The sequence below is a fragment of the Nicotiana tomentosiformis genome, chromosome 6 (genome assembly GCF_000390325.3).
Source record: "Nicotiana tomentosiformis chromosome 6, ASM39032v3, whole genome shotgun sequence".
Taxonomy (NCBI): Eukaryota; Viridiplantae; Streptophyta; class Magnoliopsida; order Solanales; family Solanaceae; genus Nicotiana; species Nicotiana tomentosiformis.
Window position 1 is genome coordinate 149,702,632 of NC_090817.1, and position 72,089 is coordinate 149,774,720.

Sequence of the window (72,089 nt, forward strand, 5' to 3'; positions counted from 1 at the left end):
TACACTATCCTTTCTGTGATTATCACAATGTGTGTCCCTTCATCATGTTTAAATACTGATTAATATGGCATTAGGTTAGACTTAACTTAATTTGGATCTTTAGGTTTCAACTAATTCAACTTCATGCATCTATACATGATAACCTATGTATGTCTGCAAACCTTTTTTCTTCTCCTAAGTCCTATGAGGTTGTCTATGTGGTACTTTGCTATGTAAACCTTGATGAACCTACTGGCCTGCTTGACCAGTTGTACTGTATGCTCAATTTGGTATATTACTTGATTTCTGTCCACTCTCCTTACTTGCTAATCTGATATTCTAAATTCCCATTCTTAGCTATCTAGGTTCCATTGTTGGCCTCCCTAGTGTGAGCACTACTCGGGGTCCAATTGAGGCCTTTGTGAACTCTGACACACTAGGGCTTGGTCCTAGTCATTCTCTCAACCTCCAAAACTATCCCTAATACTCTACTTCCCTGTCATGTACTGTCTATCTATCTATATTGGTTGTTCCAAGTGGTGCAACACTTGGTGCTATGGATAATTGAATTGGTATGGGCTCTTCTATAGACCCATGATCGTGTATTGAACGTGAATCTTTGTTGAAGGCCCAGTAAGGCTGGGTATTTAGTTATTTTATTTGGGCCTGCTGTGGGCCTATTATTACTGTTATGTAACACTGTTACTTTTACTCATTGTTGGGCCTGTAATAATCTTTGTATAAACAATTGGGGTTGTTAGTAAAAGGGAATGTGGTAGATTTTAATATTTACATGTGATGGGTAGATAACATGCCTATAGGACTTAATGATATGTTTTCTATATATGTCGTTCACTCTCTATGCACACTATAGAAATCATGCCATTAGGAGAAGCACACACTTGCACTACTTGTCTACTAGCAAAGCATGAACTCAAATGCTTCAATTATCCTTGTTGATACATGTTGTTAGAAAACCTGCCTATAGGAAATAAATACCGTTTAACTTTCCTTTAATTTGCATTGCTGCAGCATATCCACTAGAGATCATGCCGATAGGACTCTAATCATTTCATTTGTTATTGCATCACATTGTTCACCTAGAAAACCTTCCTATAAGGTTAAAGTATAACAATAAAAATCAGGTTCCCGAGTGCTAATCATTAGAATCCTGTCTATAGGATACCACTGTTCGCCTTAATAATTGTTAATGACGCCCCCTCTCAACATTGTTCATCGCTCGCTTAGGCCATTATCAAGGGCATGCATAATTCTCGGTTTCTCTCGATAGATTTCACTGTCTTTATTACATAATCACCTAGGCACATCATCTACAGGACTAATGACTGGGAATCTGCAATTTCAAAAATCAGTGTGCAACACCCTTTATAATCCTGTCTATGAACAACGCTGGTTCCTAAATTTGCTTGCATGCCTTGAGGCCTTATCACATAGAAATCATGTCTATAGGGATTTAAGTTCCTTAATCTGAACTGCCTAACATGAAAAACCTGTTTTGCGTGCATTTGTTGTTTAAGTGTGGAGGCTAACTTGAGCCCTTAACTGCCCATATGTGAGGTCCAATGTGCTTTTTGTATGTCGCTTAGTTTTAACATTTATGAGCAGCGTAAGTGATGTCTAGAACCACCAAAGATAGAGGTCCAATACCTCCTAGATCATAGGTATGGGACAGGTAGTGCACGCATAAGGTACGACTTATAATTGAATTAGTGCGCTTTAGGTAACAACTTTAACATAGTAATCGGGTAGCAGGAGATGATAGTTTGTGCCTGCTGAATAATATGAGTAACACCCCATCCTGAGGGAGTTACGAAGTATTATTTATGTTGCACGGGGTGATCCTTTAGGCTAAAAAACATAGGCCCCCCTCCTCTTTATATGTTGTTATTAGATCAAAATAGTTGTATCTCTATATTCGCACTAAGGTCTTATTAATCATGTTGTAATAAAGTTCTTTGACTTCTGAATTCCCTTTGTTTACTTGATTACCTAGCTTAATCGTAATCCACATAATCTTAAGTTCAGTCGGGACCCACAGTTGTGGACCTCGAAGAGTGCCTAACACCTTCTCTTTGAGGTAACTTGAGCCCTTACCCGATCTTTGGTAGCGTTGACTAGTCAAACAGAGTTATCTACATAATAGGTGCCGTAACGCACCTTAAAATCGTTAGGTGGCGGCTCTTCTCTTTTAATACCCATTTAAAAGAGTTATCACACGTCGAAGCCCACTTTCGCGAGAAAAATGGGGCCACGATAGCATGGCGACTCTGCTGGAGATTTACACTTAGGCTCTTACCATAATGAACTTAGCTTATGTGGATTAGTTTTCTATGTTATAAAATGCACATTCATTTTCCATCTTTATTTGTTAGATTTGCTATCACATGCACATCCTTTCCCGTTCACCTTTACTTGTTTAAAACCGTTATAACATGCACATCCCTTCCCTTCTTCACCTTTATTTGCTTAAATTTATTATAACATGCATATCCCTTCCCTATTCCCCCTTAGTTGCTCTAACTGCTATTTATTAGCTATATCATGTCTCTCCCACCCCTACTCCCTTGCTTACTTTATTATATTCCCTATATTCCACGAACTAACTTCTTCTTTTGTCTTTCTTTTTACGTCCTTTATGTTTTATCTTAATACTGCGTTTATTGCTTTCACATATTTATCATGCAAATACTTGAAAAAGTGTTATTATTGCTGTATAAAGCATGCTCCACATCATATTCCACTAGTTCCCAACTAATACCATAGTGGCACTTGATGAGTGTCCGCGCTCTTCCAAAATTACCCTTTAAATTGGAAAGGCTTATTTGCGGTAAACTAGTCGATCAGCAGTACAATCAATGGTTCCATGCCTTTTCCTCTCAAGTTTTCAACTTGAGAGTACCAGTCTAGACCCTTCTAGAAACATTGCTCCAATATCAACTTTGCATGCATCATGTCAAACCTAGTATGGGTTAGAACGTTGTCCGTGTGACAATCCACTAAGATAAGCCTTGTCCAAAGCCCGACGGGATTTCTATAATCCCAATGGACACCATCACGTTATGTGCATTACTTGGAGAAAACATGCTGGTATGTTGATCATTAATGTGTAAATAATCAGACCCAGAGGGGGAACGGGCTAACTCTATTTGTTTTTACAGAAAATAAGGCACGAGTTCCCCAGGTTCGGCATGGTTCAAAACATCCCACCTTTGCTGCTTGATTGGTGGAAGAACCTCTCACCTAGTGACAAAAATCATGTGAAAAGGGTCCTCAAAAATTTACTTTCCTTATTGGACATTTGGCCAAATAACGCATTGATTAAGGCCGCTACTATGTTTTGGGATGAGAAAAGAGTTGTCTTTCTCTTTGGTGATGTAGAAATGACCCCTCTCTTAGAGGAAATATGAGGCTTCACTAGGCTGCCATGGGATAGTCTGGGTTTATTAGTACTAAAATATTGCACTCCCCGTGGTTTTTTAAAAATGATGGGTTTCAAGAAAAATGATGAGTTACTCTGTCTGAAGGAGTCATACATACCACTTGAATTCCTTTACGAACGTTATGGCATAGCAAGTCATATCGCCTTTACTGTGATGAACTTGCCGTTACTTCTTTGGGTTGGACACACCGCCAAGTTTTTGTGTTCATTGTCTGTTTCTTGGGGTTGCTGATATTTCCAATGAAAGGGGGGAAGATCCACACTCGCTTAGCCATAATCGCTAGGAATCTAATGGAAGGAATTGAGGGACAAACTTACACTATCATCCCCATGATCTTGGATGAAATGTACCGAGCTCTAGATCGATGCAAGCAGGGGTATGGGCACTTCGAGGGCTGTAATCAGTTACTGCAGGTTTGGTTATTAGAACATTTCTAGAGAGATGAATATCATCAGGAGATTCTGCGATGACCATTGAATGACTACATAGCCTACCATCATCCAAAATGAATGACATTTATCCCAGATAGGTTCGCGCAACCTGGAAGTGCTGTGAGCTGGGTGTGTTTCTTCAGCAATTTGACTGACGAAAAGGTACATTGGATGTTCGAATGGTTCCCTAGCAGCGAGTTCATCATCAGGTCAAGAGAAACCACTCATTTAGTGCTGATCGGGTTAAGAGGAATCTATCCTTATGCTCCTATAAGGGTAATGAGGCAAGCGAGAAGAAAGCAGGTTATACCTCGGGTTTCCAACATGGTCCAGTACAAAGCAGACTTTAAAGGGAACATCATTCCATTCAAGTTCGAGGCACATCATATGTGGAATCAAAAGGTCATCATAGAGAAAGACACTATCGAGCCAGACAGGTACCATGCCGGCCACGTATACTTCTACCCATCATGGTTGGTAGATGATATAGCGGGAGATGTCAAGCCAAGAATTAATCTGAAAAATAGGGTTATAGATGACGCTGCTGAAGCACAAGTCAAGTATAGGATGCTGCACAAGAGGATTTTCGAGTCTGAAGCTAGGCATTTGAAACAACACAAAGTGGATATGGAAGCAATCAACGAATGGAAAGAAATCGCTACTAAATCAACAGAAATATTGGAATATTTGGAGCAAGAGTTAATGGAACTTGAGGGGAAGATGAGGAAGATGCTCTCGGATTGTCAAAATACGGAAGGCAATGAGGGAGGGCATCTAGCAAGGGCTTACCTACTATTGGACATGCGCGACCTAGGGAACTTGATTGATGGATCCAAGAAGGCCAAGCATGGAGAAGGTCCCTCTGGGGCCAAGTAGATTAGGAAATGATGTTCTTTACTACTTTTTAGCTTAGTTTTAGATTTCGATTGTAATAAGGCAAATGACATTAGTAATTTTTCTTATTATTGTCGTTTTAGTAAGGATCTGATTCATTTTCGCATTAATGAAATGACACAATTATTGGCATCAATTTTCTCCAAGTCTATGTGTTGCTTAGGCCTACCTCGGGCACAACGAGGTCCCCAAATTAGGACGCGAATCTATTACATGATTTTGCAAAGCATGTTCAACATTGCAAGCATTCTTTCAATATCCCTTACTGACTTGGTTACTTTTTTGTTTTTCCTTTGCTTTGTTTATTCTCATTCCCCAAAGTTTGGTTCGCGCATACTGGCATCATCCGCATAGCACACTAGATTCAGAGTTCCTCCATCTCCTCCTCCACTAAGTGATCCTAAAGGCAGAAGCAAAGGGAAAGGAAAGATGGACGATTTAAGTAGTATGAGAAAGGACAATGCAGAGAATGTTGAAACTTCAGACGGTCGAAATACTCCAGCACAGAATGAATTAGTCCTACGTCTGGAACAGAAAATATTGGAGCTACAAGGGGAACTTGAGAGCAGGTCCAGAACTTGGCAAATCTTTCCCTCACCCTAAACGTCCCCGACATTAACCAATAAAACACAAACGCCCAAAACACACCACCTCCCCAAAACACACATAATCAAAATCTGCAAAATCCTCCCGCACCACATCAATACGCCACACCTCCTCAGAACCACAACCCTCCACCGGTACCTACCCGTCAACAACACCATCACCACCCAACTCAATACCCACAAACAATCACATACCACACCCCTCAGAATGCACCACAGCCTACTCCTGACCCGCAAAACTCAACCAATGACCACCATTACGCCCAGATTACCGGAGTCCACCAAAGCAATCCCATATATGTGGAAACTTTACCCCATACCCCACAACAGACCCTATACATACCCAAATCTGCCGAGAAGGACCTGCTCATCAAGAACATGGTGAAAGAACTCAAGAAACTTACTGGCAGAGTTCAAAGTGTCGAAGGGGGCAAATGCATTGAGGGTTTGAATTATGAAGATTTGTGTATTCAACCAAATGTAGAACTGCCAGAAGGTTACAAACCTCCTAAGTTCAAAATGTTCGATGGGACTGGTGATTCGAAGGTGCACTTGAGAACGTATTGTGACAAGCTTGTGGGAGTTGGCAAGGATGAAAGAATCCGCATGAAGCTTTTTATGAGGAGCCTCACCGGAGACGCCCTGTCTTGGTACATCAGTCAGAACCCAAAGAAATAGGTTAATTGGGTGAGCATGACATTAGATTTCATAGATCGGTTCAGGTTTAACATAGAAAATGCACCAGACATTTTCTACATTCAGAATCTCAAGAAGAAGCCATCGTAAACTTTCCACGAGTATGCTACTCGGTGGAGGTCGGAAGCTGCAAAAGTAAGGCCAGCACTGGAAGAAGAACAGATGAATAAGTTCTTCGTCAGAGCTCAGGATCCACAATACTACGAAAGACTGATGGTTATTGAAAACCATTAATTTTCTGACATCATCAAATTGGGAGAAAGAATAGAAGAAAGGATCAAAAGCGGAATGGTGACAAATTTTGAAGCACTCCAAGCCATAAAAAGCCTTACAGTCAGGAGGTATCTCCAAGAAGAAAGAAGTAGGTGCGGTGATGGTAGCCCAAGGTCCAAAGTCTCCCCTTATATACCAAACACCCCTACCCTCATATCAGCCTTCACCTCCCAGATACCAACAACCTACCGCCACTTACCATACTTATAACACCCAACCAGCATACTACCACTAACCACCAGCCCGCCAAAACTACCAAAACCTAGACCGAAATTTGACCGTAGACCACCTAGACAATATACCCCAATTGCTGAACCCATAGACCAACTATACGAGAGACTGAAGGCTGCCGGTTATGTCACTCCCATTCCCACTGTTGCTATGGAAAACTCCTCCCAGTGGATTAATCCAAATAAGATATGTGCCTATCACTCAGGCATGAATGGTCATACTATTGATGAGTATCGTACTTTGAAGGATAAGATTCAGACATTAATTGACACCAAAGTCATACAGGCAAAGGAGGCTGCACCCAATGTCCGTTACAATCCTCTCCCGGATCACAGGGGTGAAGGGGTAAACGTGATAGAGACCGATGAAGAATGGGACTCATAGGGGACAATTGGACTCATTCGAGAAGGGGATAACCCTAAAACATCTCCAGTCACTCTCACACCTATCGTGGTACAGATTCAGGCACCGATTGAAGATGAGGTAGTCGCACCAACTCCATTTGATGTTGAGGTAACAACACCCTTCACCATGATGGTGGCACCCACACCATCTTTTAAGTCTAATGCTATACCTTAGGATTATGTTGCGAAAGCAAGAAGGAAAGGAAAGGCAAAAATGGAAGAAACAGGTGCAGCGCAAGGCATGACCAGAACTTGTAGGGTTTATACACCCGAGAATTTGGGAGGAACAAGCAAAGAGCCACCTCTAAACCGCCTGTCATTGAGACTGGTCCAGATGATCTTTGGAGAAAGGTGCAGGCGAGAGAGTATTCTGTGGTTGATTATCTGAACAAAACCCCTGCTCAAATATCCATTTTATCACTGCTGCAAAACTCCGAGGCACATAGGAATACCTTGATGAAGGTGTTGAATGAAGTTTATGTACCAAATAACATCACCATTAGAGATATGGCCAACATGGTAGGGCAAGTGTTAGAAAGCCACAAGATCAATTTTCATGAAGACGAGCTACCCCCTAAAGGACTAAGTCACAACAGGGCACTACATATCACCGTGCAGTTTGAGGACAAATTCATTTCTAGGGTCCTGATAGATGGGGGTTCGAGTCTTAACATTTGTCCACTAACTACTTTGAAAAGGTTGGGTAAAGGTCTGCACGAGATACGAGCAGGGAGTATGAATGTGAAAGCATTTGATGAGTCTCAAAGGGCCACAACTGGGGAGACCAACCTCAGCCTACAGATAGGCCCGATCTGGTTCGATGTTGAGTTTCAAGTATTGGATATATCTGCTACATACAATCTGTTGTTGGGGCGACCATGGATACATGCCACTGGGGTCATGGCTTCTACTCTACATCAGGCCGTGAAGTTTGAGTGGAACCATCAGGAAGTGATCATCCATGGGGACGAAACTAATCCCATTTACACCAATCAAACTGTTCCGGTCGTCGAGAATAGAAGGAAGTTGGGTGGAGAAATATACCATCACGTCGAGCGCGTCAACGCAATTGAAAAAGATAAATGGTGGAGCAGTAAGATAGAAGGCATATTGGCATGGACAGGGTATGAACCTGGCAAGGGTCTCGGTAAGAATATCCAGGGGATCACCAAATCGATACAGCCAAAGCGTCACGGCACAACGTTTGGGCTTGGGTATGAATACACCTGGCACGAGTATCAAAATTGGTCGCCACCATGGTGTGGTCCATATTACCCTCTAGAGCAGCCAGTCATTTCATCAAGCTGACATCATGTGGGGGTATGAAGAAGATGAAGCTCTAGCTAGTATAAGGAAGCTATTTCTGGATGACAAAGACATGGACTGCATTGTAGTTGAGGAGGAGAAGGAGGAAGACCTTATTATTCAGACAATGGAGAAGGGAGCTGTTCTCAAGAATTAGACTGCTGCGCCATCAAGGGTCCGTCGAGTTCCTGGGTAGCCTGGCAGTTAGCATCAATTATTTTTTAAAGCAATTTTATGAGCATCTGAGACATTTTCAATATTTTGTTCTGAACGTATTTTGTTTTGAAATAATTGCTCGAGTGATCGAGCCGTACTTGTTTGACGTTTTCAAGATTTATTTAATGCATTGCTATTTTTAGTATTTATTATTATTCTTTACATTTTTTCTCTATAACATTATTATTACCTATCCCGATGAACCTACGACTGTGACATGTAACGAGATAACGCAACATAAGGATAGTGATTTAGAGGATCTGGAAGAGGATATAATACCCGAGGAAATCTTTAGAGAAGTGGAAAATTTTGAAAACAAGCCTAAGTCCAATTTGGATGAGACTGGAATCGTTAATTTGGGAGACTCCGAAACAGTCAAGGAAACTCGTGTAAGCATTCACCTATCGACGTCAGAGAAAGAAGAATACATCCCATTCTTGAAGGAGTATGAGGATATTTTTGCATGGTCCTATGATGATATGACCGATTTGAGCATGTCCATAGTGGCTCATAAACTACCTACCAACCCTATGTGTCCGCCTGTAAAGCAGAAGCTCAGAAAGTTCAAACTAGATATGAGTCTGAAAATAAATGAGGAAGTCATCAAGCATATCAAAGCCAAGGTTCTCAGAGTGGTTGAATATCCGACCTGGTTGGATAACATTGTGCCGGATCCAAAGAAGGATGGGAAGGTCAGAGTGTGTGTCGACTATCGGGATTTAAACAGAGCAAGTCCCAAAGATGATTTCTTTGCCCAATATACACATAATGATTGACAATTGTGCCAAGTATGAACTTCAATCCTTTGTGGATTGCTTCGCGGGATATCATCAGATCTGGATGGATGAAAAAGATGTCGAAAAGACAGCCTTTATTATACCATGGGGAGTATATTGTTACAAAATGATGTTGTTTGGCCTAAAGAATGCTGGAGTCACCTATATGAGGGCCATGACAACCAATTTCCACGACATGATACACAAGGCGATAGAGGTGTACATGGATGACGTCATCATCAAATCCAAGAGAAGCACAGATCATATAGAAAATTTTAGGAAATTCTTTGATCGACTTCGAAGGTACAACCTGAAACTGAATCCCGCAAAATATGCCTTCAGAGTCCCTACTGGAAAACTGTTAGGGTTCATCGTCAGCCGCCGAGGAATTGAGCTAGACCCGTCAAAGGTCAAGGCTATCGAAGATTTGCCACCTCCAAAGAACAAGAAAGATGTGATGAGTTTCTTAGGGTGTCTCAATTACATCAGCTGTTTCATAGCACAATCAACTATGATCTGCGAACCGATTTTCAAAATGTTGAAGAAAGACGCTGCAACAAGTTGGATTGAAGAATGCGAGAAAGCCTCTGACAAGATCAAAGAATATTTATCCAAACCACCTATTCTGGTCCCACTAGAACCTAGGAGACCTCTGCTACTCAATTTATCTGTACTAGATGGGGCTTTTGGCTGTGTCTTGGGACAACATGACGAGACAGAAAGAAATAAATAGGCCATATACTATCTGAGCAAGAAGTTCACACCCTACGAAGCACGATATTCTTTGTTGGACTGCACCTGCTTCTCTTTGACGTGGATAGCTCAAAAGTTGAGGTACTACTTCTGTGCCTACATCACATATCCCATATCAATGATGGATCCATTAAAATACATCTTCCAGAAACCCATGCCCACGGGGAAGTTAGAAAAATGGTAGATATTATTAAGTGAGTTCGACATCATCTATGTAACTCAGAAGGCTATCAAAGGGCAAGCGTTGGCCGATCATTTGGTATAAAATCCTGTAGACGGAGAGTACGAACCACTGAAAACATATTTTCCCGACGAAGAGGTATCACTCGTAGGAGAAGATATCACCGAAACCTATGATGGTTGGAGAATGTTCTTCGATGGAGCCGCAAATTTTAAAGGAGTGGGTATTGGAGCAGTTGTAGTATTAGAGATAGGTCAACACTATCCAGTATCCGCAAAGCTCAGGTTTCCATGTACCAACAATATGGCAGAATATGAGGCTTGCATCTTGGGACTCAAGTTGTCCATTGACATGAATGGTTAGGAATTACTGGTAATTGGTGACTCAGACTTTTTGGTACATCAGATTCTAGGAGAATGGGCTACAAAGAATACCAAAATACTGCCGTATTTGTACTATGTACAAGAATTGAAGAAGAGATTCACAAAGATAGAATTCAAACATGTTCCGAGAGTCCAGAATGAGTTCGCAGATGCATTGTCCACTCTATATTCCATGATACAACACCCAGACAAGAATTTTATTGACCCTATCCCGATAGGGATTCATAACTAGCCAGCTTATTATGCTCACGTTGAAGAAGGAATTGATGGAAATCCATGGTTCCATGACATCAAAGAATATTTGGCAAAAGGAGAATACCCAGAGCACGCAAATCATACTCAGAAACGCACACTCCGAAGATTATCTAACCACTTATTCCAAAGCAAAGGGATTCTGTATAGAAGGACTCCAAATCTGGGGTTATTACGGTGTGTTGACGCCAAGGAAGTATCCAAATTGCTCGAAGAAATACAACTAGGGCAGTTGGTGCTAAAATGGATCTTCCCGCATCAGGATGAAGCCAAAGGGAAATTTTCACCCGATTGGCAAGGGCATAGTTCACAGAGTACTAACAGGAGGACCACTCATACTTGCAGAGATGGACAGAGAGATTTGGCCAAAACCTATCAACTAGATGTAGTCAAGAGATATTATGTTTAGGATTATTTATATTTCTTCACTTGATGTAACTGAACTACGCTTGACATGATTCTCGTTTAAGAGGGGATACGTAGGCAACCCTGTGGGTTCGGTCACATCTTAATAAGATCTTCATTTTGCCATGGTCAGAAACTGGGGCAGAATTTTGAGGAGGACCCTCAAAATTTTGAAGCAAGTCCAGCCAAATTCGTTATACACAGAACAGTCAAAGAATTGCTTTTAAACTGGGGCAGAATTTTGAGGAGGACCCTCAAAATTCTAAAGCAAAGAAGTTGCAATGTTTCCAAAATATGTCACAGTCATTAGTTCATCTAAATTTACTTGATATTACATATTACTATATTTAAATAATTACATTCATCAAATGCCCGCATATTTTTCTAAAACTTTTATAAACAGCCAGATGCTACCCAGGGTAACTCAAATAGGATCTCAAGACAGGAGCAAAAGCAAAGCGAGAAGGCGAAAGCACAGACCAACCTTCCCCCCAAACTCATGATTTTTCTTTGGATACAGGCACAATGAATATAACAGGAATATACACAAACACATACACACGTCAGAACCACTACCTTCATAATGACAAAGTTTCCAAATGCAAACACATCTTCAACTAAGAAATACTCTGTTATCACTCATTGTTTTCCCGCATAAGGCTAAGCACTGCCTTTCTTTGCATGAGACTAAGCATTGTCTCTTCTTCTTGCATGAGGCTAAGCATTGCCTCCCCAATTGCATAAGGCTAACCACTACCTTTCCCCGCATGAGACTAAGCATTGTCTCTTCTTCTTGCATGAGGCTAAGCATTGCCTCCCCAATTGCATAAGGCTAAGAACTTCCTTTCCCCGCATGAGACTAAGCATTGTCTCTTCTTCTTGCATGAGGCTAAGCATTGCCTACCTAATTGCATAAGGCTAAGAACTGTCTTTCCCTGCATGAGACTAAGCATTGTCTCCTATTCTTGCATAAGGCTAAGCATTGCTTCCCTAATTTCATGAGACTAAGCACTGTCTCCCCTTTTTTCATGAGACTAAGCACTGTCTCCCATCTTTGCATGAGGCTAAGCACTGTCTCCCTTCTTTGCATGAGACTAAGCATTGTCTCCTCTTCCTGCATGAGGCTAAGCACTGCCTCCCTAATTGCATAAGGCTAAGCGTTGCCTTTCCTTGCATGAGACTAAGCATTGTCTTCTTTTCTTGCATGAGGCTAAGCATTGCCTCCCAAATCGCATAAGGCTAAGCATTGCCTTTCTTTACATGAGACTAAGCACTGTCTCCTATTTGCATAAGGCTTAGCCCTGCTTCTCCAAATGCATAAGGCTAAGCACTGCCTTTCTTTGTATGAGGCTAAGCCATGTCTCCTCTCCTAACATAAGGCTAAGCATTACCTTCCCTTGCATTGAGACTAAGCACTGTCTCCTCTTCTTGCACGAGGCTGAGCACGACCTCCCTAATTACATAAGGCTAAGCACTGCCTTCCCTCGCATCGGGACTACGCATTATCTCCTCTTATTGCATGAGGCTAAGCACTGCCTCCTCAATTGCCTAACGCTAAGCATTGCCTTGTCCTTGCATAAGACCAAATGCTATCTCCACCACGCCATTTAAAACCTAATACTATCCTTTATTTGCCTAGGCCTAACACATCCCTAATCTTATAAAAGACTAAGCTCTGTCTTGTTTTACTTCGCATATGACCGATCATCATATATTTGCATCTCATGGGCTGAAACATCTCCATTTTGTTCAAAGGCGTCATAGTCCAAAGGCATCATCCTCATAGCCGGAAGACACCATTCCATGGCCTGAGGATCTCTCAATATTACACATTATTATTCAAAGGCATCGTGGTTCAGAGGCACCATTTTCATGGCCCGAGGACATCATTTCATGGCATGCGAATCCCTTATCACATGATTTATGGCCCAGGACATCATGGTCTAAGGACATCATCCTCACCGTCCAAAGACAACTTTCATGGTCCAAAGGGAATTTGCACCGTGTTTAAATTCTCGCAATAACCCATATATACTTACATGCATTGTGTTTTAAGTTTTGCAGGTAATCCAGGAAGTGACCGTTCTCCTAACGGAGCAATCTTCGCTCCAGTTTCTGTTCAACATTCGAATCCTGCATTTATTTCAAACGCAACCAACCACCATCAGTTACCCACTTTTACTCGATAATCGTTTAGATACTCATTTTGAGATACATCTATAACTTTTCAGATTCACATTTATGATTTCGCGTAAATTCATCTTATATTGTTCTACCCAAAAGAACCCTTTCCGAAATATACGACTATTCCTATAACAATTTCATCAGTTCAATTCATCGATGGATCCAGAACTACACACGGCCTGATTCCCGTAATACTAGGGATATGTAGGCAACTCAGGAACCAGGGTTCGGCCCCCATTTTTTCAAATCATATTATGCCCCGTTCAATTTGGTTAAAATCGGTCATCATTTTCTTTACCCGACAACTCTTTCATCATTCTCGGGTAAAGAGAGGCAGCTGTTGATACCCAATTGTTCCCTCATATTTTTCAAATACATATATACTTTCAAAATAGCATATTTTCATCATTATTTAGTTTATAAACCTATACAAGCATTTTCTATAATTTTTCCATAATATTTAGAGCTTTAAATTAATTTTTTTCTTATATTCTAATTATAGATAAAATCCTTTAAATTATTTTTGTGACGACTTAGTTGCCTAAAATAATTGTTTTAAACCTATAATATATGTTTCAAACATTTTATTTCATTCCATATAATTACATCAGCATTTTTAAGCTATTTATCTAATTTTGTAATAATGGCCTATATTCTACAAATAATTGCGTTTATTATATTATTTATGCCAAAGTATTATTTTATATTTTTATAAGGTTGAGTTATTATTTTTAAAATAGTTTTACAGCATAAATATTATTTTTACCATTTATTAGAAGTTTTAATAATTTATTTTTGATTAATTTTCAAGGGTTTCAAGAGCTGGCCCAAAACAGGCTAATTTTCGGACCAAAGTTTGGCCCAAACCATTAGCCCAACACCCCAATTACCCCAAGCCCAACACCAATGACACAATACCCTATACCCGTCCATTAACCCGACCTAGCTCTTTTAAAATCCTGGCCGTTGATCTCTAAGATCAACGGCCCACAATCAATCCCCCCTTTTATTATCCTAACCCCTAACCCTAATCCCCATTCCCTCTTGAACAACCGCCCTAAAATCCTCTCCCCTCTCTCCCACTGAAACCCTAGCCGCCCTTTCAATCTTCTCCGAATCCATCTCAATCATGGATTCCTTCCACGATTCTCTTGCCTTTTATGTGTTACCTCAGTATTATTTGCAAGACTATGGTGTTACATAGTACTTGCCCCAATTTTGGCAAGTACCAGTCCTCAAATTGGATTCCACTGCCTTCAACCTTTGAGATTTAGACGATATTTCATCTATATACACTCACTATCAGGCTATATGGTCCGATTCAGTGAGATTTTCGACCATATGTGCTTTCCTTTTGAACTAGGGTTCAAGATTTTCCTTTATTCTTTACCGATTTTTGATTGATACTCTTCCCTTTCTCGTGTTTGACCAATATTTTCCTTATTTCTGTTTAACCCGCTGTATTTCCCTATTTTTACTTTTATTTGCCCTAAGACTGACTTTAATTGATTTTCGTATGATATTTTCCTTATTCCCTGTTCAATCTATTGTATTCCCTTATTTTAAGTGTTATTTGCATGTTAGTTTTCCTAATTCTTCGTTTAATTTACTGAACTTCCTATTCTATGTATTATTTGCCCTAAATTGACTCTAATTGATTATGGCATGCCATATTTTCCTTATTCTGTGTTTAATTTACCGTGTTTCCTTATTTTATGTGTTAAATCTGCTACTATATAAACCTCTCCCCTAAAACCCCTTGAACAGACCTTTTGAATCTGCTAATCCCTGCTACTGTTCTCACTACTCTCATCTCTCACTCACTCACTCACTCACTCACTCACTGTTACACTCGAACACTCTCTAAAATCATTGAATTCGGGGCCGGCTGAAAGCTAAGGCCATTAAATAACCTCCTCCGGTGCAAGCACTGCTCGGAGCCCATTCTCGAGGCTCTTGTGAACTCTGAAGCATTGGGGACTTGGGGGTTTTGCTATTACGCTCTTTACTCTTTTGATCCTGCTACTGATTAGTGTTTTAAACCTTTGCAATGTTCAATTTCTTTCTTTCTTTCTGCATATGTATTTGAATTACATGAGCATGATAACGTTCAATACTCTGATGTCATTCTGTGATAAGTAAATGCATGGGATAGTTTACTGTTGTGTTATGCTAATACGATTTCTTCACTATAATTTACATTTTGTAATTTTTTATCTTCTGAAATGGGTTATATACCATTTAGCATCTTAGTATGTTTAGTTTTGAACTTCAATGAAAGTCTATATTTGATATGAGCCTCACTACTGTGATTGTATGTTGTTAGTTACAAAATTTCTTCATACTTTGTTTTGGGTGCTACCATAACTCTATGGGAACCATCCCCACTTGAATGAATCTTTTAGTGCTAAGTCCTGTGTATACTGGATTGCCCTTTGTGTATTGGTCCCAACTCTATGGAATGCTGCTTTAAGCATGTTTCATGCTGTCTTGATTTTTAAGAGATAAATACTCTATTTTTCTATTAACTATGACTTTGCTCCTATGCTAATATGTTTTCCACATGCCTTGGTTCATTTGCTACCCTATCCTTTCTGTGATTATCACAATATATGTCCCTCCATCATGTCTAAATACTGATTAATATGGAATTAGGTTAGATTTAACTTAATTTGGATCTTTAGGTTTCAACTAGTTCAATTTCATGCATCTATACATGATAACCTATGTATGTCTGCAAACCTGTTTTCTTCTCCTAAGTCCTATGAGGTTGTCTATGTGGTACTTTGCTATGTAAACCTTGCTGAACCTACTTGCCTGCTTGACCAATTGTACTGTATGCACAATTTGGTATATTACTTGATTTTTGTCCACTCTCCATACTTGCTACTCTGATATTCTAAATTCCAATTCTTAGCCGGCTGAAAGCCAAGCCTATCTAGGTTCCATTGTTGGCCTCCCTAGTGTGAGCACTGCTTGGGGTCCAATTGAGGCCTTTGTCAACTCTGACACACTAGGGCTTGGTCCTAGTCATTCTCTCAACCTCCAAAACTATCCCTAATACTCTACTTCCCTGTCATGTACTCTATATCTATATTGGTTGTTCCAAGTGGTGAAACACTTGGTGCTATGGATAATTGAATTGGTATGGGCTCTTCTATGGACCCATGATCGTGTATTGAACGTGGATCTTTGTTGAAGGCCCAGTAAGGCTGGGTATTTAGTTATTTTATTTGGGCCTGCTGTGGGCCTATTATTACTGTTATGTAACACTGTTACTTTTACTCATTATTGGTCCTGTAATAATCTTTGTATAAACAATTGAGATTGTTAGTAAAAGGAAATGGGGTAGATTTTAATATTTACATGCGATGGGTAGATAACATGCCTATAGGACTTAATGATATATTTGCTATATATGTCGTTCACTGTATATGCACACTATAGAAATCATGCCATTAGGAGAAGCACACACTTGCACTACTTGTCTACTAGCAAAGCATGAACTCAACTGCTTCAATTATCCTTGTTGCTACATGTTGTTAGAAAACCTGCCCATAGGAAATAAATACCGTTGAACTTCCCTTTAATTTGCATTGCTGCAACATATCTACTAGAGATCATGCCTATAGGACTCTAATCATTTCATTTGTTATTGCATCACATTGTTCACCTAGTAAACCTGCCTATAAGGTTAAAGTATAACAATAAAAATCAGGTTCCCAAGTGCTAATCGTTAGAATCCTGTCTATAGGATACCACTGTTCACCTTAATAACTGTTAATGATGCCCCCTCTCAACATTGTTCATCGCTCTCTTAGGCCATTATCAAGGGCATGAGTAATTCTGGGTTTCTCTCGATAGATTCTACTATATTTGTTACATAATCACCTAGGCACAACATCTACAGGACTAATAACTATGAACAACACTGGTTCCTAAAACTGCTTGCATGCCTTGATGCCTTATCACATAGAAATCATGTCTATAGGGATTTAAGTTCCTTAATTCTGAACTGCCTAACATGAAAAACTTGTTTTGTGTGCATTTATTGTTTAAGTGTGGAGGCTAACTTGAGCCCTTAACTGCCCATATATGAGGTTTAATGTGCTTTTTTTATGTTGCTTAGTTTTAACATTTCTGAGCAGCCTAAGTGAGGTCTAGAACCACCCAAAATAGAGGTCCAATACCTCCTGGACCATAGGTATGGTACGGGTAGTGCACGCATAAGGTACGACTTATAATTGAATTAGTGCGCTTTAGGTAACAACTTTAACATAGTAATCGGGTAGCAGGAGATGATAGTCTGTGCCCTCTGAATAATATGAGTAATACCCCCTCCTCTTTATACGTTGTTATTAGATCTAAATAGTTGTATCTCTATATTCGTACTAAGGTCTATATTAATCATGTTGTAATAAAGTTCTTTGACTTCTGAATTCCCTTTGTTTACTTGATCACCTAGCTTAATCGTAATCCACATAATCTTAAGTTCGGCCGGGACCCATAGTTGTGGACCTCGAAGAGTTCCTAACACCTTCTCTTTGACGTAACTTGAGCCCTTACCCGATCTTTGGTGGCGTTGACTAGTCAAATAGAGTTATCTGCATAATAGGTGCCCTAATGCACCTCAAAATCATTAGGTGGCAACTCTTCTCTTTTAATACCCATTTAAAATAATTGTCACACATCGAAGCCTGCTTTCGCTAGAAAAACGGGGCCGCGAGAAACATGACGATCTCTAAGAAACCCAACTCTACACTCTCGTTTAATTCCATATTGAGTTGGGATGATTATGCACATCTCGTTAATTTCTAGACATCCGTAGGATAATTTACCAACACCAGCATATTGTAGTCCTTCGATTACATTCATGTGATCTACTTCTGCCTCTGTGAATTTGACTAAAGGTTGGTCATTCAAGAACAAAGCTCGTCTTATTGGAATGGGCTGGACTGAAAATTGAGCAGTGATGTTCACTGGAGCATTGATTGTACTGGGTTTCAATACTTTTGAGTAATCTTGAGGCTGGGGATTGGTATTTGTGGCTGTATTTGTTTAGGTGTTGGTTGGGGGGGGTGGGTGACCAGCTGGAATAGATGGCTAGCCGCCGGCCATGGTGGCCATTAGAGCTCAAATCGCTAGATTTTTGCGATGAATAGTGGCTCGCATGCTACTATTCACGGCACTATAGCAGGTGGCTCTTGAGAGAAATAATTCTAGGGGGTATGGGTTTTTTTTTATTTTGGCAAATTATACTACTAGGCATGTATAGTAGCTATTTTATTAATAATAAAAGTAAAAAGAAACCACAACGGAAAAGTACTAGTAAGGGGCTAGTAACAGTAGTGTTGCCTCTATGTATTGGCTATATAATCACTCCTCTGCGCCTCCATTGCATTAAGATGGCAGCCTCATGTAGAGGATCATGGTGTAGCTGCACGCAAAATTCTCACGAGGGCATATAATCTCATAGCCGCTTGGACCTTCCCAAAGGCATAGGAATATATCACACACATACTAGGCTAGACCTTACCTTACAATCCTATTGAGGCATAATAACCTCATATACTAGCCAACATGAAGAAAATACAAACTGGAAATAACTAAGTACTGTATGATCATCACAGAGTTTATAACATACTCTGTGATGATATTACAAATGATGATGCTTAAAAAATGATAAAATAAAACAAGGTAAAAAATTATGTCTTGCCCCTCTTTCTTCAACGTTGTGCACTCTTCAATTTGTATCTCATTGGTTTCTTCTTCCACTATCTTCAAATATTCTTCAAACTTCATCATTTCTTTTTTGATCTATTGGACCTTGTGGAGGTGGTTGGGACAACTGCCTTTTGTTTTGCACTTCTCATTGGAGGTTTCCTAATGACAACCTCTTGTGTTACCTTGCCGTCTCTCAAGAAAATGCAGGTATGAATTCTTTATACTCTTCTGCTTGGCCAGCCCATGTTTTATGACCTACCATGTTATTTGATTCTTGTTGATTGTTACATGTTGACAGTAGTTGCTATCCAGAATCAACTTCTCGCTCACCATAAGACTCCATCGATTGCGAAGGGATCTCATGAACGGAGGTATTCAATGTAACCAATGGGGCGTTAATTTTTTGAATGGTATGCAGCAACATAGCTGCGTTTGAGTCCATTATCATTTTATTCAAATCTGGATTGCAGATATGTACTGTTGGTATTGATGTTACTGTACTTGTAGCTACCACTGCTTTTGGATTGTCAACAAGAATAATGTCTTTTGAGACATTAGTTGGAGCTGCTGTATTTTTTGAGATCTGGTTCTATTTTGCACTGTGTGTTGCCTTTGAATGACTGTTTCTTGAGGCTGCCTCATGTTGAAGCTGCTGCACTTTTTTCCCAACATCATCCACAACTGGATCAAATTGCAATGCCCAGTCCTCTGCCTTCAAATCAGTTTGTTGCGCATCAGAAACATTATTTGGAGTTTGTTTAGCGTGTTCAAGCATTCTCTTAGAACATTTATTAGCATTATTTTGCAATACACTAACACCTTCCAGTTCTTGTCCCTTCTTCTGTACATTAGAATCTATAGAAGATGATGTTATTTCAGCAAGATCATCTGCAGCTACAGTTTTAACACTCCCAGGTACAACTAGAAAAGTAGAAACACTGTGTGCAACATTGTCCTCCCAATTCGAACTAGTATTAGCTAGTCCCTTCCCAGTTTGTTGTGGCTCATCATCCAATTGTTGTTCATCATTTTCAAACTCATTCATAGTATGCTCACCCTCGTTCGACAAAGCATCAAAATAGTTTGAAATCCCAATGGCTGTTGTTGGTACAATCTGCAATTGAAGGCCTGGGGATTGCTTCTTGCTAGGTGATCTAGTTACCCCTGTCCATTTGTTACTCTTTGTATGCGATTTGCTTGGAGTTGTAGATGAATGCATTGGAGTGTCAATAACCTGCCATGAACCTTTATCCTGATCAGGCACTTGGGTGGTTTGATTCACAGATCTTCTCAAACAAACATTTGGGGTCGAAATCCCATGTGCTGCCTGCTCTATTCCAGCTGAACATTGTACTTTTTTAGCCTCTACATTCCCCACATTATACCCTGTGTAGGCTGCATTCTTCGATCCCATCACACCCAAAGTAACAGTAGGTTTAACATCACCTGCTGTTGGCAATGCAAAAGTATCCTCCTGCCTTGAAAGCACAGCCTTACTTATCAATTCCTTAGGACCTGTAGAAACTACATACTCCAATTCCATAACATCTACATTTATAGGAGTATCCCCTGCTAGCTTTTGAACTGCAGTAGTGTATGCCACAATAGTCTCATGTTGAGACAGAGTTGTAGATGCTTGTTGCATTATAGTTTGTCCAACTGATGCAAATCGACCAAGCTCCTTACCATCCCACACAACAACATTAGTAACCACTGGCACACTGTCAATCACAGTATTAGCAGTTGCACCCATAGCCATAGTGTTATCAACTGTAACATTCAAGGGAGCAGTCGTATCCAGGTTTGACACCACAGTAGCCGATGGATGTCTATGTACTGAAGGAATAGCTAGAATAGGTAAACTCTTCTCAACAACAATAGCCTGATGCAACCTTGCCAGAACTGTAGAAGTAGGTACATCAAAATTTGGCTTAGATCAATCCTTCTCAGTAGGAACTGCAGCAATTTTAGGTTGCTCAAAAATATGCCCAGCATCTAAACCTTGAACAGTGATTGAAACAATCTTAGAAGTTGTATCAACCACCATTTGCTGCAATATCTGCCCTGCACTTGCACCATTTATCTGTCGTCTTTCATTGATAATTTGTTGCAAATCCCCTTGAAACTTCTGCACAGTGGCTTGATCCTCGCATTCCTCTGCTTTCTCATTCAGAGCACTATCATGATTCCTTGTCAAAATTAAGCGACACATGCTTTCACCATGCCCTTGATGTTTGTAACAAGTGCAGTAGAGAGGCATGTTATCATATACAATCTGCTGAACTGTTTCAACTATTTTCCCAGTGCAGTCATTCAAGAATTGCAATTTTATTTCCTTTGGATGTTTGGCTACTAAATCTAGGATAACTCTTACCCTAGCTATATTAGGTAGTGTCTTTGTCACCTTATCGATTGCAATTGGTTTCCCAGCAGTAGCTGCTATGGACACTAGAGCTCTTCTGGCAAATAGGTCCGGCGATAAATTAGGAAGCAAAATCCACACTACAGCCATTGAGATCTCCTCTTTAGGATTGAAATCATGTGTCCATGGAAATATTCTAAGTTGATGTTCTTCCCCATTGCATGTAGATAATTTACTGATCTCGATAAAGCTATAACAAAATCATCATATTGATCAAAACAAACCAAAAGTTGCCGACGAGCCAGTAAACCTATCAAGCAGTTGCCCTTTACGCCAAAGTGCTTAGGCAGTAGATTTTTCCATATCTTCAAATCTGGTGCAGATTGATTAACTTTGATGACAATGGCCTAGTGTAATCCTTCTACCCTTGCAAATTCTTTTCGGTCCTCCATAGAAAACTTTAGAGTTGGAGTTCCATGTATAAGCTCAATTGGATTTAGCTTCATTTTTGTTGGATTTTGGACTGACCTGTTTGTCGTTACCCTTGTGGCATATGAAGCAATGGGATTTGGGTTAGAATTAGTATTTCCCACAGCTAAAGGATTGGGAGAAAGCTGCTCGTCCATGGCAGGCTTGAAATTACTCAAATCATCATTCTTAGAGCTCATTATTCCTACAATGAAATCGCCTGATTTTTGTCCGAGAGATAGCTCTTGATGTGGAGAACAAATCCTATGGCTTTGAATTGCAAAATCTGAACCAAAATCATGCTGGAAACTTTTAGCAGTTCCATTTCGAGTTCTTGCTACAGTAACCATGTCACCCAAATACAGATGTGCAGAATCTAGGTTTAAATTTAAGGGAGCGCCAAGCTAGGTTATTTACGCCTTTGGATTGTGCATTTTTGGGGAGTGGTCCGTCAGCTTTTCACCACCGGACGATGGCACAGTGGCCATTACTACGCTGTCCCATTACTATTCAACCCTAATCGCATGAGAGAGAAGAGAGTATTTTGGGGTCACTCTTGGCTTTTTTATTTTTTTTAGCAAATATACTACTAGGTTATTCACCTAGTAGCTGTTATATATAACAAATCCCAAATTGGGTAAAACTTACAAAATGTTCAACTGAACTACAAACAACAACACGACAAGGAAATCCAATGGCTATTGCTACCAAATACAATGTAGCAGTAGCGTAATGAAATATGGAAAAAATAAAGCTAGTAATTTGAAATGTCCAATTGTTGCCGACGACCATGAATGCACACACGAGTTGCCAATAATTTATTGTAGCACCTACAAATCTCTCACCAGACGCCATTTGTTGCAATCCAAAGGAGTAGGTATGTTTAAATCCAGTAGTTTTAAAGCAAAGCAGTTTGGACATTGTGAACTTGGGGCTGAAAAATTCCAGCATCATTGTTGATATATTGGAAATGAATTTTAGATGAATGCAAAATAGAGACAGTACTGCCTACTTGAGACATGAGGACAATATAGTATTTTTTTCATCTCCAGATTGAGCATGCATGCACCCTAATACCACTGGACAATGATATGACACTATACTGTAAATACTAAGAATAGATGCAGGCATCAGTTTTCCTTGTATTTCATGTGAATAGATATCCTCAATTTAATAGTCCATCACAACAATTCATACACCAAGAAGCTGATCATATTTGCAGCCATATATTTCTATGAATAAATGCAGCATAACCAAATCACAGCTAGTATATCTGTGTTGCTGAAGTGTTGTTACAGTAGTGTGTTGATCAACTACCATAATGAGCATTCTGGCACTGCATCAAATGTAGCTGCAACAATGATGTGTGGTAGATTGGTAGAGCAGCTTGATCATCCTTTGAAATGATGGTTTGTTGATGCAGTTGCAGAAGAATAAGTGTTGCAGCTGTAGCGTCAATGAACACTTTTGTATTTGTGCTGCTGAATACCAATTGCTATACTTCTTAGCTCCAATTGAACCTGGTACAAGTATATGAAATTGGTGACAGTTGCAGGATGTTGAGAAAAGAACTATTTGCAGATGCCTCAATACCCCGAGCTTATCTCTGGATCCTGCAAAATATAGCAAACAAGTTAGTAGGAAAGATTGTTCCCCCAGGTTCTTGTATGTTCTGGGGGATGTGAGGAAGGCTAGGTTGTGGATGAAGGAGGAATTCTGTTGGTGCTACATCTTCTTTGAATTCTTTATTTTGGAATAGTACAAGAGAGAAAGAGGAAGCAAAGGTGCATTGGTTGAAGCAGGTGATGGTAAGTAATAAGAGAGCACATTATTCTCCAAATAGTAGAGTAAATATAGCAGTTGCTAAAGCCATGTAGAGCAGTGTATTGATATCTTCCAAATTCGTGCACAGTTAATCCCTTCCAAATAATAGAGGCAGCTAAGATATGCCCTTTTGAAGTATTGATGTTGTACTTTGTTGACCAACAACCAGACTAAGCATGTTAACATGCTAATACCACTGGGAATTGACACAACAAGAGACAACCAGTCATTAACTTCAAAGCCAAAATTGTTGTGCATCAACAGTACTGTTCCATATTGTTGTGACTTCCAGGTTCTCAAACAGCTCCTGCTCGAGTCCTGCTTGATCTTTCTGATGAAATGTCTTCTGTTGATGTATTGTGAGATGCTCAGTTGCAGACTAAGTGTGAATGAGTAATTATGTGTTTTTGCTGAAAATACCATCACTTGTAGCAAAATGTCAATTTGATCCACTCCATGCAGATGAATTAAAGTTCTGAACCTATCTATGCAACTTGCAAAAAGTAACAAATAAGTTAGGAGTAAACATTCTGCTACCAGGTTCTTGTGTGTACTGGTAGCAGTGAATAATATTGGGTATTGAGTGTCGAGGTAATGATGTTAGTTGTGTCTTGTTGGTAATACCATTGGGAAGTAATTAGATTGCACACAACCATGTAGTATCTTCCAAACCACATTATCAGTAGTGCTGTTGTTGTAGTATAACTTAGTTGTCATGCTGGTGGAATTGAAGATGGTGTACTCACAGTAGCATTGAAGAACCATTTGCCAAGATACATTTGTATGATTTTGTGCACATGCAGAAGTAATAAGCCAATAAAGACTTGGTGAATTCCTTAATGAACTGCTGGATAGTATATTTCCAGTTGATGCTGTAGTAATAACAGTATGGTTCCAGTTGCTAAAACAAACATGTGGTAAACCCCGAATTTGTTTTGAGAAGCCCAAATACTGCCATACTTTTCCAGTAGTAAGGTACATTATGCACTTAGGAAACTGCAGTTTTGAATTGCACACTCCAATATTAATAGAATGTGACATGCGTACACAGTGCAACTTGATTTTCCTGTCAGCTGTTATGCTGCTGATGTAGCACACTGCTAGTTCTATCCCAAATATAACCTTATTTGTTTTTGTCGATGCTCTTATAAAGCACTGATGTTTCCTATCCCAGTAAATCATTGGCCCTATTGATACAACCATCGTCATCAAGTAGTTAAGCAGCAGTAGTCCAATTGGAAAATTGGCAAAACTCTGTCGAAAGCAGTCATCCAGCAGCAGGACTTCCATGCACACTACTTGTGTGTGTATGTGTAGCAAGTCAGTGCTTTGATAACTGAAGGTGAATCTGTGGGTAGTCATGGTAGGCATCATTATAAAAAAGTCAGACATGGACAATATTTTTGTTTCTTGCGACCCTAATCCTTAGATTAGTTATTTGACTCTTGTCTTGATTTATCAGTATCTTTCCAGTCTTAGGCAATTCATTGAATGATTGGAATTCTAATTTACCTGCAAATGAGAACATAATGTTAGCTAGAAAACCAGCCACGGTGTTTCCCTCCCTAAGTACATGTTTGAAAAGCGCATTGAATTACCCCTTCATTTGATTAATCTTCTTCACTTCTTTGCTGATGCACCAGGGCACCTCCCATTCTCCTTCAATGATTTTCTTCATAACCATTGAGTCAGTCTCAATGATTAGAGGATGAAAATCCATTTGAATACAATAAGAAGGTCCTTCCATTATTCCCCTCGCCTTCGCGACCATGTTAGTTGTATTCCCTATCTGTTCTACCTTTGCAAAGACCACATCTCCAACATAATTCCTCACACAAAAACCATACGAGATTGGTCCTGGATTTCCTCTAGAAGCACCATCAGTGTTGCACTTGAACCATCTCTCATTAGGAAGTTGCCAGGTAATTCTTTTGGTGATAACAACCAGTTTATAAGCTTCAAAAAACCTAATCATATCCGTCCAAAGAAGAGGTATACTTGGTAGCCAATGAAACCTTAGTTTAGCAAGATTATGAAGTGTATTATTAACCTCATGTACCACCCTTTTGACCGAAATTGTTCTGCCTCCATGCTTCATTGCGTTCCTCCTCTTCCAAATTTCCTAAGATATAGTTGCTGGTGCAGCCTGGAAAAGTGGCTTAAGTTTTGAACAACAGACAACATTTCACCAAGTTCTAATGACCTGGTGGATTTGTATCATGTTGTCCACGATTCCAGCAGCCTGTAAAAAATGCTTCCACACTTATGAGGCACTTGTGCTTGTAAGAAAAATATGTTTTAATGTTTCTTCTTGTGGTGGAAAGCAACACCAATATTTTGAAACAATTTGATATCCATCTTTCCTCCATAAGTCATTAGTTGGCACCTTGCTTCTCCATAATCTCCATAGGAAAAAAGAAATTTTGAAGGGTAATCCTTTTGTCCATATTGAATTATGATCCAGATTTGCTGCTTCTCTATGCCTGAAGATGTGCCATGCACTCCCAACTGTAAATTTACCCGATGGTGTTGATATCCATATAGGTGTGTCCCAACCGTCATCTGTATTTTCAAAGTGTACCTCTTGCCTGATGTGGTCGGTTATATCTGTTAGGAATGTTTTATCCAGTAGCTGATCATCCCAACCATTTTCTGTTCTTAAGTCTGACACTTTTTCTAACTCTTCATTGATGTCGAACTGTGGTGGTACCTGATGATATAGAGCTCCAATTCCAGTCCAATTTTCGTGCCAAACATTTGATGAACCCCTATTTAATTGCCACATGATTTCATGCTCGACCTCATCTCTTGCTTGTAACATTTTCCTCCAAATAAATGATCCCTCCCTGAATTGCACCATAGTAGGAATTTCCTTCTTGCAATATTTATTCCACATGAAATTTGACCACAATGACTTCGATGTTCTAAATTTTCACCACAACTTTACGAATAGTGACTTTGAGATATCAAACAACGATCTAAACCCCAATCCTCCTCAGTCGGGAAACATAAGTTTAGCCATTTTGACTAGTGCCTGCTTCTACCTTCGTCATTGGAACTCCAAAAGAATCTAGCGAACATTTTGCGTAAGTGTTCGATAACATTGTTTGGAGGATCCAACACCGAAAGTATGTGAGTAGGTAAACTCTGAAGCACGCAAGTTATAAGTGTTGCTTTGACCCCAAATGATAGTAGTTTCCCCTTGTAAGAGTGTAGTTTTGCCTTCACTTCTTTGTGAGATCATTGTAGTAATCTTTCCTTCTCCTTGTGTAAAACATTGGACAACCTAGGTAAGTAAACGGGAATGCTCCTTTATGGAAGCTAGTGATTGAACGAACTGACTCATGCAAATTCCTTGACATCTTTGTATGCATGTAGTAAGAGCTCTTTGACTTGTTAATCTACTGTCCAGTAATATGTTCATAATTTGTGAGCACGTCAACTACTTTCTTCAAAGAGTAAGGATCAGTAGATGAAAAGATTATAGTGTCATCTGCATAAGCCAAATGGTTTAATGAATCTGTCCATTTGGGCATTCCAAATCCTTTGAATTTCTTGTCTAAGAACAGATTGTTCAGTGATCTGGATAGTACTTCCGTAGACAAAATGAACAATGTAGGAGAAAGGGGGTCACCTTGTTTAACCCTTCTACTGGATTTGAAGAACACTGATGCTTGGCCATTGATTAGACATGAGTACCAGTTGTTGACCAATAGGTTCCCTATTATGTTGATGAAATACTCAGCAAACCCCATCTTCCTTAAAACATGTAGAAGATATTTCCAAGAAACCCTGTCGTAAGCCTTCGATATATCAAGCTTGATTACGACATTGGCTGGTTTCCCTCTCAACCTTATGTTGGTGATAATTTCTTGTGTCAGCAGAATATTTTCAAAAATACTCCTTCCTTTAACAAAGCCAGATTGGTTGGGTGAAATCAATGAGGGAAGTATCTTCTCTATTCCGTCATATAATACCCTTGATATTACCTTGTTGATGAAATTGCTTAGACTTATTAGTCGTAGGTCTGAGAATGTTTGAACTTGAGGTTTCTTAGACAGTAGAACAAGATTAATGTGTGTTAGGATTTTGGGAGTGGTGCCCCACCATAGAACTCTTGAAGCAACATGTAGATATCTTCCCCCACAATGTCCCATCATGTTTGGTAGAACAAGCCAATGAAACCATCTGGTCCACCTGCACTATCCCCAGACAGAGCAAAAATTGCATCCTTCACTTCATCGATTGTAGGATATTTGCACAACTCCAAATTTTGTTCAAGTGTCACCATAGTAGGTATATTGTTAAGCATTGCATAGTTAGTGGTATCCCCTGTTTGTGTAAACTGGTTGCTGTAGAACTCCAGTGCAACATTTGCCATAAGTTCCTGTGTTTCAAGCCAATTACTATCTGCGCCCTGTATCTTTTTGAGGTTCAATTTCTGCCTCTTGCCGTTTACATGTTTGTGAAAGAACCTTGTGTTTCTATCCCCTTCAGCAAACCAGTTCATTCTTGCCTTTTGTTTCCAGTATTGTTCTTCAATGCTCAGGTATTTTTTCAGTTCTGCCTGTGCTTGTTGAAGTACAATTCTGTTGGCAGATGTTAGTTCCTCCTCAAATAGCATTTCCTTGACTCTGACAATATCCTCCCTAATAGCCAACTGCTTAAAGATGTCTCCAAACATAGCTTTACTTCCTTGTGAAAGGGCAGATTTCACTTTCTTTAATTTTTGTTTGAACATCAAGAAAGGATCCCCAATAAAATCTGCCAACCAGTTTTGCTTGACTACTTAATTGAAAGTGTCATGCTTTGTCCAGAAATTAAGGAACTTAAAATGTTCAACAAATTACATAGCTTCCTGCCCACAGCTCATCAGCATAGGAGCTTGATCTGATCATGTCTGTATCAGATGTTCTACTTCTATATTTGGGAAGAGTTTCTTGAAAGATAGATTGACAAAGATCCTATCAAGTCGCTTGAAGATGCATTGTTCATCTGGTCTACCATTCCACCATGTGAATGGACTTCCCTTGTAGCCAATGTTAAACAACTCACAAGAGTTTACACCAAAGGCAAAGTCTTCATATTCAGGTGGGTGCACTAGTAGTCCTCCTATCTTTTCATCTTCATGTAAGACGATATTGAAATCTCCTCCAACGACCCAAGGCATATCCATATCACTAGCCAAGTAATATAAATAGTCCCACAGTTCCAGCCTTTCAAGTGAAGAATATTTTGTGTATACAAAGGTCATGATGATGTGGCTTGGTATATCCTGATGAAATACCTTGATAGTAACCTGCTGCTCGGTGTCCATAATTAATTCCCATTCTACAACAACATCAAAGAAAAGCCATATTTTACCATTGATGTTTGACATAACAACTTCCATTCCTAATCTCCTTTTGTAAGTTTGAATGTGCTTATAGTTCTGGAAAGGTTCCATCAGTGCAATCACCATAAAACTATGTTCTATTTTCATATTGATCACTCTTTGAAAAGCCTGATGTATATTGACTGAACTTATATTCCAAATTAGGGACTTTATCATCATTTAGTATGAGAGGCTGCCCTTCTTGGCAAGATTCTTTTGGTTGTTGTATGTCTTTGTGTTGACCTTGCTTTCTTGCTTTTTACCTGTTTTATCCCCAGCCCTAGGGGATAAATCTGCTTCCCTTGCTACTGCCCTGAAGTTCCCAGTTGTGGATTCATCATCACCTTCTTCGTCAAATTGTTTGATGCCAACCTTTGCTGGCTGCATGATAACTGGTGCAACATTATGAGTTACAATATCATACAGAACATGTAGAGGTGTTTGTAAAGGAAAATTGAGCTCAATTTGAAAGGGTTGTCCAGTATCTGCATCACATGGACTGGGAATTGGGTCTGCAGTGCTTCCATGATGGAGTATCATAGAATTATGAGTCTCATATACATTTTATTTCTTTAGGAATAAGGAGTTTTGATCTCCATCTTTCGATCAGTGCTGTAACATTCTGAATTGCAACTCATCTGTAGATTCCAAGCAATGATGGACTGTTGCACTATGTTGCATTACTGCTATTTTAGTTGATTGCTTATTCTTGTCACCATTATTTTTAAGCTATGAAGATAAGTTATCTTATGAAATGTCTGCATCATTATTATGGATGTGCTCTCCAGCTAACAAAGCAACCAGTGAATGTTCAGTAGGGAGAGGGGTTTCTCCAGGGACAGTGTTGACAACAATTTTATTGTTTACATGGTATGATTGTTCTCTCTGTGTGTTGCACCTTTCATCTCCATGTCTTGTAGTTGTGTTTGTATCTGCTCTGAACTTTGAATCCTGGCAGGTATCACTCCATATTTGTTTATCAATTCTTGTTGCTGCAGTTGATGTTGGAGATTCCAAACAATTCTGAGAGGGTATCTCATGACATAAGTGATTCATTGGTATATTAAGAGGTTCCTTTTGTGTTACAAAAGTCTCGCGAACTCAGTCCACTGTCCTCACATTTGGTGATGTTCCCCTTTTTCCTGCAGCAACTATTGTAGGACTTTTACTAACCCCAGCAGAATCATTGGGTGTGTTCTTTATACATCCAGAACCTTTAATGTTGGAGCTTCAATTGTCGACATTCCTGGCCTTCTCAATATGCTCATTCATATTTGATTCCATTATTTTTTGCACTTGTTGTTGAGGAACTTTCTTGTCCCTTAGATCTTTATTAGTGCTTGATGTAGCACATTTTCCTGTTTCCAGAATTGGTTGTTGTTGAAGTCTATTTTGACAGGCAGAAATGTTGGATTTGTTTTCCCTTCTAAGGTTAGCAGTTGCATCAGTAATCCCATGCAATGAGTGAGAAGAACTGACACCATTTGGATTCCCAGATTTCTGAGATCTCTGTATTTCCTGAGCAGTTTTTAGTTCCCCATTTACTGTAATTGCTGTGATTGGGGGATCTACACTGGGATGTTGTACACTGTCTATAGCATGTTGTGGGGTAGTGTGATAATTTTGCTTTGTCCTTGAAATCTGATGTGGCTTAGAAACCTGTGCATCAACTACTTGTTGAGTTGGCAAATTATACTACTAGGCATGTTGCCTAGTAGATATTTTATATATATTTCGAAAAATTCTCTGCGTCGTACTCAACAAGTAACACATTGGTATATTTACTGATGCTGGTTATCTACGCACAGTTACACTGCCTCCCAGTGGTACTAGCATGTTACCATGCTCAGTCTCGGGGTGGTCTAATGGTGTGAGGAGAATCAAACACGACAAGTAAAATTATGCTGCTTACAGTGTACACATCAAATTGAGTGGTGCATAGAGAAAATGCTATATCAGTTCTGCACATATTACTTGCGATGTGGAGGTGCACCATCACTTAGTGGTATTTGCATGGTTATACTGTGGAAAAATGTTACCTGCAACAGTTGGCGTATTATACTTCGTCAATCTCTGACTACCCATACGTACAAACACTACTGGGTTAGCCTTTCTCAAGCTCACACACGAGGAAGGCTACTACTGTTACATCATTTTGTTGTTGCTATTCAACTATCTATTATAGAGATGGGAACCTCTATAGTAGGCTTATAGATGTGAACAACCCAAAGAGAAAAAGTCTGTCGTCTACCACCACAGGCCAGTCTGATGAGCCAGCTGTGGTAGTTGTGGAGGCAGTTGATGTTCCATCCAATTCGGCCGAACCTTCCTCTAGTGCCGCAACTATGCCTCCACCATCATCCACATCCCCTTTTACAGCTCCTGCCATAGTTACCACTTCGGCTTTGAAGCCGGTGCCCATGCCTACTGCTCCCCTTTTCTGCGCTGAGAGTCTCCCAGACATTGGCAAGCCTCAACAACTGGATGCAGATAACAACTCCAAAGCTGTCTGACTTATCCAATGCTGTTGCAGCACAGTTTACTGTTCATGCACCTCCGTTTCCCCCGACAGTTGAGGAGACATTGAAGAAGATCCTAGAGAACCAGAACACCATCATGACTACCTTGGTACAACACGGGTCTATAATCGAAGAGCTTGGCAAAGAAGTAAAGAAGATGAGAAAGTACTAGGCCAGTAAGAAGTCAGTGGACAAGCTCCAGAGGTAGGTGACCAAGCTTGCTGCAGCCGTAGATATCCCTTTTGACATGTTGATCGACCCACACCCTTCAGTCCCAGCTCCTGCAGCACCATCAGAACCAGTGGCACCATCTGGCCAGTCTGAGGAGCCAGACTTTGCTGTCGACACTGCCGAGGCAGTGCGTCAGAAGTTCACCAATCAGGCATGATGCCTAGTAGTTTTTATATTAATAGTAAATAGAAAAACCACAAAGGAAGAGTACAATTAAAGGAACAAAAGCATTAGTAGTCTTGCTGCTATGCCTTTGATATATAATCATCCATCTGCGCCTCCAATGCCCTTACGCAACCTCAAAAGGCTGCTGGCATAGTCTCACGAAGGCGAATGATCTCATAGCCTTATGGATATTTTCCAAAGTCATAGGACATGAGCAAGCACATACTGCGCTAAACCTTACTTACAATTCCTACTGAGGCATTATTAACCTCAACTATTAACCAGAATGTAAAAAATATGAAGAAGAATGAACTAAGTACTTTATGATCATCATTGGGTTTCTTTTTTGGCATATTATACTACTAGGCATATTTCCTAGTAGATATTTTATATATATTTCGAAAAATTAAACAAAACAAAACAGTGTCGAGTTTTACAAAGTTAACATAAAAAAATAAAAATTGCAAGTTACATATCTCCTATTATCAAAGTTGAATGATGAACTCGACAATGATATTACATATTAAGTTCTAGAAATAACTGGAAAGTAAGATTAAAACTGGCCATGGCGCAGCCCATGTGTATCTCTCTGTTGGTGTGACTCTATATAGGAACTGCTTGATTGCTTTACCGCCCTGTATTTCGATTTTCTAGCTTCTTGTTATTTGTCAAAGTTTTGGAAAATATCAGCCATAACCTGTGGCTGAACAAGGCAGCCTTCTCTTGTAACTCCATTGCTTTGACTGTTTAAATGCCTGGGCATCCTTCTCTTGTAATCCAGTTGTTGCGGGTACATACTGTACATGATGTCAGTGGTAAAAATGACCTTCAATTCCATGTTAATGCCTTCCTTTAGTTTCCTTGCATTGTATTTTGTTGTCCAACACAGTAACTGTACTGCAGTTCAAGTACACGTGAGTTGTTTTCCAAAGTTGTTGTTTGCTTCCCAGTTGATTCCTAGAGTACATGTACTTTGTACAATAAAATGTAACCTTAAATAACTGAGTTCTGAGATACCAAAATTGCGTGTTTGAGTAACAGTTTTTGTACGATACTGCCCTGTTCTTCGCAAAACTAGTAATGTTATTCCTATCAATGATCTCTCTTTATGGTAATTAGCAAGAATTTCTGATACGACCCATGGACGTTGAAGCAACGAGATTGACATGTTCATATTTTCTGTTCTTGCAAAAAAGAAAACAATGTTAGTGTTAAAAGGATATCCATATGCTCTCCTCCTCAAGGAGTTGATCATAAAGATAGACTGATCTCCAGTAAATACTTCCATCTCCTTCATCCCCCCCATTGAACCTGCCTATTACTTGTGTCTGCATCTCTAGTTTCGTGCAACCTTAATCCTTAAGTATGGGCACTGTAGTTTGTCACTATTGACAATTCTACGACCTTGCACATCAAGCTCAGCAAAAGAATGAGCTTCGATATCTCCCTTATCAAGGGTGTAATTTGCCAAATGGTCGGCCAAGCAATTGCCCTCTCTCATAATATGTGATACCCTCATATTACACCTTGTCATTATAGAAGTTATTTCTTCACCTTGTTCAGCAACAACCCATGGAACAACCTATATTCCTTTAATGACTTTCTTCAGCAGTAGCGAGTCTGTTTGTATCAGAATGTTCACATATCCCTGCTCCTCACAGTACCTTAGTGCCTCCTTAATTTCCAAAGCTTCTACCTCATTATTGGTTGAATCCTGTATACCTTTCCCAGAAGCAAAAATTATATCTCCTTGCGCATCTCTCAATGCAAAACCAATGGAGCTTCTTCCTGGATTACCTCTTGACGCTCCGTCTATATTTACTTTAATCCATCCTATTGGAGGTAGCTCCCAAAGTACTTTAGTTACCTTCAATGTTGGTGTGTATCGCTCCATCATGTTAAGTAGGTCCGACCATTTGTGAGGTACGGTTGACAATGAAGGTTTCCTTACCATAACAAGTGATTGTATTGTGGTAGATATCTAGTAAATGACTCTGCAAATTGTTACCGACTCTCCATGTTTGTAACTGTTTCTTCTCTTCCATAACTCCCATGTAATAATAGAAGGTAGTGCTTGAAAAATGGGTTGCAATCTTGGGATGGTCTTTAATGTCCAGCATTTCACAATCACCTGATGCAAAGTTATCTTCTCTATTAATACCTGTTGCAGTTAAGAATTAAGTCCATACCTTGTTTGCTGCATATGATTTATAAAAGAGATGCGTCAGTGTTTCTTCATCTGGTTGTGTACAACACCAACGTCGCGATGGCATTAAATACCCTAGCTTCCTCATGTAGTCATCAAGTGGTAGTTTTGCTCTCCACAACTTCCACATAAAGAAAGAGATTTTAAAAGGCAGACCTTTCACCCATATCTTCTCAAATGCAGTTGCTGGATCATTTCTCTTTCTCAAAAAATCCCAAGCTGACTTTACAGAAAAGTTTCCTCTAGTTTCTAGACTCTAAAAAGGCTTATCGAGGGCATCTTGTATTCCTGGAGGCTTTACTGTTTCTATAATGTGCATGGCATATTCCTCAGGTAGAATTTCAATCAGTTTGTTTGCATCCCATGCTCCCCCATCGACCATATCATACACATTATTAACAGATTCGTCAACTACAAAATCTTGAGGAATAAGGAAGTATAAAGCTCCAAGCCCTGTCCAGTTTTCATACCAAAAGCGTGATGATCCCATCTTAGGATGCCAACCAATTTGATGTTCAATGATGTCGCGACATTCAAGCATCCTTCCCCAAACATGTGAACCCTCTCTCCAAGGCACAACAATTGGGTTAAGTTTCTTACAGTATTTCTGACTCGTGAAGGAACTCTATAAACTTGGTTTTATCCGAAAATTCCACCATAACTTACAAAATAATGCTTTAGTAATATCGTGTAGTGACCTAAACCCAGCCCCTCCTTCATCATAAGGTCGACACAAAGTGTCCCAAGAAGCCCAGTGCCTGCTCCTACCACCAATAGAGCTACTCCAAAAATATTGAGCGAACATCCTGTGCAACTTATTAATGACATAAGGTGGTGGATTCACAGCTGGCAAGAGATGGATGGGCATGCTCTGTAACACATGCTTGATCAAAATAGCCCTACCACTAGTAGATAATAATTTACCTTTCCATGAGTGCAATTTGTCCATGACTTTTTTGATCAAAGCGTCAAAAAAATCTATCTTTCTTCTTGTGTAAAATATTAGACAACCAAGGTAAGTGAAAGGGAATTCTTGGCTGCCAATGCCTGTAATTCTTTCCACCGTATGCACAACCTCTATTGGAGCAGATTCGTGCATATATAGTGCTGACTTTGTTTTGTTGATCAGCTGCCTAGAGGCAAATTCATACTCTGTTAAAGTTTCAACCAGTTGTAGCGATCTCGCGTCTGAGGATAGAAATATAATTGTGTCATCTGCATAAGTGATGGTTGATTTTAGGGCTCCATTTGGGCATTCCAAAACCACAAAAGAACAAGTTCGAGTGTAGCGCATTTAAACCTCTTGACAGAGCTTCTGCTCCAAGAATAAATAAGGTAGGGGATAATGGATCGTCTTGTTTGATACCTCTAGTTGATTTAAAAAATCCAAATGGTTGTTGATTGATTAAGATGGAGTACCAATTGTTGGAGATGATTCCGCAAATCAAGCCTATAAACCTCTCATTAAATCCCATTTTCCTTAGAACCTTGGTTAAGAATAGCCAGCAAAGTCTATCATAAGCTTTCATCATATCTAACTTGATCACGATATTAGGCCCTGTTTTTGTCCTCAATCGAATGTCCGTTATTATCTCTTGCATTTACAAAATATTTTTGACAATAATTCTCCCTTTAACAAAACCTGATTGCTCATCTGAAATAAGACCAGGAAGTAGTCCAACAAGCCTTTCGTGAAGTACTCTTGAAATTATTTTGTTGATAAAATTGCTGAGACTTATGGGTCTCATATCTGAGAATGTGACGACCTCCTTTTTCTTTGGTATTAAAACTACATTTGTGTGAGTCACAAATCTAGGCAACTCATGCCCATTAAAGAAAGCCTTAACACTTCAAATACGTCGTCCCCATTAATATCCCAACATATATGAAAGAAACATCCTGTAAACCCATCAGGTCCGGCTGCACTATTACCATTCCGTCCATAAACTGCCTGTTTTAATTCTTCTTTTGTAGGTTGCTTCAGCAAATTGTTATTTTGATCCATGGTTACTATCTTGGGCACATGATCAATGATCCCAAATGAAGTAGGAACTTTGTCTTCACTAAATTGTGACTGGAAAACATGTACAACTTTATTAGCTATAGCCTCATTATCTTCGATCAACTCCCAGTATTGTTTTGAATTCCATTTAATTGTAATCTTTTCCTCCTACCAGTAACTTGAGCATGAAAAAACTTTGTATTTCTATCACCATCTTTAAACCAAGCCATTCCTGATTTTTGCTTCCAGAATTCTTCCTGCAATGTCAGATATTTAATCAGTTCAGCCTGCACTCTTTGAAGCCTTTCTTGATTTTGTTTGGTTGGGTTCACCTCAAATTAGACCTCGGCTACAGTGACAACCTCTTCCAAACTTCCAATTTTTTTTAAATATATCACCATATGTAGCCCTACTCCAATATGATAGAGCTTTCTTTACCTTCTTGAGTTTATGATTAAAAAGAGTGTAGGGAGTTGCTTCAAAGTTAGCCTTCCAGTTTTCCTTGACGGCAGCTTTGAATGTAGGATGTTTAGTCCAAAAGTTAAGAAATCTAAAAGATTTCTTAATTGGAGCTATGTTTGGCGTGCTAGTCAGCAATAAAGGGCTGTGGTCAGACCCTATCTTTGAGAGATGCGTGACCTGCAGTCCAGGAAATTGCTGTTGGAATTCAATATTGGCCAGGCACCTGTCCAAACGCTTGAAAATACAATCTTCTTCGGCACGCCCATTCCACCATGTATAAATGATGCCCTTAAAACCAAGATCAAACAGGTTGCAAAAATTCACACAGTGTCTAAAGTCCAAAACCTCATTCAGATGCACAGGTAGTCCTCCAAATTTTTCTTCATCATCCCATATCAAATTAAAATCCCCCCCGACTAGCCATGGAAGAGACATGTATCTTACAAGAGAGTACATTATGTCCCAAAGCTCAATGTGTTCAGTTGCATCGCATTTTGCATAAACCAATGTAAGAATAAACTCCTTGTTATCTTCACTGTTAAGCATATGCTCTAGATCGAACAAAATACTAACCTTATATGCTTGATCAATGAATGCTCAAATCTTATTTGATACATTTCCAAATGCTTGAGCAATTCCAATTTTTCTTCTATATTTCTCTAACTATCTAGTTGGATGCATTGGCTCCATTAATCCTATGAATTGAAAGTGGTGTTGCCTATGCATTAAAATGGTCCTTTCAAAGGCTTTCTTCGTGTTAACTGATCGTACATTCCAAATAAGCACATTCATTGCAACAAATTTGATTTTGAGATTGCCTTCTCGTTTGTACACCTACCCGTTGCAAAATATTAATATCCTTCTATTGCTTCCTTCTCCCCTTGCCAATGGATTTCCCTTTCTCAATCTGCCTTGGTGAAATATCTCCTTGCCTGGCTATGTTTATAAAGTTTTGTGTGGTGGATTCTTCATCTAAATCTTTCCCTTTAGATTCCAGATTTCCCTGGTCTTCATCTTGTTGAAATTGTGCAACAATCTATGTTTTGACAGGTTTTTGACTCAAAGAAGAGTTCGCTTATTCCCGTATATTCTGGAAAGCCTTCGTGGTGACATATTTAAAGCTACCACTATCATCAGGTGGTTTTTTTATTAATCCTAACTCCCCTTTTTCATTAGAGATAAAATCCCTTTCCTTCTGTATGTCATCAGCTTTGTTTGTGCATCCAAAAGTAGTGACTTTGTTGATAGTGTCAGCTACACTCTCTTGAATATCAGTCATTGCAGGTTTCCCAACCAAATTGTTTTAATCAATGCCGTTAGCTGGTTTGTGCAGCTCCACACCCTCGGTATCCTCTGCTTTTTCATGATCATTACAATCCTTCCCTAACTTGTTTTGTTGCTGCACTTATACACCATTAACACTTTGCTCTTCAACTTGTTGTTCTTGATCCTCTAGAGGACCTTCTTCTTAACTTTCAAAACCAAATCCTCCTTCTTCCGAATCTTCTTCAGCTTGATCACATCACAACTTACTAGTGACCAATTGCGTTCTGTCAGCTGCATTGTTCAAGTCACCTGTTGCAGCTGAATCAATAGTTTGTGAAGGAATTTCTTTGCACGATTGATTTGTGCTAACACCTTGCCCAAAAGTTCTATTTACCCATTGTGTTATTGATTCCTTTTGCAGTCCTGCCTTACTCCCTTGGGCACTAGGATTGAAAGTAGGGGATTTATGGTTAAGCTTCGTGGTCGTCAACCTAATGTCTTGTTTCCTTGTCAAATTAATATAATTCTCAGCCACCTTCTGAACTTCTCTTGTATCTTCCATCATTGTCATTTGTCTTGTCTACTCAATGTCTTCCATTCCCTCTTGAAGTACTGCAAATTTATTTGCAACTGTCATAGCCCCAGTTGTAGTTGCACTTGCTGCATCAGTTATTGCCTCGAACAGAGCAAGTTCTTTACCAGAACTGTCTTTGTCTTTGTTATTATTGTTTGGCCTAGGTCTATTATCCTTGACCAGATTCCAAGCAGCTCCATTATCGTTAGTAGGTGCAAGTTCTACTACCCTATTCACAACAATTACTGCCCTGTTCCCTGTAACCACCTAATCAAGCTCCTTGACAGTAGCTGCTCTGTCTGCATCAGCTTGCTGCATAACATCGTTTTGCCCTATTTTTTTAGCGTTCAATAACTCTCGAGCATCACCCTTGTATTGTTCCACATTGCTCAGCTCATTAACATTCATTATACTATCAACAGTTTTTTTTTCAGATTTGTTAACCTTTCCTTGCATTACGCGACATGAATGTTCTCCATGTCCTTGATGTTTGTAGAACAGGCAATATTTTGGCAGATTATTATACATAATTTGCTGATAAAATTTAATAGTTTTCCCCGTTTTACTATCAACAATCTTGAGCTTCACTTTACTAGGATACTTGTCCAGTAGGTCTAGCAACACCTTAACTCTTACGGCGCTCGGTCTAGTACAATCTTTTGTTGCTTTGTCCACTGCCAATGGTTTGCCAACTGCTGAAGCTATCGATAGTAAGGATTTTTTAGCAAAGAAGTTGAGTGGCAGATTTGGAACTGAAATCCAAATGACTACCTTTGATGTTTTTTCCCTAGGATTGAATCCTAGCATCCATGGAAATGTCCGAAAGAAGAATTCCTCACCTTTTGCTTTAACATATCCTGTAGATCTTGAAATGAACTGAACATAATCGTCATATAAATCAAATCGCACCAGCACATTATTCAAGATGGCCAATATTACACACACTATGAATGTTGAACTACTTAGAAAATAGCTGCCTAAGGTCGCGCAGATCTTGTTTTTCGTAAGAGAATTTGACGACGACAGCTTTGTTTACCCGAAAAATCGGATAACGTTAAATTTGTGTATGGTTCTAAGGATATGCGATACAATTTGATATAAATCGTATAGAGAAATAGAAATATGTGTATTCCTGACTATGAGAATGAGAATAGTGAGCAAAAAAGAATGAATAAGATAAAGTAAAACAAGCACAAGGAGATATCTTTCAATCTGAGAAGTGATCTTTTGTTACAGTTTTTGAGGTGCCCTATGCTTACAAGGATTCTCCCTTTTATAGTAGAGGGATCCTGCTTTTTTTATAATAAAACAAAGCATATAGTGGAGGACCCATGATGAATTGTCTCTTCCTCGATTCCTTCCAAGATTCCCTCACCTAGTGGGATTGCAACGGCTTATGTCTGTGAGTTCGGTCTGACTCAGGCTTTTAATCTCGGCTTGAGCCCGATTCTAAATCGAGCTCTCGGTCTTTGGCTTAAGCTAAATTCTTACTTGGACCCTTGACTTGATTCGGGGTCGATGTTGGTTGGTCTCCGGCTCATAAGCTTGATAGCTTTACTCTGCATTATAGTTCGATTTGGATTCGAGCTCTATAACTATACCGAACTCGACATTGATCAGCACCTCGGGTTCGAGGCTTGTTCGCTCCATCTTTGGAAACCATCTCGAAGTCTCACTTCGATCGACTATCATTTGAACTCGAGTAGACGTGCGAAGGCCAAAATCTATTTCGACCATATATAGATAGTCCCCTCATTTCTCAGAAAGAATGTGGTGAGAAATGATATGATTTTTTAACGGCTCGATCGGATTATAACCTGACGTTTCAATCGGGTTTGACCGTGATGCATATGATAGTTGTTCCGTCAGTTTAGTCTTCCAAGGCATTTAATGCATGTCAGGTGGTAGTAGACCACCGCTGATACTGAACCGCCATCGCTTGAACCTATAAATAACCCTTCCTTTTATCATTTACCATTTTTACATCTTCTATTTTCAAAATTTCCCAAGTCCCTTTTCGTATTCTCTAACTTAGCCGTAAATCTGTGATTTCCTTTTGCAAAATCCCCTCTTCAATTCTACCAAATCTTTGTCACTTTCCTCTATTCCTCACCTCTGAATTCAAAAATGGCAAAAATGTCACAAACCATTCCTCAGAAAGAGAAGGCTTCATCTTCACAATGTGCCGCCGATGATACACCGGCATAACCACGACCTGAGGAGTGCATTCCCGGGGCGTGTGTCTTTGCTTCTGATTTTAAGGTCGATAAAGGCTCATCGGTCCCTGGCCGATGTGAACCAGTATCGAGGTACATATGTTCGATAATCGAGAAGCACCTCCAACAGCTAAAGAAAGATTACAATTGGGATAAAAAAGAAATAATGATTCCTTCTTCTGACGAGGATATCACTTCTTACGTGAAAGGGTTTTGGAATATGTATACTTACCCTTTCACGTTAGGTCCCCTCGATTCCGTTATTATTGACTTCTATCGTCAATACCAAATAACCCTAGGCCAGGTCCATCTTTCGTTTTGGCGGATTGTTATCCTGATTCGATATTTCGTGAGCAAAATCGAGGGGATGCTATTCACCCTCGACCATCTTATCCGATTGTATCGTCCTCGACTCTTTCAAGGAGGGTTAATAAAACTTCAGCGTTGGGCTTCCAAGGCTCTGTTCACGAGTATTGACGAGGATAAGGATCGGGGTTGGATGGGTAGGTTCATTCGAGTGAGGACTTCAGACCTGATTCCAAACGAAAAGATGCCCTTTCCCGAGGAGTGGAATATGAAACATAAGTGTGATCCTACTGTTGCTTCTATTTTGTTCTTTCATTTCTTTTTTTGTGATGTAGCGGTTCCCTAAATGCCCAGAGCAGTTCCCGATCTCAAGAACTGGGTACGATCTCTTGTTTCGACCTCCACATATGCCGAGCACTCAAAGGGTTGGTGGGAGGCCAAAAATCATGGTAAGCCCCTTTCTCATACTCTTTGATAGTTCGAACGAGGTAGTTTTCCGAATATCTTAGCAAAATTTTCCATATGCAGGTCTGGGTAAAGATGCGGTTAAGCCCTTGTCCAACGAGAAAGAAACTTTGGCCTCTGTCCCAAAGTCAGTGAAGGGAAATAAAAGGAAAAGAGCCACCATTACCGAAGATCCAAAACCGAAGAAGAGGACGGCTCGTAAGCCGAACAAAAATTCCATTTCTTTGACCGTGGAATCAGTTCTGCGTCTAAGAGATGATGAAGAAGAAGAAAATGATGGGTCCGTGCTGGCGGCCCAAACGAAGAGAACCACCGATGCCCCATCGACTACTGGATCGATGATTCTTCATGAGGCTCCACCTCAAACTGAGGATATATCGGAGAAAACTTCGGGTGGAATCCCTAAATTATCGGAGATCGAAGACTCATCTCATCGGAGCCAACGGATGGGGGATACATCTAAAAGGGCCCTCGAATCCCTTCATACCGAAAAGAGTGCTCTAAGTGATTATTTTGGGGCAGCAACAATCAAAGATTCGCCCACCTTTCCCGTTTTTTCCGAAGGGGTGATTCGGGAAGCTCAAGCTCTGGGGGACCTCGATCTAGACAGACCTCACGATGGAGAGGATCCCTTTCGTGACATATTTACCGGTGTCGAGGGCGTTGCCAGTACTGGTGATGAACCGGATCTTTTTCATCGGGTGCGGCAGGCTTTGAATCAGGTAAGACTTAAAATTATTTTGTTGGTACTATCTTCATGTTTACTTTTTGTTAACTTCGCTTCCTGTTTCTTTTGTAGGCAGTGGCAGTTCATCGAGAAACATGTTCTCGATCCCAAAATGAGCTGCGTCGATATGAGGCTGACCTTCAACGGGTTACTGATGAGAGGAAATCCCTAACACTTCTTTTAAGGCAGAGAGAAGAGGAAATAAAAGACCTACGAGCTGAGTTGTCCAAGGCTTATCGAGATCAGAACGACTTGTCTGAGCAGATAATGGCACTTTTAAAAGCCTATGGGCTTGATACCGGAATGATGGCTAAATTTTTGGTCTCACAGTTGCAGAAAAAAATTGAGATGATCGGGAAGCTTCGTGAGGAGGTCGACGTGATAAAAGCGGAGTCTTTGCAGTGAAAAGAAGGTATGGACCGCTTTGCTGCAGAGAAAGAAACTACTTGAGCCCAGTTATCATCGGCCGAAACCCAACTTCAAAGAATGAATGAAAATGGCATAGTTCAAGCAAGAAGAATATAGGAGCTCGAGGTTCGGTTGGCCTCTGTACTTGCAAAGGCCGAATCTGATGCCGAAAAGGCAAAGGCCGATGCGGATGCACTCGTAGCCATCTATCGGGCCAATGCTGAGACTGCCCAGGTCCAAGCAAGAGAGGCAGCCGAGACCACCGATGCTCGAGCACATTAGGTTGCCGAACTTTCTAAGTGCCGATCTCGGAGGGAAACCCTTGAGGAGATCCATGCTCGTGGTTTCGATCTCGCTGAAGAGATAAAAAGGACCAAAGAACTTGAAGCCGATGTTGAAGCCCTGGTTTCCGATGGCGATGATGATGACAATGATGATAATGATGGGAGTGAGAGCGGATCCGAGAACGGGGGGGGGGAGGGGGAGGGGGAGGGGGAGCCCGAAAGAGAAGCGACTGCTCCTAAGGATGACCAGGAGGCTTAGTCCTTAATTTTTACGTTGTAATCAATCATGTAGACTAATTTGTATATAGACAATTTTTCCGACTTGCTTCTTTTTTGTGAAAACATTCATACTTAATCAAATTTGGACTTCGTAGCCTCTATAATCGAGCGAGAACTTGAAGTGATGTAGCCTTTAGGCTTATTAGTTGAGTCAATGATTTGAGCTCGTTGTAATGTAGCCTGTAGGCGTAATGGTAGAGTGAGTGCTTGCTCGAACTCGAAATACAAGTAGCCAGTAGGCTTAGTAGTCGAGTGAATAATTCGAACTCGATGTAATGTAGCCCGTAGGCATAATGGTCGAGTGTGTGCTTGCTCGAACTCGAACTAAAAGTAGCCTGTAGGCTTAGTAGTCGAGTGAATGATTCGAACTCGATGTAATGTAGCCCGTAGGCCTAATGGTCGAGTGAGTGCTTGCTCGAACTCAAACAAAAAGTAGCCCGTAGGCTTAGTAGTCGAGTGAATGATTCGAACTCGATGTAATGTAGCCCGTAGGCGTAATGGTCGAATTTATCTTAATTCTGTTGGTGTAATAAATCTCCGAATAGAGGAATTTTTCTTGGATATAAGATGTCGGTAAAGAACTTTCTTTGCAAGTCACTATACATGTGTTCATGTTTCGCACCTGGGTTTGGGCCAATTATGTGAGCATGGTTCGTTTTGACCATTTGGCTCTTACAACGTTTCCTATTGGAACCCCGTTGTTGCGAAATAACTTTCATGCATCAGAACTTGTTATATTTGAGGGCTAATGCCCTCCCAGTATTCGAGGTCGATTGTAAAGAGGCCTCGGATACTGTTGTAAGTGCAGCACGATCATTGGTTGCCTCAATAAAAACCTTGCCGAAAAATCCATTTGGGATAAAACCGGTCTAAGGGAAAAAGAGTGCAACGCGTGCTTTCAGATCTATGGCTTCGTATCGAAGGATCCATCTTATCTCCTGCTCGTACTTCTACAGGGGTCAGTTTTGAAATGTAAATGAATATGGAAGGGCTGTACCTTAGCAGTAGTATCGTTTTAGATGTGACACATTCCAATTGCTTGATAGCTATTTACCATTTATCATGCCGAACTTGTATGATCCATTTCCGACATTCTCGAGAACCTGGTATGGTCCTTCCCAGTTATGTCCTAGTTTTCCTTCATTCGAATTTCGGGTATTCAGCATGACTTTCCTAAGCATTAAGTCCCCGGGCATAAAATGGCGGATCTTGGTTCTTCGATTATAGTATCTTTCGATTCGTTGCTTTTGGGCGGCCAATTGGACAAGAGAAGCTTCTCGTTTTTTGTTCGATAATTCGAGGCTAGTGTTCATAGCCTCGTTATTTGATTCTTCTGTCGTGTATCGAAATCTGGCACTGGGTTTGCCGACTTCGACTGGTATCAATGCTTCGGACCCATATACTAAGGAGAACGGGGTTGCCCCTGTACTAGATTTTGACGTTGTTCGATATGCCCAAAGGACTTCGGGTAGGATTTCTCTCCATTTTCCTTTAGCTTTGTTCAGCCTCTTCTTTAGGTTTTGAATGATAGTTTTGTTCGTTGATTCAACCTGTCCGTTCCCACTGGGGCAGTACGGTGTTGATAATATCCTTCTTATTTTATGATATTCGAAGAATTTCGTCACTTTGCTGCCTACGAATTGTTTCCCATTGTCACATACTATTTCGGCAGGTATCCCGAATCGACATATGATATGATCCCAGATAAAGTCTATAACTTCTCTCGCTCTCTCTCTCTCTCTCTCTCTTATTTTCTCAAACGCCTGCGCTTCAACCCATTTAGAGAAATAGTCAGTCATAAATAAAATGAATTTGGCTTTACCTGGGGTCGATGGCAGAGGGCCGACGATATCCATTCCCCATTTCATGAACGGCCATGGGGATAGGACTGAGTGAAGCTGCTCTCTGGGTTGATGGATAATTGGTGCAAACCTTTGACATTTGTCACATTTTTGAATAAATTCATTCACATCTTTGTCCATATCGATCCAATAATACCCTGCTCGGATTATTTTTCGGACTAATGGATCGGCGTCGGAGTGATTCCCACAAGTGCCCTCGTGCACTTCGCATAGGATGTAATCGGTATCTCCCAGACCCAAGCATACTGCCAATGGTCCATCGAATTTTCTTCGGTATAGCGTTCCATCTAAAGCGACCATGAATCGAGCATCTTTAGTCCGTAGGGCTCTTGAATCTTTAGGGTCCGATGGAAGCTTTTCGTTCTTTAAGTATTCAATATACTTATTTCTCCAATCCCAGGTTAAGCTTGTAGAATTTATCTCGACGTGACCTTCTTCAATCACGGATCTCGAGAGCTGAACGACAGTTCCCGAGCTCAAGTCACCTTCCTCGACCGATGATCCCAAATTCATAAGTGCATCAGCCTCACTGTTTTGCTCTCGTGGAACATGCTGTAAAGTCCATTCTTTGAAATGGTGCAAAGTAACCTATAATTTGTCCAAATACCTTTGCATTCTATCTTCTCGAACTTCAAAGGTTTTGTTTACTTGATTTACCACCAGCAAAGAGTCACACTTGGCTTCGATGACTTCTACTCCCAAGTTTTTAGCTAGATCGAGACCTGCAATCATGGCCTCATACTCGGCCTCGTTGTTAGTCAACCTGGTAGTTTTAATATATTACCTAATAATGTTACCTGTGGGTGGCTTTAAAACTATGCCTATCCCGGACCCTTTTACGTTCGAGGCCCCGTCCGTAAAAAGGGTCCATACCCTCGAGGATGTACCCGATTTCAGCAAGAATTCTTTTTCGACTTCGGGTACGAGGGTTGGCATAAAATCGGCCACGAAGTCTGCTAAAATTTGAGACTTGATGGCCATATGGGGTTGATATTCGATATCATACCCACTGAGTTCGATGGCCATTTTCCCAATCGGCCTGATAGTTCGGGCTTGTGCAAAGTATTACAAAGTGGGTAAGTTGTTAATATGCATATGGGGTGACATTGAAAGTACGGTCGTAACTTTCTAGAGGCGCTTATCAGTGCAAGTGCCAATTTTTCTAGGTGTGGATATCTAGCTTCCGCTTCTCCTAAGGTTTGACTTATATAATAATATTGCGTACCTTGCTCTTCCCGAACTAGGACACCGCTTACTGCGATTTCTGATACTGCCAAGTATAAGCAAAGTTTTTTGTCTGCTTTTGGAGTGTGAAGTAGTGGTGGGCTCGACATATATTGTTTCAGTTCCTTCAATTCTTGTTGGCATTTTGGGGTCCAAGCAAAATCGTTCTTCTTTTTGAGTAGGGAGAAAAATTTGTGACTTCAATCTGATGATCTCGAAATGAATCGGCCTAAGGCCGCAATTCGTCCTGTTAGCCTTTGTAAAGCTTTTACGCTGTCCACGATGGTGATGTCTTCAATGGCCTTGATTTTATCGAGGTTAATCTCAATTCCCCGATTTGACACCATGAAGCCGAGGAACTTGCCCGAACCGACCCCAAAAGCACATTTTTCGGGGTTGAGCTTCATGTTGTATTTCCTCAAAATCTCGAACGTTTCCTGCAAATGGGTCAGATGGTCCTCTGCGCGCAGGGACTTAACTAGCATGTCATCAATATAAACTTCCATTGATTTACTTATTTGTTCTTCGAATATTTTATTTACTAGGCGTTGGTAAGTAGCCCCCGCATTTTTTAGCCCGAAGGGCATCACATTATAATAATATGTTCCATATTTGGTGACAAACGAAGTCTTTTCCTGGTCCTCCGGGTTCATCCGGATTTGATTATACTCGGAATAGGCATCGAGAAAAGTGAGGATCTCGTGACCGGCTGTGGCATCGATTATGCGATTGATGTTGGGTAGCGGAAAAGAATCTTTGGGGCATGCTTTGTTTAAATCCTTATAGTCCACGCACATTCTAAGTTTGTTTCTTTTTTTAGGCACTACAACTATATTGGCTAACCATTCGAGATATTTCACCTCCCGAATGGACCCTATCTTTAGAAGTTTGGTTACCTTGTCTTTTATGAATGAGTGTTTTACCTCGGACTGGGGTCTTCTCTTTTGCTTCACCAGTCTGAACTTAGGGTCTAAGCTTAGCTGATACGTCGTTATGTCCGGTGGAATCCCTGTTATATCTAAATGGGACCAGGCAAAACAATCAATGTTATCGATAAGAAATTGAACAAGTTTCTTCCTGAGTTCGGGGCTCAACCCCGTTCCCAGGTATACCTTTCGTTCGGGCCAGTGCTTGATTAGTGTGACTTGCTCCAGTTCCTCAATTGTTGATTTGGTGGCGTTGGAGTCATCGGGAATCATGAAGTATCGAGGGACCCTCTGATCATCATCTTCTTCGATCATCTGGTTATCTGGTTGGGTCAAAGCCAATGTCTGTGATTGCTATTTGGTGTCTCGTTCTCCTTCTGAGCCCGATCCCTTTATTGACGAAGGCGAGGATATTGGTTTCGCTTCCTCGACGGCGAACATTTCTTTTGCGGCTGGTTGTTCTCCGTACACTGTTTTGACTCCTCTCGATGTTGGGAATTTGAGGACCTGGTGTAGGGTCGAAGGTACATCTCTCATGTTGTGGATCCATGGCCTTCCGAAAAGGGCGTTGTATCTCATTTTACCTTTGATCACGTGAAACTTCATTTCCTGGATGGTTTCGGCCACATTTATTGGTAGAATTATCTCGCCTTTGGTGGTTTCACATGCCATGTTGAATCCGTTTAGAACCAGGGTTGCGGGTACGATCAGGTCCCGCAGGCCGAGCTGTTCTACGACTTTCAATCTTATGATGTTGGCTGAGCTACCTGGATCAATCAACACACGCTTAACTTTAGTTTTATTCATGAGTACGGATATTACCAGTGCATCATTATGAGGTTGTATGGCCCCTTTCCGCATCATCATCATTGAAGGACAAAGTTCCTATGGGTGTGTAATCCTGAGTTTGAGATCGCTTTTCTCTCACAATCGATGTTTTAGTGCATTTAAGCACTGGTCCCTGAGGGGTATCGGCACCGCCGATGATCATGTGAATGACGTACTGTGGTTCTTCCTTCTCGGTTTGCTTGCCGAAATCCCTGTTTTTAAAATGGTTCCTCGCCCTATCGCTCAAAAATTCCCGAAGGTGACCTTTATTAAATAACCGGGCTACTTCCTCTCTTAGTTGCCTGCAATCTTCTGTTTTGTGGCCATGGGTGCCATGATATTCGCACATTTGATTGGGATTCCTTTGGGCAGGATCGGTCTGCATGGGTCAAGGACATTTAGTGTCTTTGATGCGACCGATAGCCGATACGATGGAAGATGCATCAACGCTGAAGTTATATTCCGATAACCGAGGTGCTTCTATAGGATCGACATATTTATCAAAGCCACTCTTGCTCATAAGTCCCCGAGAATTATGCCCTCGATCACTCCTTCGATTGTTCTAAGAGGTATTGCATGTTGAACCATTGTTCATCCGATCTGTGACGTACGGTTGATATCGGTGTCTATTCGACCTTTGATCTCTGTCGATCTCCATTTGGTTTTTAGTAGCTATCCTGTTCTGATGCGTGGATCCAGACGAAGCTCCCAACCGGTCATCTTCGACCCTAATTTTCGACTGATATCGGTTGTGTATATCTGCCCAAGTTATTGCTGGATACTCGGATCAAATTTTGCTTTAGCCGACGTGATGCTATCAAACTTTGCTCATTCAACCCTTGGGTGAAAGCTTGGACGGCCCAATCGTCTGTGACCGGTGGCTATTCCATGTGTTCCATTTGAAATCGGGATACGAATTCCCTCAGCATGTCATTACCCCTTTGCTTTACTTTGAAGAGGTCTGATTTCCTTGTTGCAACCTTGATGGCATCAGCATGTGCCTTTACGAACGAATTTTCTAACATGGTAAAAGAATCAATGGAATCGTGAGGTTCTCCCCGAACCTTTTCAACAACATGGATTCGATCTCATCGTCCTCCAAATCATTACCCTTGATGGCACATGTGTAAGAGGTGACGTGTTTATTAGGATTGGTCATGCCATTATCTTTATTAATTTCGGGCATACGGAATTTTTTGGGGATTGGTTTTGGGGTCGCACTCGAGGGAAAAGGCTTTTGTATGAACTTTTTCGAATCCAACCCTTTTATTATTGGTGGAGCTCCCCGGATCTGATCGATCCTGGCATTGTATGTTTCCACTCTCTTATCATTGGCTTCCACTCATTTTGTGAGTTCCTCGAGAAATATAGTAATCTCGGGAGTGGTCCCCGATTCTTGCTCGTTTGACTTCACTATGGCGGGCTCCGTTCTAGGGGTGATTTCTCGAAGCGGATTGGGATCCGTCCTGCTTTGTATCTGAGTTTGGCTCTGCAACTGAGCTATCGCTACTTGTTGGGCTTGTAACATCTCGAATATCATACGTAAGATGACTCCGATTTCCCCCACGTTATGGGTGTCTCGAGCTACGAATCGAGTTCCGCCCTGAACGCTTCTTTCTGGTTCGGAACGTTGATTCGTCTCAAGAGCCACTTGCGAATTGACATCTAGCGGTACTTCGGCTCGAGTTTCAGGTACTTTGATTCGAGCTTCAGTTCCATCGTCAAGTGGCCTTCCGGCCTCGGGTACCAAGTTGTTGGTTTCATCTTGAAGGCCTGCTTCGTGGTCGATAGGTAAAGCCATTGCTAATTTGAAGTTGTAAACTGGTGTGTAATGTAGATTTGCATCAAACAACCACTGTTACCCTTAGCCCCATGGTGGGCGCCAAACTGTTTACCCGAAAAGTTGGATAACGTTAAATTTGTGTATGGTTCTAAGGATATGCGATACAATTTGATACAAATCGTTTAGAGAAATAGAAATATGTGTATTCCTGACTATGAGAATGAGAATAGTGAGCAAAAAAGAATGAATAAGATAAAGTAAAACAAGCACAAGGAGATATCTTTCAATCTGAGAAGTGATCTTTTGTTACAGTGTTTGAGGCGCCCTATACTTACAAGGATTCCCCCATTTTATAGTAGAGGGATCCTACTTTATTGATAATAAAACAAAGCATATAGTGGAGGACCCATGATGAATTGTCTCTTCCTCAATTCCTTCCAAGATTCCCTCACCTAGTGGGATTGCAACGGCTTATGTCTGTGAGTCCGCTCTGACTCGGTCTTTTGATCTCGACTTGAGCCCGATTCTAACTCGAGCTCTTAGTCTTTGGCTTAAGCTCGATTCTGACTTGGACCCTTGACTTGATTCGGGGTCGATGTTGGTTGGTCTCCGGCTCATAAGCTTGATAGCTTTACTCTACATTATAGTTCGATTTGGATTCGAGCTCAATAACGATATAGAACTCGACATTGATCGGCCCCTCGGGTTCGAGGCTTGTTCGCTCCGTCTTTAGAAATCATCTCGAAGTCTCACTTCGATCGACTATCATTCGAACTCGAGCAGACGTGCGAAGGCCGAAATCTATTTCGACCGTATACAGGCTTGATACAATCCTTCTTCGATAGTGAAATCATTAACCTCTTCCAAGGTGAACTCAATCGTCGGTTCTCCATCAATAACTTTAATGGGAATCAAACTAGTTTTTTGAATTTTAGAAGCAGTTTTCATATGTTGAATCTAAACAGCGTATGTTTGTTTGAGCTGTGTGTTTTGGCTTTGTTCATTTGTTAATTTGGAAGACTCTCCCACAGCCAAATGTTGGGGAGAGATCTAGCAGCCATGGCTAACTATTCCATCAAAGACACCCAAATAGAAGAGAGAATAGAGAGCGTTTATTTTAGACAGAGAATTTGAAGTTTGGGGTTTGTTTTTAGCAAATATACTACTAGGTTATTCACCTAGTAGTTATTATATATAACAAATCCCAAATTGTGTAAAACTTACAAAATGTTCAAGTGAACTACAAACAAACAATACGACAAGGAAATCCAATGGCTATTCTACCAAATACAATGTAGCAGTAGCATAATGAAAGATGGAAAAAAACAAAGCTAGTAATTTGAAACGTCTAATTGTTGCCGACGAACATGAATGCACACACCAGTTGCAACCAATTTGTTGTAGCACCTACAAAGCTCACACTAGGCGCCATTTTTTGCAATCCAAAGGAGTAGGTATGTTTAAATCCAGTAGTTGTAAAGCAAAGCAGTTTGGACATTGTGAACTTGGGGCTGAAAAATTCAAACAGTGTCTAAAGTCCAAAACCTCATTTATATGCACAGGTAGTCCTCCAAATTTTTCTTCTTCATCCCATATCACATTAAAATCCCCTCCGACTAGCCATGGAAGAGACATGTCTCTTGCAAGAGAGTACATTGTGTCCCAAAGCTCAATGCGTTCAGTTGCTTCGCATTTTGCATAAACCAATGTAAGAATAAACTCCTTGTTATCTTCAGTGTTAAGCATATGCATTGTAAGCTACTACTCCAGATCGAACAAATTACTAACCTTATATGCTTGATCAATGAATTCCCAGATCTCATTTGATACATTTCCAAATGCTTGAGCAATTCCAATTTTTCTTCTATATTTCTCTAACTTTCTAGACAAGAGTGGGTTGCTCTAGTGGTAAGCACCCTCCACTTCCAACTAAGAGGTTATGAGTTCGAGTCACCCCAAGATCAAGGTGGGGAGTTCTTGGAGAGAGGGAGCCGAGGGTCTATCGGAAATAGCCTCTCTACCCCACGGTAGGGGTAAGGTCTGCGTACACACTACCCTCCCTAGATCCCACTAGTGGGATTATACTGGGTTGTTGTTGTTGTTGTTGTTGTTTTTGTATTTCTCTAACTTTCTAGCTGGATGCATTGGCTCCATTAATCCTATGAATTGGAAGTGGTGTTGCCTATTCATTAAAATGGTCCTTTCAAAGGCTTTCTTCGTGTTAACGGATCGCACATTCCAAATAAGCGCATTCATTGCAACAAATTTAATTTTGAGATTGTCCTTCTCGTTTGTACACCTGCCGGTTGCAAAATATTAATATCCTTCTGTTGCTTCCTTGTCCCCTTGCCAATGGATTTCCCTATCTCAATCTGCCTTGGTGAAATATCTCCTTGCCTGGCTATGTTTATAAAGTTTTGTGTGGTGGATTCTTCATCTAAATATTTCCCTTTAGATTCCAGATTTCCCTGGTCTTCATCTTGTTGAAATTGTGCAACAATCTGTGTTTTGACAGGTTTTTGACTCAAAGAAGAGTTACTTTTTCCCGTGTATTCTGGCTGGCCTTCGTGGTGACATATTTGAAGCTACCACTATCATCAGGTGGTTTTTCCATTAATCATCACTCCCTTTTTTCATTAGAGATAAAATCCCTTTCCTTCTGTATGTCATCAGCTTTTTTTGTGCATCCAAAAGTAGTGAATTTTTTGATAGTGTCAGCTGCACTCTCTTGAATATCAGTCATTGCAGGTTTCCCAACCAAATTGTTTTGATCAATGTAGTTAGTTGGTTTCTGCAGCTCCACACCCTCTGTATCCTCTGCTTTTTCATGATCATTACAATCCTTCCCTGACTTGTTTTGTTGCTTCACTTGTACACCATTAACACTTTGCTCTTTAGCTTGTTGTACTTGATCCTCTAGAGGACCTTCTTCATTCACTTTCAAAACCAAATTCTCATTCTTTCAAATCTTCTTTAGCTTGATCACACCACAACTTACTAGTGACCAATTGTGTTCTGTCAGCTGCATTGTTCAAGTCCCCTGTTGCAGCTGAATCAATAGTTTGTGAAGGAATTTATTTGCAGGATTGATTTGTAGTAACAATTTGCCCAAAATTTCTATTTACCCATTGTGTTATTGATTCCTTTTGCAGTCTTGCCTTACTCCCTTGGGCACTAGGATTGAAAGTAGGGGCTTTATAGTTAAGCTTCGTGGTCACCGACCTAATGTCTTGTTTCCTTGTCAAATTAGTATAATTCTCAGCCACCTTCTGAACTTCTCTTGTATCTTCCATCATTGTCATTTGTCTTGTCTGCTCAATGTCTTCCATTCCCTCTTGAAGTACTACAAATTTATTTGCAACTGTCATAGCCTCAGTTGTAGTTGCACCTGCTACAGTTATTGCCTCGAACAGAGCAAGTTGTTTACCAGAAGTGTCTTTGTCTTTGTTATTATTGTTTGGCCTAGGTCTATTATCCTTGACCTGATTCCAAGCAGCTCCATTATCGTTATTAGGAGCAAGTTCTACTACCCTGTTCACAACAATTGCTGCCTTGTTCCCTGTAACCACATGATCAATCTCCTTGACAGTAGCTGCTCTGTCTGCATCAACTTGCTGCATAACATCGTTTTGCTCTGTTTTTTTAGCGTTCAATAACTCTCGAGCATCACCCTTGTATTGTTCCACATTGCTCAGCTCATTAACATTCATTATACTATCAACAATTTTTTTTTCCAGATTTGTTAACCTTCCCTTGCATTACGCGACATGAACGTTCTCCATGTCTTTGATGTTTGCAGAACGAGCAATATTTTGGCAGATTATCATACATAATTTGCTGATAAAATTCAACAATTTTCCCAGTTTTACTATCAACAATCTTGAGCTTCACTTTACTAGGATGCTTGTTCTGTAGGTCTAAAAATACCTTAACTCTTGCGGCACTCTGTCTAGTATGATCTTTTGTTGCTTTGTCCACTGCCAATGGTTTGCCAACTTCTGATGCTATCGATAGTAAGGACTTTTTAGCAAAGAATTTAGGTGGCAGATCTGGAAATGAAATCCAAACGACTGCCATTGATGATTCTTCCCTAGGATTGAATCCTAGCGTCCATGGAAATGTCCGAAAGAAGAATTCCTCACCTTTTGCTTTAACATATCCTATCGATCTTGAAATGAACTGAACATAATCGTCATATAAATCAAATCGCACCAGTACATGACAGAATTCAAGCTGGCCAATATTACACACACCATGAATGTCTAACTGCTTAGAAAATAGCTGCCTAAGGTCGCGCAGATATGGTTTTCCATAAGAGAATTTGATGACGACGGCTTGATGCAATCCTTCTTTGATAGTGAAATCATTAACCTCTTCCAAGGTGAACTCAATCGTCGGTTCTCCATCAATAAGTTTAATGGGAATCAAATCAGTTTTTTTAATTTTAGAAGCAGTTTTTGTATGTTGAATCTAAGCAGTGTATGTTTGTTTGAGCTGTGTGTTTTGGCTTTGTTCATTTGTTAATTTGGAAGACTCTCCCAAATCCAAATGTTGGGGAGAGATCGTGGTAGCCATGGCTCACTATTCCATCAAAGACACCCAAATAGAAGAGAGAGGAGAGAGCATTTATTTTAGAGAGAGAACTTGGAGTTTAGGGGGTTTGTTTTAGAAAATATACTACTAGGTTATTCACCTAGTAGCTGTTATATATAACAAATCCCAAATTGGGTAAAACTTACAAAATGTTCAAGTGAACTACAAACAAACAAAAGACAAGAAAATCCAATAGCTATTCTACCAAATACAACGTAGCGGTAGCGTAATGAAAGATGGAAAAAAAACAAAGCTAGTAATTTGAAACGTCCAATTGTTGCCGACGACCATGAATGCACACACCAGTTGCCAACAATTTGTTGTAGAACCTACAAAGCTCTCACCAGGCGCCTTTTTTTGCAATCTAAAGGAGTAGGTATATTTAAATCCAGTAGTTGTAAACCATAACAGTTTGGACATTGTGAACTTGGGGATGAAATATTCCAGCATCATTGTTCATACATTCCAAATGAATTTGAGATGAATGCAGAATAGAGACAGTACTGCCTGCTTGAGACATGATGACAATATAGTATTTTCTCATCTCCATATTGAGCCTGCATGCACACTAATACCACTAGACAATGATATGACACTATACTGTAAATACTATGAATACTAGACAATTGGCCTGATATGGCAACTTGAGAGTTGTTATGGCAAAAATATGTCTAGCTCACGGCAAAGTGTTACATGATTCCACTTGTGTAAGATTGAAAGTTAAGCAGCCTTCTGATGAGCATATTGAATTGAAATACAAACTCGTGATATCTCTAGTCCTCTCACATAGGATAAAATATTGGCAAAGGTTAAGCTTTGGGAATGATAATAATCTCACGAGTGTTCAACTTCTTTTCATCCTCGTAAGCTTGTGGCATAAATTCCTTGTGCTAGTTACTGTTAAGAGTGTAATGCAACTTTGTGTATCTTGAAACCCATATCATATTCAGGGTGCTAGAATATTCTCATTTTGAGTTAAATTTATTTTTCCCTACATACCAAGAGGCGACTGGTGTCACATAAGTGTTAGCTCTCTTTGAGGCTTACTATTGCCATAAGGAACGAATGGAATGAAACAATTGTTGATGTCCTTTTCATGACTCATTTCCTTTAAATCTCAAAATCATGAACATTTTCCCTACGTTATCAATGCCTACTAGGCAACTCTATGACTCATTTGTTGAATCGATGATGTCACCATAACGAATCACCATGTCAACGCTATTGGTAGTGACGTTTTGGTCTCTTGGGATATAACCTCCTGAAATGCTGTGCTCAGCACGTTGATGGATTATTGAAAATTTCCAATGAAATCTCGAACCTCGTTGTTCCTGTTTGTAGCAAATCTTTCGAGTATTGTAGGTTCAGGCATGCCAAACAAGAAGCATCATCCCGTGATCAAATATATGGGATAGGAATTTTATGGTCATAGTCAAGCTAGCACATCTTAGAGAAATTGTTGGAGGTTGCAAAATGTTTAGTTTGGGTGTTCGGCGTGGAGATTTAGAGTTAAAGAAAGTGAATGGGTTATTCTCAATATTTTCTGCATGAGGATGCTATGTGAATTGTTAATAAAGATAAAGTATGTGAAGTCACATTAGGCCTTATGGAATTTTGAAAGGAAATAGGGTAAACTATGAGTATGCTGTTTCCCTATTATTGTTCTCCGTGTACCCGATGTTTCATGTGTCTATGTCTAATAAGGTGAAGATAAGGGATAATGGGATTGTGAGGAGAAAAAATTTGCTATCCTTGTTAGAAAAGTCCGGGAGTTGAGATTGTCTCTGTTAATGTGTTATGGCGAAGTCTGTAAGTTGAGGAGACCACATGGAGGGGCAAAAGTGTTAAGGAAATTAAATGTTTCCACTTGAGTGTATAGTTAAATGATTGTGATTTGAAAGGTACTTCTGTGTGTTATGATTTAAATATGTGCAGCTCATGTCCAGATACCACTCTTGATAGTATAATGCATGTAATGATGAGATTAGTGACGTTGTTATACATGGTGATGTTTTGTCAAGTTGTGGATATGTTGTTAGGAATTGTTTTGGTGTTACTCTAGCAGGTGGATAGGCCCAGTTACAGGGGAGACTCTGGCGAAATTTTTGGAAATTTAGGGAGTTAGCCAAATTTTAAAACTACTGGTGTGTATGAACCAACAGTTGTACCACATTAAATGCTAATGACGGATTTTGACCCTCATTCGAGGATGAATGATCCTAAGCGGGGGAGAATATAATACCCCGGAAAATTTTGAAGTATTTCAGTGTAAAGCCCCGTAAATTTTGCAAGTGAATTCAAGGTTTCGTGGTGCCGGAGTAGGCTTACGTGTTTGAGGATGGTATAAAATCAAGCTCGTCGCGGTTCGGACTTTTTGGGTTGAACAATGCACCGGAAAGTAAAGGAATATTTTTGGCGGAAAAGCGCGTTTATGCGGTCCATTATGCGACAGCATAATCATTTTGCGGGCCGCATAATGGCCGCAGAAGTGGGAAGGAGAAGGGCCAGTCTGGGGGCAATTATGCGGTCGGCTATACGACCGCATAACTGTTATGCGGTGCATTATGCGATCGTATAACAGTTATGCAGACCGCATAGTGACCGCATACACAGACAGATTTTTGATCATTTTGGTCTGTAATTATGCGACCGATATGTGGTCCGCATATCCATATGCGACCGCAGAACCTGTTCCGGAGCTCTATTTTTGGGTTTTTAAAACCCGACCCTACTTCGTTAAATACACGCTTTGGGTCATTTTTGAGCAAATATTTGATGTTTTAGAGAGAAGTGTGAGTGTTTTAGAGAGAGAGGAAAACCCTAGGCTAATTATTCATCAAGTCTTGCTCAAATCTTGGAAGATTAACAAGGAAAACCCACAAGTTCTTCATCTAAGAGGTAAGGTTCCATACCCTAGTTTTCAATTTCGAATTTGGGTAGAAGATGGTTGATTAGGAGTATGATTCATGGGTATGAGATTATTATTTATACATGCATGTACCAATAAGAAATGTGGGAAGATTGTTGAGCTAAAATAAGTAAGGATTTAGTTGTGGAGTGAAGGAAATCTTGTAGAAGAACCTTGTGCTTAAATTTGCACACCTAGTGTCTCATAAAAAGCTCAAATGAACTGAGACCATGAATATCTTCCTAATTATGGTTCAATTTTGTTATGTCTCAAAATAGATCAGGATTGCTAAGAATTCCGAATCATTCTAGAGTTAAGGAAGCTCGATTGAGGTATGTTGGCTAAACTTTCTCTCTTGGAATTGAATTCCATAATGTTTCTGTAAGTTTCAAAGTGTGGGTTACGTATTAAAAAGTTATGGCTTCGAGTCATGTTTTAATGAAAAATAGAATTGTCTGAAAGCTTTTGTACTAAATTCATGCCCATTAGTGGCATCTTTAACTAATTCTTTGATTTATAAATATATCCAGTGTGATTCGAGTTCTATATACTCATGTGTTGAAATTGTACATTGTCATTTATGGGGAAGAGTATTGCAAGAGTAAATGGCGTATTGACTGTTTATGATTTTTCATGTGTGTTTCTATTATTGGTTGGTATACCTCATTCTTTGGGAAGAAACCATTTGTGTTTGAAGTTTCCATTTCAAATGGATTTGAAGTATATGATTTCTGAAATATCCTATATGTTGATACTTGATGGTGATCTTTGAAATTGAAAGAGGTGAAAGTGTGGAATGTGAAATACGGCCATCGTGCCAGGAATAAAGAATCTTGTGAATGGCCTAATGAGCCAAGGAAATATTGTCGTTGTGAATGACTGAAAATACTAATGAGAATTCATACAATGTGAAAGATGTTGAGGTGAGTATAATTGTATTTATGATATTTCTGTTTGCAAATCAAATCAAAACTATTTTTGGGTTTTTGGGAGCATCATTAGCAATACCGAGGAAGGGTGGGTCATACGGCCCACACCTGAAACTACACGTGCCGGTGTAGGGGTGGATTGGGATTATTTCTCTTATTTGAGATGAAATTGGAATCTTTGGAAATTGTGATATTATTCCCCTTAATTGGGATGAAACTGGAACCTTTGAGGATTGGAAAAGTCAACCGACACGGCATATGTGGGAAGGAGGCCTAGCTGATCGGGTGGAGATCAGACGCCATATTGCGCATATGGTGGTACTACTCTTTTTAGCAACTTTCTTTCGCATCACATGTCAAATCACATTTTTTGTGGGGAGACGGCCTAGCCGATCGGGCGTGATCAGACTCCGTGCTAACAATGATGGTGGTATATCGGTACTAATGATCTCCCAACCAAAATTATATATGAAGTTCGTATTTTGAAAATTATTACGTTTTTACTGGACGTTTGGATATTGTTGATTATGACTTGCTGTTTCTATGTGTTGCCTTTTCTTATATGGGCATTCTATTTTGAAAGAGGATTTTTAGCTATACATACTAGTGCTATTTGACAGTACTAACGTCCCTTTTGCCGGGGGCGCTGCATCTTTAATCGATGCAGGTGGTTCTTCAGTAGGCGACATTGATCAGTGATAGAAGTACACTCTTTTCAGATGATTTGGTGAGCCCTACTTCATTTAGGGGTAATGTATCTTTTGTTTCTCATGTACTGTGTTTTGAGGTATAGCTGGGGCCTTGTTGCCGGCATTTCCATATTACTCTTCTATTGTACTTAGAGGCTCCGTAGACAGGTTATGGGTTATGGTTGATGTTGGGAATTGAACTAGAAATGTTGGTACTTGGATATTATGTTTTTCATTAATTCTATAAACTCGTAATGTTTTGGAAATTATGAATGATGCTGCTAATGGGAATGAAAAGGAAGTTGTTAATAAAATCTTCTCAGTGATTGATTAATGGAGTACATCTCCTTTTTATTCATGGATGATTTTGGGTTGAAGGAAGTCTAATAGGCTTGCTCGGCCGGATTCTCTCGGTTGAGCGACGATCGCGCTCCTTGTGTTTGGGGCGTGACAAACTCGGTATCAGAGCCTAAGGTTTTAAAGTGTCCTAGGATGTCTCGAACGTGTCTAGTAGAGTCCTTCTTATCGGTGTGTTGTCGACCACATCTATAATGAGGAGGCTACTTGGACATTTAGGAATTTCACACTTCTTTGATACTCTAGATCGTGCAATAGAGCTCAAGATAGGAAGCTAATTTCCTCGTTATGTCTCATAATATTTTTCAGATGAGTAATCCACGAGTTCAAAACAATGAGGAGGGAATGACCGCTCCATTGAATCTGGGGGAGATTACACAAGAGTTCGTTGGGAAAATGCGTCGAGCCGTGGAGGGGTTGGAACAACTTGTTGCTAAGGGAAGTGTCCTTATTCCTACCACTGTCACCGCATCACCGGATCGTGAGGTGAGAGAATCTAAGAAACGAAAGAGGGTTATTGGTGTTAATGAACTAGATTGTGTGATTTGTAAGAAGCGACACTTGGGAACATGTTGGATGACCCTTGAAATATGTTATGGCTGTGGAAAGAGGGGGAACAAGAAGAACAAATGCCCTAGGTTGGGTACACCCATCCAGTTATGTCCGTCATGTAGGAAGGAACATTTGGCATCGTGTTGTGAGTATGCTCAGCAGCACGTTAGAGGTGGTATCTTTGGGCAATTCCAAAGGCCCACACAGTAATCTGGTGCTGGAATTGTTAATCCCGCATTGGAAGCTTGGAGGAAGGATAAGGGTTATGCTTATGATGTATGCAAAAAGGGTAAATATCAGGTCAGTGAGACGAGTCGGTTCAGCGGACCTCATCCCCATCGTGTGAAGTGTGGGAGATTCCATCCGGGAGTGTGTCACTATGGTACAAAGGTATGCTACAAGTGTGGTATGATGGGCCACTTTCAAAGAGATTGTTATTTGTCTTGCCAGAGCATGGGCAAGGGTATGGCACAACCAGCCAGTTCTATAGCTACTACATCCACAACGCCTCCCTCAGCTAGAGGCACTATAATGCATGCAGGGCGTGGAACAACTAGGGGTGGTATTTAGAGTTCGGGAGGGCCCAACAGGTTTTATGCTATGAGGAGACGTCAAAAGTTTGAGGCTTCTCCAGATGTGGTTACATGTATATTGATTGTCTAATCTCATGATGTGTATGCTCTTATTGATCCCGGTTCCACTTTGTCATATGTCACTTCTTATGTTACTATGGAAGTTGGGATAGAACCGAAACAACTTTATGAGTCATTCTCTGTATCTACTCTTAGAACGAGACGTGTATTCGTGAAGCCTCTTTATCACAATTCCTTATATTTACAACCTCTTGAGAAATTGAGTTCTATAATGGGTTCCTTGAATTGCATTATAACCCTACGTTAATACTTCCCACTGCTTCCCTAAATTCTCAACAAGGGACAATACCTGATGAATTTCGTACAAAATGGATAACATCTGCTCATTTGTGCCTATACATGCATCACCATAATATTTACCTATGCGGTATCATATCCAATGGAAAGCAGCCTAGTGTTGAAATCCTTCCTGAGTCATTGTTTTCCTCTCCGGTATATGTGACTTCTATGGTTGGAACAATTATTCTACTCTTTTAAGAATAGTATCATGAATCCTTTTAATTGTCTAGTAACATGAGAGTATATCTTAGCACCTATCATGTGCGTACATGCCAATTGAAATGGGCCACTTATCCGCATAAAGTTTCTGAGCAACGTGAGATTTATCACAAAATCATCATAGGGAGGTCTTGTTGTTTACCCATCTCAGTATGACTTTCATGTCCACCTAGATCATGCCTCAATGAGTAACTCACCTTGTTCCCAGTATTGTGGTTCCCCGTGAATTGGCCTGATATGGCAACTTGAGAGTTGTTATGGCAAAAACATGTCTAGCTCACGGCAAAGTGTTACATGATTCCACTTGTGTGAGATTGAAAGTTAAGTAGCCTTATGATGAGCATATTGAATTGAAATACAAACTCGTCATATCTTTAGTCCTCTCACATAGGATCAAATATTGGCAAAGGTTAAGCTGTGGGAATGATAATAATCTCACAAGTGTTCAACTTCTTTTCATCCTCGTAAGCTTGTGGCATAGATTCCTTGTGCTAGTTACTGTTAAGAGTGTAATGCAACTTTGTGTATCTTGAAACCCATATCATATTCAGGGTGCTGGAATATTCTCATTTTGAGTTAAATTGATTTTTCCCTACATACCAAGAGGCGACTGGTGTCACATAAGTGTTAGCTCTCTTTGAGGCTTACTATTGCCAAATAAGGCACGAATGGAATGAAACAATTGTTGATGTCCTTTTCATGACTCATTTCCTTTAAATCTCAAAATCATGAACATTTTCCCTACGTTATCAATGCCTACTAGGAAACTCTATGACTCGTTTGTTGAACCGATGACGTCACCACAACGAATCACCATGTCAACGCTATTGGTAGTGACATTCATGTCTCTTAGGATATAACCTCCTGAAATGTCGTGCTCAGCACGTTGATGGATTCTTGAAAATTTCTAGTGAAATCTCGGACCTTGTTGCTCCTGTTTGTAGCAAATATTTCGAGTATTGTAGGTTCAGGCATGTCAAACAAGAAGCATCATCCCGTGATCAAATATATGGGATAGGAAATTTTATGGTCATAGTCAAGCTAGCACATCTTAGAGAAATTGTTGAAGGTTGCCAAAGGTTTAGTTTGGGTTTTCGGCGTGGAGATTTAGAGTTGAAGAAAGTGAATGGGTTATTCTCAATATTTTCTGCATGAGGATGCTATGTGAATTGTTAATAAATATAAAGTATGTGAAGTCACATTAGGCCTTATGGACTTTTGAAAGGAAATAGGCTAAACTATGAGTATGATGTTTCCCTATTATTGTTCTCCGTGTACCCGATGTCTCATGTGTCTATGTCTAATAAGGTGAAGATAAGGGATAATGGGATTGTGAGGAGAAAAAATTTGCTATCCTTCTTAGAAAAGTCCGGGAGTTGAGATTTTCTCTGTTAATGTGTTATGGCGAAGTCTGTAAGTCGAGGAGACCACATGGAGGGGCAAAAGTGTTAAGGAAATAAAATGTTTCCACTTGAGGGTATAGTTAAATGATTATGATTTGAAAGGTACTTCTGTGTGTTATGATTTAAATATGTGCAGCTCATGTCCAGATACCACTCTTGATAGTATAATGCATGTAATGATGAGATTAGAGACGTTGTTATACATAGTGATGGTTTGTCAAGTTGTGGATATGTTGTTAGGAATTGTTTTGGTGTTACTCTAGCAGGTGGATAGGCCCAGTTACAGGGGAGACTCTGGCGAAATTTTTGGAAATTTAGGGAGTTAGCCAAATTTTAAAACTACTGGTGTGTATGAACTAACAGTTGAACCACATTAAATGCTAATGATGGATTTTGACCCTCATTCGAGGACAAATGATCCTAAGCGGGGGAGAATGTAACACCCTGGAAAGTTTTGAAGTATTTCAGTGTAAAGCCCCGTAAATTTTGCAAGTGAATTCAAGGTTTCGTGGTGCCGGAGTAGGCTTACGTGTTTGAGGATGGTATAAAATCAAGCTCGCCGCGGTTCGGACTTTTTGGGTTGAACAATGCACCGGAAAGTAAAGGAATATTTTTGGCGGAAAAGCGCATTTATGCGGTCCATTATGCGACAGCATAATCATTCTGTGGGCCGCATAATGGCCGCAGAAGTGGGCAGGAGAAGGGCCAGTCTGGGGGCTATTATGCGGTCGGCTGTGCAACCGCATAACTGTTATGCAATACATTATGCGATCGCATAACAGTTATGCGGACCGCATAGTGACCGTATACACGGACATATTTTTGATCGTTTTGGTCTATAATTATGCGACCAATATGCGGTCCACATATCCATATGCGACCGCAGAACCTGTTCCGGAGCTCCATTTTTGGGTTTTTAAAACCCGACCCTACTTCGTTAAATACACGCTTTGGGTCATTTTTGAGCAAATATTTGATGTTTTAGAGAGAAGTGTGAGTGTTTTAGAGAGAGAGGAAAACCCTAGGCTAATTATTCATCAAGTCTTGCTCAAATCTTGGACGATTAACAAGGAAAACCCACAAGTTCTTCATCTAAGAGGTAAGGTTCCATACCCTAGTTTTCAATTTCGAATTTGGGTAGAAGATGGTTGATTAGGAGTATGATTCATGGCTATGAGATTATTATTTATACATGCATGTACCAATAAGAAATGTGGGGAGATTGTTGAGCTAAAATAAGTAAGGATTGGGTTGTGGAGTGAAAATCTTGTAGAAGAAACTTGTGGTTAAATTTGCACACCTAGTGTCTCATAAAATGCTCAAATGAGCTGAGACCATGAATATCTTCCTAATTATGGTTCAATTTTGTTATGTCTCAAAATAGATCAGGATTGCTACGAATTCCGGATCATTCTTGAGTTAAGGAAGTTCGATTGAGGTATGTTGGCTAAACTTTCTCTCTTGGAATTGAATTCCATAATGTTTATGTAAGTTTCAAAGTGTGGGTTAAGTATTAAAAAGTTATGGCTTCGAGTCGTGTTTCAATGAAAGATAGAATTGTCTAAAAGCTTTTGTACTAAATTCATGCCCATTAGTGGCTGCTTTAACTAATGCTTTGATTTATAAATATATCCAGTGTGATTCGAGTTCTATATACTCATGTGTTGAAATTATATATTGTCATTTATGGGGAAGAGTATTGCAAGAGTAAATGGTGTATTGATTATTTATGATTTTTCATGTGTGTTTCTATTATTGGTTGGTATGCCTCATTCTTTGGGAAGAAACCATTTGTGTTTGAAGTTTCCATTTCAAATGGATTTGAAGTATATGATTTCTGAAATATCCTATATGTCGATACTTGATGGTGATATTTGAAATTGTAAGAGGTGAAAGTGTGGAATATGAAATACGACCATCGTGCCAGGAATAAAGAATCTTGTGAATGGCCTAATGAGCCAAGGAAATATTGTCGTTGTGAATGACTGGAAATACTAATGAGAATTCATACAATTTGAAAGATGTTGAGGTGAGTACAATTGTATTTATGATATTTATATTTGAAAATCAAATCAAAACTATTTTTGGGTTTTTGGGAGCATCATTAGCAATACCGAGGAAGGGTGGGTCATAAGGCCCACACCTGAAACTACATGTGCCGGTGTAGGGGTGAATTGGGATTATTCCTCTTATTTGAGATGAAATTGGAATCTTTGGAAATTGTGATATTATTTCCCTTAATTGGGATGAAACTGGAACCTTTGAGGATTGGAAAAGTCAACCGACACGGCATATGTGGGAAGGCGGCCTAGCTGATCGGGTGGAGATCAGACGCCATATTGCGCATATGGTGGTACTACTCTTTGTAACAACTTTCTTTCGCATCACATTTCAAACCACATTGTTCGTGGCGAGATGGCCTAGCCGATCGGGCGTGATCGGACTCCGTGCTAACAAAGATGGTGGTATATCGGTGCTAATGATCTCCCAACCAAAATTATATATGAAGTTCGCATTTTGAAAATTATTATGTTTTAACTGGACGTTTGGATATTGTTGATTGTGACTTGCTGTTTCTATGTGTTGCCTTTTCTTATATGGGCATTCTATTTTGAAAGAATATTTTTAGCTATACATACTAGTGCTATTCGACCGTACTAACGTCCATTTTGCCGGGGGCGCTGCATGTTTAATCGATGCAGGTGGTTCTTTAGCATGCGGCATTGATCAGTGATAGCAGTACTCTCTTTTCAACTGATTTGGTGAGCCCCACTTTATTTCGGGGTAAAGTATCTTTTGTTTCTCATGTACTGTGTTTTGAGGTATAGCCGGGGCCTTGTTGCCGGCATTTCCATATTACTCTTCTATTGTACTTAGAGGCTCCGTAGAGAGGTTGTGGGTTATGGTTGATGTTGGGAATTGAACTAGAAATGTTGGTACTTCGAAATTATATTTTTCATTAATTTTATAAACTCGTAATGTTTTGGAAATTATGAATGAAGCTGCTAATGGGAATTAAAAGGAAGTTGTTAATAAAATCTTCTCAGTGATTGATTAATGGAGTACATCTCCTTTTTATTAATGGATGAGTTTGGGTAGAAGGAAGTCTAATAGGCTTGCTCGGCCGAGTTCTCTCGATTGAGCGCCGGTCGCGCTCCTTGATTTTGGGGCGTGACAAACATGATGTGGCCTATCCTGAGTTAAGTCCACCTGCATCTTTACTTTTGCAACACTCCCCCTAGTTTTCTACATAGAGGAAAGGTCTAGGTGCAACACCTTGCCAATTGGTGATAACACAACTGATAGTACCTCTCTGTAGTAGAAATTCCATGGGAGTTCAGGGATAACTACCCAAACAAGTACTGTAGGGTTGTCCTCATTAGGATTGAAGTTTGGTGTCCAAGCTTGCAGGTCCATTCTTTGGCCTTGGATGTATATGAATTTTTTTGTCCAAATAGTTGTGTGATCGTACTCGTTGTCTAGATCAATATACACTGTCCGAGCATTGAAATGGACTATTTTCACTCCTCCCCTAAGTTTAGTTTGAGATATGAAGATTCTACTGATGTTTTCCATCCGAGGAATTGTGTTGAGAAATTTTCCAGTGATGGTGTATTGGCACCTAGTAGCTAGTGTGACCATGTAGTCTTGCCTGGTGAAAATAACAGTTAGTTGGCCCTGTTTTGTAGTAATATTGGGTGGTGTAAACTCTATTGATGTTAGCTCTTCAGTATGCCTTGCTCGTAGCTTGGTTGTAAGGGATTGAGTGATAGTGGGAGGTGGTGGAACAGGGTAAGTCACTGGTTTTCTTGGTTGGACATTGGTATCTTTGTTGTTATGTGTGAAGTTAAGTGCTTGGAAGTTTGGTGGATTATCTGTTGAGATGATCTGCTGGGGGACATTTTGGCTTGTACTTGCAGTTTGTTTAACTGTCAAAGGTTGACTTCGTTTGTCAAAATTGGTTGAGATCTTTGGGTATGTGTGTGGAGCTGGTGTATATGTGGTTAGTGGTTTTGTGCTAGCTGGTTGGAGGACAGGATATGTATGGGCAGTAACCTATGGAGTAAGAGTTACAATAGTAGTTTCTGTTACTACAGTTACCTCATTAACAAAGGATGTTTCCATGTGTGGTTGCACCTTGTGTGCATCAGCTTCAGTGAGTTTAACTGAGTGTATGCGCTGAGGAGATTGCAAAGCATGAGCATCAATTATTCGAGTATATTTTTGCCATGTAACTTGACGACTGCGTTCGTTAGGATGTTTGGAAGGTTGATCATTTGATTGCCCAACAATTGGCCCTGCTAAATTGGGTGAAGCATTTCGTCGAACAGGTGAACTACACAATTCTGCAGAAGTTGTATTCTGTAAAATTGTTGCTATTGGCTCCCTAAAATTTGTAGATGTCTTATTGTTTGTAGTATTCTCCTTAACAGTAACTGTTTGGCATTGATTGCTAGTAACTTGGACCATCAGAACACCATATCCGACCAAATGGGGCTTTGTCGAAGGTTGTAGAGCATCTGACTCAGTAATTTCGACGTTGGATTCAGTTGATTATTGATTGAGAAGTGATTCTTGAGCTTCAGTACCCTCTCCGTTGATTTGTATTTCAAGACGTGACCCAGACATAGCTCGGAGATTATCGCATGAACCCAGTTGCTTTGATGCTACAGTAATCACGTCTTTCTCTTGCACAATTGAAGCAACTGGCGATGCATTTTGTTGGTTAAATCATGAATCTTGAGCTTGAATACCATATCCATTGATTTGAATTGCATAAACTGATCCAGAATTGTCCTGATGATTGTCGATTGAACCCAGTCGCTTAGGAGCTACAGTAGACGCGTCTAATTTTTGGAGAATTTCAGCAGATGGGGAGTGATTTTGTGAAGGAAATAATTGGGTAGTATGCGCTACATCTAGGTGGGTGTTTTACGACAAATCCGGTGGTTTTTGGCCACCGGATATAGGAACGGATGCCATAAAGGCAAATAATATTGACTGTAGATGGCTATCGCCTTGTCTGGAGAGAAAAAGAAAGAAGAATATATATATATATATATATATATATATATATATATATATATATATATATATATATATGCAAATATACTACTTGGTTATTCACCTAGTAGCTATTATATATAACAAATCCCAAATTGGGTAAAACTTATAAAATGTTCAAGTGAAGTACAAACAAACAATACGACAAAGAAATCCAATGGCTATTTCTACCAAATACAATGTAGCAGTAGCGTAATGAAAGATGGAAAATAGAAAGCTAGTAATTTGAAACATCCAATTGTTGCCGACGACCATGAATGTACACACCAGTTGCCAACAATTTGTTGTAGCACCTACAAAGTTCTCATCAGTCACCATTTGTTGCAATCTAAAGGAGTAGGTATGTTTAAATCCAGTAGTTGTAAAGAAAAGTATCTTGGACATTGTGAACTTGGGGCTGAAAATTCCAGCATCATTGTTGATACATTGAACATGAATTTTAGATGAAATCAGGATAGAGACAGCACTGCCTTTTGAAGTCATGATGTACCTTGTGAGATGCCTTCTTGACTCCGTGGTTTTGTATGATGTTAAACCACCCCCAAAATGAGCATGGTAACATGATAATACCACTGAGTAATAGTCTAACACCACACAAACATTACACAGTAGTAAAGCTCATGGCATGTGATAAATGTCTTTGTAGGTACATCAGATTGTTGTCCAAGCCAAGCTGCTTGGGATGTATCTGACATCTGTGTTGCTGAAGTGTTGTTGCATTAATGTGTTGTTCAACTCCCATAATGAGCATTGTGGCACTGCATCAAATGCAGCTACAACAATGATGTGTGGTGGATTGGTAGAGCAGATTGATCATTCTTTGAAATAATGGTTTGTTGATGCAGTTGTAGAAGAAGAAGTGTTGCAGCTGTAGCATCAATGAACACTTATGTATATGTGCTGCTGAATCCCAATTGCTATGTTTCAAATTGAAACTGGTACAGGAAGAACCATGATATATTCTGGAACCTGCTGCTGGAGTGTAACATGATTTTTCTGTGGAAATGTCCTCTGTAGATGTATTCTGAGATGCTCAATTATAGTTGTGAGATGTAAAATGGATCCATACCATGCATCTGCATTAAAAAACTGAACCTGTATTTGTAACCTGCAAAATGTAGCAAAAAGGTTAGTAGGAAAGATTCTTCCCCCAGGTTCTTGTGTGTTCTGGTAGATGTGATGAAGGGTAGATTGTGGACTCCAACAACTCCTGCTCGACTCCAGTTTGATGTTTCTGAGGAAGTTTTGTCGAAGCAGTAATAATTTGAATCTATATCTGCCACCTGCAAAAATTAGCAAACAAGTTAGTAGGAAAAGTTCTGCTACTATGTAATGCTGTAGGTTCAGTCTTGTTGGTATGTCATTGTTGTATTTCATCAAACCACCCCTCGAATGAGCTTGATACCATGTTAATACCACGGATAAGTAACTAGATTGCACACAACCATGTAGTATCTTCCAAACCACAAGATACATTGGCTCAGTAGTGCCAAGATATATTGGATCAGTAGTACAGTTGTTCTTGTATGACTTGGTTGTCATGTTGATGGACTTAAGGATGATATAATTTAGTTTCCAAGATCCATTGGTATGATTTTGTGTACAATCATCTGTAATAAACCAGTAAAGCCCTGGTGCATTCCTGATTGAACTGCTGGATAGTACCTTTCCAGTTACTGTTGTAGTAATAGCTGAAAGATTATAGTTGCTACAAACAGTGACATAAACCTGTGGTGAGCTTAAAGGTTGTAGCCATTTGGAGAAGCTCCGACACTGCCTTAATCTTCCAATATTAAGGTATGTTATGCAACTAGAAAACTTTATCTTTGAATTGGACAGTCCAATCTTCATAACACAAGAATGAGTTGTGCATTCACAAAGCTGCATAATTATCATGTCAGTTGTTGTGCTGTTGCTGTAATTGTAGCACCATATTGAATCAACCATCTTAATCAAATAGTTGAGTTGCAGCACTCCAAATGAACAGTTGGTTAAACTCTGTCAAAAGCAATTCATCCAACTGTTCCAGCTGAGATTTGCCCTTTTGAAGTATTGATAGTGTATTGATATCTTCCAGTTTTGTGCACAGTTAATCCCTTCCAAATAATAGAGGTAACTGAGATTTGCCCTTTTGAAGTATTGATGTTGTAATTTGTTGACCAACACCCAGACTGAGCATGGTAACATGTTAATTCCACTGGGAATTGACACAACAAGAGACAGCCAGTCAGTAACTTCCAAGCCAAAATTGTTGTGCATCAACAATACTGTTCCATATTGCTGTGACTTCCAGGTTCTCAAACAGATCCTGCTCGAGTCCTGCTTGATCTTTCTGATGAAATATCTTCTGTTGATGTATTGTGTGATGGTTAGTTGCAGCTTCAGTGTAAAAGAGGACTTATGTGTTTTTGCTGAAAACACCATCACTTGTACCAAAATGTCAATTGGATACACCCCATGCAGATGAATTAAAGTTCTGAACCTATCTGTGTAACCTGGTGACAGTACATTTCTAGTTGCTGCTGTAGTAACAACAATAAGGTTCCAGTTTCTATAATCCTTGAAACAAACATGTGATAAGCCCTCACTTTTTTTCGATAGGCCCAGATACTGCCATACTCTTCCAGTAGTAAGGTACATTATGCACTTAGGAGACTACATCTTTGAATTGCACACTCCAATAATCACACCAGTAGAGTGTGACATGCGTACACAATGCCTCTTGATTTTCCTGTCAGCAGTTGTGCTGCTGATGTAGCACACTGCAAGTTCTATCCCAAAGGTAAACTTATATGTTTTTGCCGATGTTCTTATAAAGCACTGATGTTTCCACTGCCAGTAAATCTTTGGCACTGTTGATACAACCATCATCATCAAGTAGTTGAGCAGCAGTAGTCCAATTGAATAATTGGCAAAACTCTATCGAAAGCCAGTCATCCAGCAGCTCTATGCACACTGCTTGTATGTATGTGTGTATGTGTAGCAAGTCAGTGCTTTGATAGCTGAAGGTGAATCTGTGGGTAGTCATGGTAGGCATCATTATAAAAAAGTCAGACATGGTCAGTATTTATGTTTCTTGCGACCCTAATCCTTAGATTAGGTATTTGACTCTTGTCTTGATTTATCAGTGTCTTTCCTGTCTTAGGCAATTCATTGAAAGATTGGAATTCTAATGTACCTGCAAAAGAGAAAACAATGTTAGCTAGAAAATCAGCCATGGTGTTTCCCTCCTTAAGGACATGTTGGAAAAGCATATTGAATTGCCCCTTCATTTGATTAATCTTCTTCACTTCTTTGCTGATGCACCAGGGCACCTCCCATTCTCTTTCAATGGTTTTCTTCATAACCATTGAGTCAGTCTCAATGATTAGAGGATGAAGATCCATTTAAATACAATAAGAAAGTCCCTGCATTATTGCCCTCACCTCCGCGACCATGTTAGTTATATTCCCTATCTGTTCTGCCTTTGTAAAGACCACATCTCCAACATAATTCCTCACACAAAAACCATATGAGCTTGGTCCTGGGTTCCCTCTAGAAGCTCCATCAGTGTAGCACTTGAACCATCTCTCATTAGGAAGCTGCCAGGTAACTCTTTTGGTGATAACAATCGGTTTATAAGCTTCAAAAAACCTAATCATATCCGGCCAGAGAAGAGGTATACTTGGTAGCCAATAAAACCTTAGTTTAGCAAGATTATGAAGTGTATTTTTAACCTTATGTACCACCCTTTTGATCGAAACTGTTCTGCCTCCATGCTTCATAGCGTTCCTACTCTTCTAAATTTCCCAAGATATAATTGCTGGTGCAGTCTGGAAGAGTGGCTTAAGTTTTGAATAGCAAGACGAATTCCACCAAGCTCTAATGACCCGGTGGATATATAACATGTTGTCCACGATTCCATCAGTCTGTAAAAAGTACTTCCACACTTGTGAGGCAGTTGTGCTTGTAAGGAAAATATATTGTAATGTTTCTTCCTGTGGTGGAAAGCAACACCAACATTTTGAAACAATTTGATCTCCACTTCTCCTCCATAAGTCATCAGTTGGCACCTTGCCTCTCCATAATCTCAATAGGAAAAGAGAAATTTTGAAGGGTAATCCTTTTGTCCATATTGAATTATGCTCCAGATTTGCTGTTTCTCTATGCCTCAAGATGTGCCATGCACTCCCAACTATAAATTTACCCGATGGTGTTGGCATCCATATAGGTGTCCCAGTAGTCATCTATATTTTCAAAGGGTACCTCTTACCTGATGTAGTCGGCTATATCTGCTGGGAATGTTTGATCCAGCAACTGATTATCCCAACCATTTTCTGTTCTTAAGTCTGACACCTCTTGTGGCAGCTGATTATCCCAACCATTTTCTGTTCTTAAGTCTGACACCTCTTGTAACTCTTCATTGATGTCGAACTGTGGTGGTACCTGATGATATAGAGCTCCAATTCCAGTCCAATTTTCTTGCCAAACATTTGTTTAACCCCTATGTAATTGCCACATGATTTCATGTTCGACCTTATCTCTTGCTT

At 40.0% G+C, this 72,089-nt stretch overlaps 4 protein-coding genes across 4 annotated transcripts; all 4 read right to left on the reverse strand.

The window, feature by feature from the left end:
• Positions 1 to 25,315: 25,315 nt before the first annotated feature.
• Positions 25,316 to 25,782, reverse strand: LOC138894926 (uncharacterized). Its single transcript, XM_070179665.1, has 2 exons — positions 25,406 to 25,782; positions 25,316 to 25,319 (listed from the first exon to the last, which is right to left on the reverse strand). The coding sequence occupies exons 1-2, from the start codon at positions 25,780 to 25,782 to the stop codon at positions 25,316 to 25,318; spliced, it is 381 nt and encodes a 126-aa protein (XP_070035766.1).
• Positions 25,783 to 27,963: 2,181 nt separating this feature from the next.
• LOC138894927 (uncharacterized) lies at positions 27,964 to 28,491 on the reverse strand. The gene has a single exon (XM_070179666.1). It carries the CDS (start codon positions 28,489 to 28,491, stop codon positions 27,964 to 27,966), a length of 528 nt encoding a protein of 175 aa, XP_070035767.1.
• A 5,187-nt stretch (positions 28,492 to 33,678) lies between these two features.
• Positions 33,679 to 35,596, reverse strand: LOC138894928 (uncharacterized). The gene is made up of 5 exons (XM_070179667.1): positions 34,969 to 35,596; positions 34,604 to 34,755; positions 34,357 to 34,501; positions 34,105 to 34,257; positions 33,679 to 33,929 (listed from the first exon to the last, which is right to left on the reverse strand). Exons 1-5 carry the CDS (start codon positions 35,594 to 35,596, stop codon positions 33,679 to 33,681), a joined length of 1,329 nt encoding a protein of 442 aa, XP_070035768.1.
• A 510-nt stretch (positions 35,597 to 36,106) lies between these two features.
• On the reverse strand, positions 36,107 to 37,312 carry LOC138894929 (uncharacterized). Its single transcript, XM_070179668.1, has 3 exons — positions 36,743 to 37,312; positions 36,484 to 36,561; positions 36,107 to 36,376 (listed from the first exon to the last, which is right to left on the reverse strand). Exons 1-3 carry the CDS (start codon positions 37,310 to 37,312, stop codon positions 36,107 to 36,109), a joined length of 918 nt encoding a protein of 305 aa, XP_070035769.1.
• Between the last annotated feature and the right edge of the window lie 34,777 nt (positions 37,313 to 72,089).

Excerpts from the sequence above, each read along its gene's own strand:
- LOC138894926 (XM_070179665.1), bottom strand. The coding sequence starts at position 25,782 with ATGATTAGGTTTTTTGAAGCTTATAAACTGGTTGTTATCACCAAAAGA.
- LOC138894928 (XM_070179667.1), bottom strand. The coding sequence starts at position 35,596 with ATGCGCTACACTCGAACTTGTTCTTTTGTGGTTTTGGAATGCCCAAAT. Across the intron at positions 34,756-34,968 it reads TATTACTAAAGCATTATTTT|GGCTTGGAGCTTTATACTTC; the intron begins GTAAGTTATGGT and ends AAAACTGGACAG. Across the intron at positions 33,930-34,104 it reads GTTACAAACATGGAGAGTCG|GATGGATTAAAGTAAATATA; the intron begins GTAACAATTTGC and ends TACCTCCAATAG.
- LOC138894929 (XM_070179668.1), bottom strand. The coding sequence starts at position 37,312 with ATGCTTAACAGTGAAGATAACAAGGAGTTTATTCTTACATTGGTTTAT. Across the intron at positions 36,562-36,742 it reads TTAATCATAAACTCAAGAAG|GAAGAATTCTGGAAGCAAAA; the intron begins GTAAAGAAAGCT and ends CTGACATTGCAG. Across the intron at positions 36,377-36,483 it reads CAAAGTTTTTTCATGCTCAA|TCACAATTTAGTGAAGACAA; the intron begins GTTACTGGTAGG and ends CATGTTTTCCAG.
- LOC138894927 (XM_070179666.1), bottom strand. The coding sequence starts at position 28,491 with ATGTTTGGAGACATCTTTAAGCAGTTGGCTATTAGGGAGGATATTGTC.